This window comes from Rhinoderma darwinii, chromosome 1 (genome assembly GCF_050947455.1).
Source record: "Rhinoderma darwinii isolate aRhiDar2 chromosome 1, aRhiDar2.hap1, whole genome shotgun sequence".
NCBI classification, from domain to species: Eukaryota; Metazoa; Chordata; class Amphibia; order Anura; family Rhinodermatidae; genus Rhinoderma; species Rhinoderma darwinii.
Window position 1 is genome coordinate 502,997,406 of NC_134687.1, and position 72,089 is coordinate 503,069,494.

The window sequence follows — 72,089 nt, forward strand, 5'->3', positions numbered from 1 at the left end:
GGCAAGAGAAGAAGAAGAAGTAGAACCAGCAAATGATACACTGAACAAGTGGTCACAGAGATAGGAAGAAAACCAAGAGCGTGCAGTGTCCGTAAGACAAATAGAACATATTGAGTAGAAGTTGGTGGTCTATAGTGTCATAGGTTACAGAGTGATCAATAAGAAACAACAGAGAGTAGTTGCTGTAAGAATTTAGCCATCTGGCGATCATTTGAGACGTTAGTAAGGGCAATTTCTGTTGAGTGTAGAGTGCGGAAACCAGATTGTACGGAGTCAAGATGAGAGTTAACAGGGAGATAGCAGATTAGGTGAGAGTAGACCAAACGTTCCATGAGTTTTGAAATGAAGGGGATATTAGCGACAGGTTATAAAATGATTAAAAGATGAAGTAAAGATCCCAGAAGAAAGAGAGAGGTTAAACATTTTGGTAAGGTGATTAGTGACAGCTGGGGAGAAAGACTGGATGAGTTGTGAGGGAATAGTATCATTAATGCAGGTGGTAGGACGAGAAGTAGAGACGAGCCTAGAGATTTCTTCTTCTGTTATTGGGTCAAATGCTGAAAGTCAAGAAGAAGAAGTGTGGGAGGGAAAGGGATCTATGCTACTAGGGAACTGGGAGATAATTTTATGACGGATCATGTCAATTTTAACTTTAAAATAAGCGGCCAGGTCTTCAGCACTGAGATCTGTGATAGACATCTGCACTTTAGGACTAAGGAGGTAATAAAATATAAAGATTGGAGCTGCAGAAACTAATAGTTAGGGCCCAAATGACTATTGTAAAATCAACTAAACACCAGTAAGGAGAAAGACTGACGTAAGGTGATATTACACGGCCCTGTAAATGAGTACCAATCAACGAGACAGCTCATTGATCGGCGCTTGTTTGCTCCTTTCACAAGGAGCTAGTATAGGGACGAGCGCTTGTTACTACGATCGCTCATCCCTATACATTTTTATCATGTGGGCAGTACGTCTCCCTGTTTACATAGGGGGTTGTGTAGCCAACAACGATAATAGTTTCAGCATTTAAAACAAAGTTTACACAGGGCAATTATCGGGAAGAAGCGTTCTGTGAACGCTCGTTTGCCTGATAATTGGCTGGTTTAAAACGGCCTTTACTACTAACTACTATGACTGTTAATGTGAAAAAGTATTCGGCACACTGAGTCGTAAGTATCAATTTCTTGAAATTTTTATTATATTCGATGCCAAGGGTTATGTGCAACGTTTCGGTCAAAGGACCTTCGTCAGGCACTATAAATATACAGAACATTGTACATGGGTATATTGGCATCATAAACATACATAAATCAAAAAATAGAATAGAATAAAATCAAACATGACATATATAAGGAAAATTAAATTGGATCTTAAGGAAATCAAAACTGAATTGTGCTATAAAATACCACAGAAATAATAATCAAACAAGAACAGAATCTGTGAACGGACGACATCCTCATCCCAGGTACACTGATATGGTCAGGTATGCGTTTATATAGTGAGTTCCTCATATAGGCAGAGTGGACGGTTCTATATAGGCTGAGATCAAATGGAAATATCTAAACATCAATCGTTAAGGAGGAAAGACATAGCAGCATCTCTCATATTGGTTATTCTGTGGTTATAATTATGCACTTACCACAACAAAACAACAAGACAACATGGCAAACATCTAAAGTCTAAAGTCTGTAGGAGGTCGGGTGACTCATATATCCATTTCCTGTAAAATATTGGTGTGCTCGTAGTTTGCTATCTCTAACTGCAATCTGACAGTTCAGTGCTAGCTAGTGTATTACAGAAACACAGTTATAGTGTAATGGGTGCAGGATTGTTTCAAACATACCTCGTTTCCCTGGTTACTGGTAAGTCCAGATGATCGGCGCTGTGTGTCAGAATGGCGGGTTTCCGCTCCTTTTGGCGCTAATTCAGGAGATGCACTCCTGGTTTAAATATCCCTGTATGGGGCGGGCAATGGGCGTGTTCAGCGCGCGTCTGCTTGTCGACGTCACGCTCTAGGCGTTTCTATTAGTTAGAGGACGCTCGTGTCCTCTCCTGACAATACCCTGCCTAGCCTGTGTCTGATTGGTCGGTGCAGTCCCTTGCAACGCCTACATTCTCGAGCGTGTAACCGCTCGGGGGAATCCCTGCTGTAGGCTTCTTGCTGATCTCGTGATTAGATGCAGCTTGTGCCGTGTCAGGGACATGTTTAGTTGTAGGGACAGCGCCGATCATCTGGACTTACCAGTAACCAGGGAAACGAGGTATGTTTGAAACAATCCTGCACCCATTACACTATAACTGTGTTTCTGTAATACACTAGCTAGCACTGAACTGTCAGATTGCAGTTAGAGATAGCAAACTACGAGCACACCAGTATTTTACAGGAAATGGATATATGAGTCACCCGACCTCCTACAGACTTTAGACTTTAGATGTTTGCCATGTTGTCTTGTTGTTTTGTTGTGGTAAGTGCATAATTATAACCACAGAATAACCAATATGAGAGATGCTGCTATGTCTTTCCTCCTTAACGATTGATGTTTAGATATTTCCATTTGAGCTCAGCCTATATAGAACCGTCCACTCTGCCTATATGAGGAACTCACTATATAAACGCATACCTGACCATATCAGTGTACCTGGGATGAGGATGTCGTCCGTTCACAGATTCTGTTCTTGTTTGATTATTATTTCTGTGGTATTTTATAGCACAATTCAGTTTTAATTTCCTTAAGATCCAATTTAATTTTCCTTATATATGTCATGTTTGATTTTATTCTATTTTTTGATTTATGTATGTATATGATGCCAATATACCCATGTACAATGTTCTGTATACTTATAGTGCCTGACAAAGGTCCTTTGACCGAAACGTTGCACCTAACCCTTGGCATCGAATATAATAAAAATTTCAAGAAATTGATACTTACGACTCAGTGTGCCGAATACTTTTTCACAATACGATTGGGTTGGGACCCTATTCGTGCACCTACTCTGATCTAGTGCATTCCGAACCAATCTCTACCAGTTTCCCATTCGGATCTGCACAGACGAGGAAAAATGTCGACTTCCATCTTCTCCTACAACCAAGAACAGACGGATGACATCCTATCCCAAGTAACAATATCCAGGGATTTCTTACAAATACCACCATCAGAGGTCCGCACCCAGGATCTAGAAAGAACCTCCAAACGCCTGATCAATCAGGAACTACACAGCGCAACTCTAGCTGAATACGTGAAAGTACAACGGATACCGAGGGGCCTAAGGGTACCCATAAGACCAACAATGTTTCAAGAAGAATAAGAATATTGTAAGCAGTTCGAGCATATACTAAATAAATGCTCACTGGACCTGATGACGTTGATGATATCGCACCTGCAGAAAAACATCATGGAGATAAAGAAACAGATTACAGCGGCTGAACAACAAATGAGGGCCACTATGCCTGTCGCAGAGTACAAAACCTTCGATGACAAATTAAGAACAACCCTCAACATCCATAGAATTGAAATAGAACAACAAAAGAGGAAGAAATTCCAGAGGGATTTGGACGACTATAACAACCAGAGGGTATACAAATGGCATGAAGGGTATTCAGGCAGCACACCAGTATTTTACAGGAAATGGATATATGAGTCACCCGACCTCCTACAGACTTTAGACTTTAGATGTTTGCCATGTTGTCTTGTTGTTTTGTTGTGGTAAGTGCATAATTATAACCACAGAATAACCAATATGAGAGATGCTGCTATGTCTTTCCTCCTTAACAATTGAAGTTTAGATATTTCCATTTGAGCTCAGCCTATATAGAACCGTCCACTCTGCCTATATGAGGTACTCACTATATAAACGCATACCTGACCATATCAGTGTACCTGGGATGAGGATGTCGTCCGTTCACAGATTCTGTTCTTGTTTGATTATTATTTCTGTGGTATTTTATAGCACAATTCAGTTTTGATTTCCTTAAGATCCAATTTAATTTTCCTTATATATGTCATGTTTGATTTTATTCTATTCTATTTTTTGATTTATGTATGTATATGATGCCAATATACCCATGTACAATGTTCTGTATACTTATAGTGCCTGATGAAGGTCCTTTGACCGAAACGTTGCACCTAACCCTTGGCATCGAATATAATAAAAATTTCAAGAAATTGATACTTACGACTCAGTGTGCCGAATACTTTTTCACAATACGATTGGGTTGGGACCCTATTCGTGCACCTACTCTGATCTAGTGCATTCCGAACCAATCTCTACTATGACTGTTAAGTTACTACACATGCCAAAAAAGGGATAAACACTCCAGCCTGAAACATGAAACACATTGGGATTCAATAGGTTGATGAGAATCCACAGGCACTAACCAGTCCTGTTGCGTTCAGTAAGTTGTATTTATTGAACTTTTAATTATTACTCTGAAATTACTTGTCCTGTTAGGGTATGGACCCACGTGGCGGCGTTCGCATGTGGCCACGTCCACATGCATTGACGAACGTCCTAATGATTTTGCTGGTAATACCTGGCAAAATAATGCAGCAATTGGTCACATAAAATAGGCGTGGTTTCGGCCGCATTCGAACCCTGCTACATGGAACTGCACCCTAAGGGTATGTTCACACAACCTCTTTTCAGACATAATGGAGGCGTTTTACGCCTCGAATTACGCCTGAAAAGACGACTCCAATACGTCGGCAAACAGAAAGTTGCTTGCAATGGGTCTTACGATGTTCTGTGCAGACAAGCTGTCATTTTACGCGTCGCTGTCAAAATACGGCACGTAAAATGACGGCTCGTCAAAAGAAGTGCAGGACACTTCTTGGGACGTTTTTGGAACCGTTTTCTCATAGACTCTATTGAAAACAGCTCCAAAAACGGCCGTAAAAACGCAGCGAAAACGCTGCTAAAAACGCAGCGATAAACGCGAGTTGCTCAAAAAATGTCTGAAAATCAGGAGCTGTTTTCCCTTGAAAACAGCTCCGTATTTTCAGACGTATTTTGTTAATCGTGTGAACATACCCTAATTGTCTAATTGCATTATTACAGATTAACAAATGGAAATGCTTCAAATATGGTTTTTCCTATCAGTTTATTTCTAGGCTGTGGCACCTAATAGAAGCTCCTTTAATGGTAAATGATAAAGATATTAGAAAATGTAAGCACACTTTCATTGGTTTGGGCTTTGGTTTTTCCTGCCTGTGCAGTGCCTATAAAAGTGCTAATCACTCTCCACCACAGAATAGTATGTAACTCAGTTATTAATAAATTAAAACTTTATTATTGATTGTTGCTGTTGGTGAAAGTGGCACAGACCCACCCCCCTGAGCATGTTCCCCCACAGCATTTGCTAGCTACACCCTTGGATTCTTAGGGCATGACCACACATGGCGGAATTCCTCCGCAACTGTCCGCATCAATGCCGCACAGAATCTGCGTTGCAGATTCTGCAGCGGATCTGCACAAAATGTGCAGAAAATTGATGCGGACTGGCCGCTGCGGACTGCAGGAAAAGTGCTTCTCTTCTCCCTATTCAGTGCAGGATAGAGAGAAGGGACAGCACTTTCCCTAGTGAAAGTCAAAGAAATTCATACTTACCGCCCGTTGTCTTGGTGACGCGTCCTTCTTTCGGCATCCGGCCCGACCTCCCTGGATGACGCTCCAGTCCATGTGACCGCTGCAGCCTGTGCTTGGCCTGTGATTGGCTGCAGCCGTCACTTACACTGAAACGTCATCCTGGGAGGCCGGACTGGAGACAGACGCAGGGAGTTCTCGGTAAGTATGAACTTATATGTTTTTTTACAGATACATGTATATTGAGATCGGTAGTCACTGTCCCGGGTGCAGAAACAGTTACTGCCGATCGCGTAACTCTTTCAGCACCCTGGACAGTGACTATTTACAGACGTCTCCTAGCAACGCTCCCGTCATTACGGGAGCCCCATTGACTTCCTCAGTCTGGCTGTAGACCTAGAAATACATAGGTCCAGCCAGAATGAAGAAATGTCATGGTAGTAAAAACAATACGCTCCGCAGCACACATAAGATCTGCGGACTTCATTGCGGAATTTTGACTCTCCATTGAAGTCAATGGAGAAATTCCGCCATGAGTCCGCAACCAGTCCGCCACTGCTCCGCAACAGACAGAGCATGCTGCGGACACCAAATTCCGCTCCGCAGCCTATGCTCCGCAGCGGAATTGTACGCATCGTGTAAACGAACACTGCTAAATTAAAGTGAAAGTCAATGGAGAAACGGCTCCGCTGCGGATTAACGCTGCGGAGTGTCCGCAGCGGAATTTAAGTGAAATTCCGCTATGTGTGAACCCGCCCTTATAGTACTGGTGCAGCACTTGTCTTCAATTCAGTGCTAATGAAACAGGGAACACTTCATATACTAAGTTATGCTATATATTTTAATCTCTGTGTTTTCACAATGGTATTAAACTGAAGAGGCTTCCTATAAATAACTGTAAAATAAAATTAGATTTCTTTCCCCATGCTTAATATAAAACTTATAATTATGTCTCTTTCTCCAAACAGGTCATCATCAAATTTTCAGGGTATATAAAAATCACATTAAGATAATTATCATCATTTGTATATATTTATCATACTAGGAACATTCTTTGGCAGAATTTATCATTCTTATCACACTATTGTGTACATTAGAATCTCCCACAGACATCGCATATAAAACAAAAAATTATCAAAGAGTGACCAGTATTGAAATGTCTTTTAAAATACAGTTTCTACAGTATACTTTCTTTTTTGCAATTAAATATTTTAGTTACGGTATCTTTCCTTTGACAAGACATTATGAGGAATATGACAGTATTTCCTTGTGATCCACGGTGACGTACCTTATCTTTGATTCAAATATATTTTTTAGCCCAAACCGATCATTGGGGGCATAATGCCTAGGCCACGGAAATGGCTGCCCTAATATGTGCATCATATATTGCTACTAAATGTAACTAAACTTCATGAAAACACTATATATGTTCAGTCTGGTATATAAATTGAATACAATTTAAAAATCCCGTGTTTTAAAATATTTAGTTAAGAATTGATGTATTACTTTAGGTTAGTAACATGGCCATCGAAACAAATTAACCTGTCACTATCTTCATACTGTCCTATCTGTGGGAAGCATGAGTTAGTAACAGGGACTCTGACTTTAGGGACATAAGTCATTTTTAATAGAGCTACATGAAGAAGGTATTTTTAAACCGTTAACCCTAACCCACACTCGGTGTAAAATGCCAGGTTCTGGGAAATGAGTCTGATTGTCAGCTCCCCTCTGCTCTTCACCATCCTGGAACTAACAGATCTCTTCATATATACATAAATTAATGTACTATTACATAGACTGGCTGGTTATGTTAACGTGAGAGCTTCTTTTTGCGAGTGAGTCTATGCTCTAGCTCATAGTGGGGGATGGTGAACACTGTATGCTTCTAAATGACGTCCATATGAAGAAAACCCCTTTAGTCATAGAGTAGTTGACATTGGCCACATCAAATTTTTGATATTACCTGCCTTAAAGGTCTCATAGAAGACATCCGCTGTTAATGGTAGTTGAAAATGCAATTTGATGTCAATTTAGTTAATATTAGTGGTGATCGGACGAGTAAAATTAATTCCCTGGAGCATTGTTAAATGTTTTCTGTTCCGGAATATTACATTAAGTATTGAGTATTCTAGATATACACATCTTCTAACGTTCCAGGTCAAGGTGCTTTCATAGTAAATTGAATGACAGCTACAATACACAATATAGTAGGATTATTTCTCGCAGCCAGACATGAATTATAAATTGTATCTGAGCACAAGAAGAAATGTTTTGAAAACTATCTGTTCTCACTTCTAGAAATATCATGATCAAACTTCTTCTTTGATTTTTATTCGAGAAGACTCCTATTTATGTGTTTTCTTAGAAAAAATATGTATTTAATCAATAAAAAATCGTAGCTTTTTTTGTTATTAAGTAAGAACTTTGTTCATTATGGTTAATTTCCCACATTATAGGCTCAAGTAGGCAGTTTAAGACCATATCGTTTACTATGATGTAATGAAAATGTTCCCTCTAACTGTGTGGCACTAATAATAATAATATAGATTAGAAGCAGCTCTTTAATAAAGTCTAAGGAGCGATGTAGATTCCAAATGTGTTAATAATCATTTCCAAGCTCTCACATTTTTTCTCAAACTATCTAATTACCTGGTGATAAAAATGATTTGTAGGGTCCATGATAAAGAAAACTTCATCTCTCTTGCTGTATTTCAAGAATTTCATGGCTGAATATTTTGCAATTGGTAGCACAGTGGATAATTACTTAAACATTCATGGGTGTAAATTGTTATTTTATATGTAGCACCATTTGATAATTTAACCTTTTTAATAATAAAATTCTACTAAACAATACTAACAATGAAATTGCCAAAAAGTATAAAAATAGAATGTATTCCAGTGGACACAACTATTAGCAATTTACAGCATAGATTAATTAATTAAAATACATGATTAATTAAGCTGAAATTAGAAAAAGTATTTTTATTCAGGGTCAGAACTACTACTGTGGCCACTATAGTGTACCTACACCACAGTCAAACACCTTGTGTACAGCTGCCCAGTATTAGCCTCTATTCACACTACACTTATGGGCTATGTAAGTAGAATATGTTTTGTTAGCGACAAAAGTTTCTAAAAGCATGCCGTGACATACCCATACTGTAGCTTTCAGTGGGCCAGACATATGCAAAAATTGTGTGCTTTGGCATATGATGAATCAACTATAGGGCATTTAGATAGAGGACTGGGGCACTGAACTGCCCCGATAAAGGAAAGCCTTGCTATGACACTAGTTCAAAGACTTCAGACAAGAATCAAGAATAATTAAGGTGCTTTTACATGACAGATTTTCCCCCATTGGGGAGCGCCCAACGACTATAACTCCATGTCAATCGGCTCACATTTGCTTAATTTAAACTGAGCACTGTTCTGAATGTATAGGAACAACTGATCTTCCCCATACATTTTGAACCTTGTTGATATCACATCCCCTGTTTACACGGGGAGATTTGTTACCTACAAGCGACCATTTTTGGGCCACAAAAAAGATGTGATCAGCCAATGAATGAGCGTTTGCTTGTTTTTTGATTGATTGCTACCCTGTTTAAATGGGACAATGATGGGGAATGAGCGATTGTTTGAGTGCTCGCTCACACAATCATTGGCCCGTGTAAATTGGCATTTAGTCATGCTCATCTCTCCACTACGCACAGCTGAATACATTTTATTTCTTACCGATACTGCCTTTATGGGCTATGATACAGGACCAGATATTAATAGAAAATGCCATTTAGCTTGTAGTGGACCTAATTACCCTCTTCAAAGGGATTTTCCAGAGCTACAACATTTTTTAACTAATATTTTATGTAAATGTTTCATAAAGTTCCTAATATACATTCTGTATTAAAACTGAACACATTTCTTCTTATTCACCCTACCTCTGCCCTGCCGCAAATTCTGCTTTTCATCTTTGTCTCTTTTTCTCTCGACACAGGCTCGTGCACGAGAGTTAGTATGCACACAGTCCTGTGTCGATACCTCACTGACCTACGTAACAACACAGGGCTGTTCTTTACTAATTATTCCATCCCCTCTGTGTCTATTAGCCCTCCACTACTTCACTCTTCTCAAGATGGGTAATATCATGAGCACTAAAAGAAACTGTTGCAGGCTAACTCTTTCATAGGGGCACTGTTGCACGCTGTCTCTGTTATGTGCACACTGTTGCAAGCTGGTTCGGTTATGGGAGCACTGTGGCCATTGAAACATTGCTGCGTCATGTTGTCAAAGGTGAACTTCTAAGAAAATGCAATTAGATGCTTAAGAAAATGTTACGTGTATTCTAGAATTAAAGGAATTAAAAGAATTTAACGTCCATATGAATGGATGGGACCAAAACTTTGTGTACTCGGCAGACTGACCTCACATAGCACCTACACAGGCCTTGAAGAAGTGTAGGCCAATTCATAGTCCGCCCAGTAATAACATCAACATATAATCGCACATAATATTGTAACCAGGGCTGCCATCAGGAATTTCTGGGCCAAGATGTCTGCCCCTCCATTACCGGTGATGGGCAACGGAAAGTGTGGCACTCACGTTTGTACGTTATACGCATTAACTGATTTTGGTGCTGGTGACAATTACAGTGAACGAAACCATGGAGCAGGCAGTGACCGGTAAATTTTGTTCTATTTAGCTAAAATGTATGCCACTGTATGGCATACAGTGGGATACGACGCCCGGGGAATGGCCCTGCGGAAACTCATGAAGTCACTGTCCACTGGCACTATTCCTGATGTCCATATATGTAAAGAGACGTCAGAAGCTTTGCAAAGCCTGCTTTGGCCGGGATTCCGGCTCTAGAGAATCCCCTGACGTCACTTTATATATATATGGACAGTAATATCAGGAGCTTTCCCAGGGCCAAGTCCACGGGCAGAGTACTTGTGATGCTCTGCCTGGGGACTCCAGCATTGGGAGCTTCTGACATCACTGTCCAGATAGCAATGTCAGGAGCAGTACACATTTTCTTGTGGGTTCCCACTGGATCGAATAGCGGAGTCTACTATACTATTCCACCCTTCAAAAAAAAGGTATACCGACATATACCAGGCCGATGTAGGCTAAAAGGACATAAAAGAGCCCTATGAATTATCATTTACGTTGTTTATAGTGTACGTTCTGAGATTTCCTGACGTACACAATAAATGTAGCGCAATAACACGATGTTAAGGGGGCGTTAAGAGAGAGGGAAGCATTTGTGAGGATGTAAGGAGCACTAGGGCTCCGTTCTTATGTTGCCATTAAAGTCCAATGTGTTTCTTCGCAGCAAAAATCTGAGGCTTACCCTTGGATTTCTGCCACAGATGTGGCACAAGTGTGTAGCAGATTCGCACAAGATTTAGTCCCATTGACATTAAAAGGGCTTATCCTCGACTTTTCCGTGCAAAATAAGTAGCCTGCTACTTATAGCTGTGGTGGATTTATTTCATGGTGGGAAAAAATACACGTGAAAAATGTTAACGTAGCATGGGAACTGGGTTGCGGAAATTTCATATTCATGGGATGCAGATTGTCGTCGGAACCCGTATCAAATCCAACACGTTTAAACGGGGCCTTAGGGTGAGTTAAAAAAAACTCTGTCAGGCCAAATACACACGATGCGTATTACGTGTGAATTTGCCGTGCGTATTTTTGTGCGGCAAATCCGCTGCGTAATACAGTACCAGCAAAGTAAATGAGATCCCAAGAAATCTCATCTACACCTTGCAGATTTGTTTCTGCACATAAATTGACCTTCGATGCGTATTTTAAAATCCGCAGCATGTCATTTGCAAGCGGAAACGCATCTGATCAGTTTAAAAGAAAATGTCAAAATTCAAAATCCGCAGCATAAAACTTGCACTTATTTCCACATCAAAATGTAAAAGCCGTACCTAAAAACAAATTTAAAAAAATGCACCATTAGGTGCGGATTTTATATGCAGAATTACCTGCGGTTTTGATGCACCAAATTCCTCACTGTGTGCATGTAGCTTTGCAGATTTTGCTAGGGATTTGCAGCAAAGTAACCGTTTGCATTGTAAAGGGTGAAATACGTTACATTCTGCAACATAATAGGCATGCTGCTGATTTAAGAGTCAGCAGCATGTCCTAAATTCCATGCAGATTTTTTTTTTGCTGCATGTGAAGGGGGTTTTGAAAACCCCATTTACATGAGTTAGGGTTTATTCAGACAAACGTGTTAATCGTCCGTGTGACAGCCGTTTTTTTAACGGCCGTCACACAGACGCATGTATTTCTATAGGGCTATTCCCATGGCCGTTGTTTTAACAGACCATGTGAAGGGCCCGTGGAAAAATAGGACATGTCCGTTTTCATTGATCCCTCAATTGACTCAAGTCTATGAGGGATCCATGAAAAATTGTCTCGCACGGGAGCAATTCGGACAGTAAAAACGTCTGACTTTGGACACGTACGTCTGAATATAGCCTTATATTGTAATTTGTAGTGAATTTTCAGTGTGCAATCTGCACCAAAAATAGGAGACAAATCTGCCACATCTGAAGTGGCCTTATTCAGACATCCGTGTTCGTTCTGTGATATACAGATGGGTCTGCCGTATTTCCCGGACCGAACAAAGTCCATGCTTCTAGCATCATAGTTATCTATGATGCTAGGACTCACTGCCTCCCGTGGGAATACTGTCCAGTACTGAAAACATGATTAGAGTACAGGACAGTATTTCCACGGGAAGGGAGGGACTCCTATCATCATACATAACTATGATGCTAGAAGCCTGGTTCCCTGAACTGTGGTCGGTCCGGGAAATTTGTCCGCCACATGATCTATATCACGGCCGTCTGAATAAGGCCTTAGTCTATTTACACAGTGTGATCAAATCCCATATTTTCTGACAATTTTTGCAAAATCACGGCAAATACGTGATTTGACCGCACTGTGAGAATATAGCCTAACAGCACTGATTTTTCATGTTTGTACCCTTTTCTTATGCAATTTTCAAAATCGTGGCACGAATCACGCGGTTTTGCCACAATTTTCATATAATCGCGACTAAACTGTGCCATTTTTGCAGCGATTACGAAAATAGGGGAAATTATTATTATTTTTTTAACATACTGTACTTTATATATTCTTCAATTGGGGTCAGGAGAAATGTCAAGCAAGATGGAAAGGAGGGGAAACACTCACCAGCCTGCCGGGTCCATTTGGCTGTGTAGAGATGGATCTGTCTGGAGGACGGGCTCACTCCCCACGGAGCTTCTGATTCCATGCAGCATCTTCCCCTTTTGTAAGTCCTCTCAGGGCCACACCATTAGTTATTTCAGAGTAAGGAACGGGCTGCATTAGATTGCAGGGTTCATTCCTTTCTCCAAGTAACTACTGCTAGGGCCCTCATTCAAACGTTTAAAGTAGCTGAGAAGAGGGCGAGCCCCTTTTTTTTAATTGTGGCTGGGCCCCTGAAGGCAGGTCCAGTAGTACTGCCCTGATGGCAGCCCTGATTCTGACTGCAACATAACAGTGTACATAGAATAGTTCAAATCACACAGCAGTACCCACATAGTAGTTACTGCTGCAACAGTGCCCATCAAAGGTGCATGCCAGGGAATGTGCCTAAATTCAATGCCTATATATTAGAACACAATCATCTCCTCTAAGACTCTTTATTGCTATCTACTCCAGTAACAGTAAATTACATTCTAATGCAAATTATCAACCACTTCAGAGATCAGTACTGGAGAAGAAAGGCTGGAAATAAATATCATGATTTGTTGCATTCTGGGACCCTCAAGAGTGCAGGACCATGTCACTGAATCCTGAGTTCTAGGTAGTGTAGCAGGGACCGAATAAAAAAGTTCTGTAAAATGAGCCAGATTGTAACTAGCGACTACCCTTGGTATATTAGTTTGATAATTACTTTAAATATAATTGACTAAAATACATGTGTAAGAAGGTCCATTAAAATGTAACTAGAAAATGTTTTAATTTCTATTTTAATCTACTGTATACTTTAGTTTTCAATTCAATGTGAAAGGGTGGCTTATAACAGGCAACCTTAGGGCAGATTTTAAACTCAGACATTTAAGTTTGTAAGAAAGATGGATTTTTGCAGGATTATTAGTTTTAGAAGTTAAACTCTTTCTTTGGAGACTTTTTGATGACCTACTAGAACTATGCAATTGAGTCGAGAAATGTTAGCTGTAAGAGCAATGTAGAATGCATCTAGGGACACACAGCGAGAAACGAGATAAGAGCCGACTGTAGTACTTTGAAATTGAAAAAAGAAGGACTCTCTAGGTTATGTAGTGAATGATAATGAGTCACGGGATAAATCTAAATAGTGGATGATTAGAAAAGGCTTATGGGTAGGCAGAGTCCTCTAACAGTGGTATTCAAAATGAAATGCTGAGAAGAAAGGTAAAGTATGAAAGGTACTTTGCACGGTATTGCACTTGTACATGAAAGTCAAAAGGGGAGAATGCTTAAGAGTTTTACTTTTGTCTTTCAAGAGATGATTGCAGATACTGTTGGAACAGTTTTAGGAAAAAGTGTATGGAATAGAAACTTCATGAATACACGGGTACTATTTGAAAAACTATATATTTGTATGCAATTGTTTTTAAATTAATATTGTAAAGTAAAAGTAAGGCAGCGGTCCCCAACCTTTTATACCTTGTGAGCCACATGTAATTCTGAGTGATGGCCCGAAGTCACATTTAAAAAATTAACATATTAAATGTAGAAAAGCACAATATCATTACATTTCAATTTGCAGGTAAATATTTGGATTTGACCTTTAACACACCGGTATTCCAGCATCCAAATTGTCACTTTTCTGGGGATAGGATATGTCTGTAATATTGTTAATATGAATGTCATATTGTAGCAAGAGCATATGGTTATAACTCAGGGCTCCTACAGCGAGCCACACTGCAGGAGGTTGCAAGCCACATGTGGCTCCTGAGCCACTGGTTGGGGACAACGGAAGTAAGGAAAGGACTCCACGGAGACGTTTGGTAAAATTGCGTTTCATGAATTTGACCTGTTTCAGGTGACTTGTGCCGAGTACTAGAATTCTGACCATGGCAGAATTCTTGTGATTGTTGTATGACTTTTTCCCCCATAGAGAAATATTGAATTTTATCGTGATTGCCATACAACCAAATGTCACCATGGAGCCCTAGCCTTTATGAGGGTTTTTGAACATATTATATATGCTACATATAACAGGGAATTTTTGTCAGCGCTGCCCAAAGATTCGTAGTCGTGAACAAAATTAGGAAGAACTCATTTTATGGTGCAGGGTTTACAACACGTTTTGAGGTCGGACAGATCTTTACTTTGGTGCAAACACTCAGTTAAAGAGGCTCTGTCACCAGATTTTGCAACCCCTATCTGCTATTGCAGCAGATAGTCGCTGCAATGTAGATTACAGTAACGTTTTTATTTTTAAAAAACGAGCATTTTTGGCCAAGTTATGACCATTTTTGTAGTTATGCAAATGAGGCTTGCAAAAGTCCAAGTGGGTGTGTTTAAAAGTAAAAGTCCAAGTGGGCGTGTATTATGTGCGTACATCGGGGCGTTTTTAATACTTTTACTAGCTGGGCGCTCTGATGAGAAGTATCATCCACTTCTCTTCAGAACGCCCAGCTTCTGGCAGTGCAGATCTGTGACGTCACTCACAGGTCCTGCATCGTGACGGCCACATCGGCACCAGAGGCTACAGTTGATTCTGCAGCAGCATCAGCGTTTGCAGGTAAGTCGATCTTACCTGCAAACGCTGATGCTGCTGCAGAATCAACTGTAGCCTCTGCTGCCGATGTGGCCGTCACGATGCAGGACCTGTGAGTGACGTCACAGATCTGCACTGTCAGAAGCTGGGCGTTCTGAAGAGAAGAGGATGTTACTTCTCTTCACAGCGCCCAGCTAGTAAAAGTATTAAAAACGCCCCGATGTACGCACCTAATACACGCCCACTTGGACTTTTACTTTTAAACACACCCACTTGGATTTTTGCAAGCCTCATTTGCATAACTACAAAAATGGTCATAACTTGGCCAAAAATGCTCGTTTTTTAAAAATAAAAACGTTACTGTAATCTACATTGCAGCGCCTATCTGCTGCAATAGCAGATAGGGGTTGCAAAATCTGGTGACAGAGCCTCTTTAAACAGTTTAAAATTGAGTTGCCCTATGTAGCGCTGCCATTTCTATTTCCATGAATAATTGCTATTATATGCATGGGTACATAAGGGTGGATATACCAAAGGTATAGCCTGTAAAGCTGCACTGGGGCACACTAAGTAAGGAGTCCCACTACCACCAAAGAAAAAAATGCAGTTCATGTCTACTAGATTGCATGTAAGAGACTGTGTTAATCATTCTTTTGTGAAATAACATTCTGTAATGATCAGCTTGCTTTTGACAAACCAGCTATTGAACTGCAAGGGGCCCACTGTTCCTGCACAGGGACCCTCTATTGCCTATGTCTGTCTACATGAAACATGATTTGCAAAGGTTAGCACCTTAATATTAATATTAGGCTAGGACTCCACTGTAATTTTTTGTAGCATGACTTTCCAATTTTACAATCAAGCTATAACTACAGTCCATAGGAATGCTTTTAGTTTCATGCTAGTTAGTGCACTCCTGTGGACCGCAGTTGTCACTCATACATAAGCTGCACAAGAAAACAAAGAAAACTTCACCAGAGGTGATTAAAAGTAACAAATTGCCAAAGATTTCAGTACTAAATTAACCCCTTAAGGACGCAGCCTAGTTTTGGCCTTAAGGCTCAGAGCCCATTTTTCAAATCTGACATATTTCACTTTATGTGGTAATAACGTCGGAATGCTTAAACCTACCCAAGCGATTCTGAGATTGTTTTCTCGTGACACATTGGGCTTCATGTTCGTGGTAAAATGTGGTCGATATATTCAGTGTTTATTGGTGAAAAATTGCAAAATGTAGAGAAAATTTTGAAAAAATTGCATTTTTCAGAATTTAAATGCATCTGCTTGTAAAACAGACGGTTATACCACCCAAAATAGTTACTAGTTCACATTTCCCATATGTCTACTTTAGATTGGCATCGTTTTTTGAACATTCTTTTATTTTTCTTGGACGTTACAAGGCTTCGAACATAAACAGCAATTTCTCATATTTTTAAGAAAATTTCAAAAGCCTTTTTTTTAAGGTACCTCTTGAGTTCTGAAGTGGCTTTGTGGGGCCTAAGTATTAGAAACCCTGATAAAACACCCCATTTTAAAAACTAGACCCCTCAAAGTATTCAAAACAGCAGTTATAAAGTTTTTTAACCCTTCAGGCATTTCACAGGAATTAAAGCAAAGTGGAGGTGAAATTTGCAAATTTCATTTTTCTTGCTGAATTTCAATTTTATTCATTTTTTTTCTGTAACACAGAAGGTTTTACCAGAGAAACACTACTAAATATGTATTGTCCAGATTCTGCAGTTTTTAGAAATGTCCCACATGTGGCTCTAGTGCGCTCGTGGAATAAAACACAAGCCCTAGAAGCAAAGAAGAACCTAGTGCATTTTGAGTCCTCTTTTTTATTAGAATATATTTTAGGCAGCATGCCAGGTTTGAAGAGGTGTTGAGGTGCCAAAACAGTAGGAATCCCCCAATAGTGACCCCATTTTGGAAACTACACCCCTCAAGGAATTAATTTAGGGTTGTTGTTACCATTTTGACCGCACAGTTTTTTCACAGCACGTATTTGAATTGGGCTCTGAAATGAAAAAAATGTCATTTTTTCCAATAAAATGTCATTTGTGATCAAAATTTCTTATTTTCACAGGGAACAAAATACCCCATTTTGTTGCCCAATTTGTCCTTAGTGTGGCAATACCCCATTTGTGGTGATAAACTGCCGTTTGGGCCCATGGGAGGGCTCAGAAGGAAAGGAGCGCTATATGTTTGTTGGAGTCCAGATTTTGTTGGATTGGTTTTCGGGTGCCATGTCGCAATTGCAGAGCCTCAGCGGTATCAAAGCAATGGAAACCCACCAAAAGTGACCCCATTTTGGAAACTACACCCCTCAAGGAATTCATTTATGGTTGTTGTTAGCATTTTGAGCACACAGTTTTTTCACAGCACCTATTTCAATTGGGCTGTGACATTAAAAAAAATGACATTTTTTCCAATAAGATGTAATTTTTTACCAAAATTTCTTATTTTCACAGGGAACAAAATACTCAATACCCCATTTGTGGCAATAAACTGCCGTTTGGGCCCATGGGAGGCCTCAGAAGGGAAGGAGCGCTGTGTGTTCTTTGGAGTACAGATTTTGCTGGTTTGGTTTTCGGGTGCCATGTCGCATTTGCAGAGCCCCAGAGTTATCAAAGCAATGGAAACCCACCAGAAGTGACCCCATTTTGGAAACTACACCCCTCAAGGAATTCATTTATGGGTAATGTGACCATTTAGACTCCATAGTTTCTTCACAGAACTTATTTGAATTGGGCTGGGAATTCAAAAAATATATATTTTTTCCAATAATATGTCATTTTAGCTCAAAAATTCTTATTTTCACAAGAAATAAAATACTCCATTTTGTTGCCCAATTTATCCTGAGTGCGGCAATACCCCATTTGTGGTGATAAACTGCCGTTTGGGCCCATGGGAGGGCTCAGAAGGAAAGGAGCGCTGTGTGTTCTTTGGAGTACAGATTTTGCTGGATTGGTTTTCGGGTGCCATGTCGCATTTGCAGAGCCCCAGAGGTATCAAAGCAATAGAAACCAACCACAAATGACCCCATTTTGGAAACTACACCCCTCAAGGAATTCATTTATGGGTGTTGTGACCATTTTGACCCCATAGTTTTTTCACAGAACTTATTTGAATTGGGCTGGGAATGAAAACAAAATTATTTTTTTCAAATAATATGTAGTTTTGGCAGAAAATTTCTTATTTTCACAAGAAACAAAATACCCCATTCTGTTGCGCAATTTGTTCTGAGTGCCGCAATACCCCATTTGTTGTGATAAACTGCCGTTTGGGCCCATGGGAGGGCTCAGAAGGAAAGGACCACCATTTGGCCTACTGGGGATTTTCGAGTGCGAAGTCATGTATGCAGAAGCCCCTGAGGTACCAGTACAGTTGAAACCCGCAAGAAGTGACCCCGTTTTAAAAACTACACCCTTAAGGCATTCATATAGAGGTGTAGTGAGCATTTTGACATGAGACCTACACCCCATAAACTGTAATGTGGGTTCTCCCGGGTATGGCAATACCCTACATGTGGCTGTTATCAGCTGCCTGGACACACAGCAGGGCCCAGAGGGGAAAGACGTGGGGGGATAAGCTGTGTGGAGTGCATCAGGGTAAGTAAAATTGGGGTAAATTATAAACCAAGGGATGGATGATAAATTTTAAAACACTTTCATACAGAGCTCTGGTTATTCGGGACACGTGTCACATTGATATATTGCGTCATGCATTATCGCCCTCTTATAGCAGACTTTGCACCTCTTTTGACTTTTTCCCTTCTTGCCAGTTTGGGGAACTTCCCCTGGAAAGTGTTGCCGCCCTGGTACGATGCGTGTGGCCCCGCTTCCAGAAGTACTGGGTGCCCCCCCTTCTTGGTCCCTAAAGATTAGGTTCTTGATAATCACCTCTTGAAACTCCAGGAAAGTTCCCGTCTGGCCTGCACATCGACGTAGCACGTACGCATTGTACAAAGCCATCTGTATGATGTACCCGGCCTGCTTCTTATACCTCACCACATGGCGCTGTAGGGCTTCAGGGCTTGATCTTACAAGTCCATCCCTCCCATGTACCTATTGTAGTCCAGGATGCAGTCTGGTTTGGGGGTGGCCTTTCCTTCATATATCCTAAACCTGTAGGTATACCCGGATGCACTCTCACAGCTTATACATCTTCACGCCATACCTTGCCCTCTTACACGGCAGGTACTGGCGGAATTGAACCCTCCCTTTAAAATGTACCAGGGACTCATCAATAGAAATACACTTCTCGGGGTGTATGCTGGGGAAAACCGGGCACTGGAACGGTCTAATAGGGGTCTCCGTTTATACAAACGGTCAAAACTGGGGTCATCTCGGGGTGGGCACAGCTCATTATCAGTATAATGTAAGAAGCAAAGTATTGCCTCATTTATTTATTTTTTTAGGTTCCAGTTCAGTTCTGAAGTTGCTTTGAGGGGCCCATATATTAGAAATCCCTATGAAATACCCCATTTTAGAAACTAGACCCCTCAAAGTATTCACAACAGCATTTAGAAAGTTTATGAACCCTTTAGGTGTTTCACAAAAATTTAGAGCAAAGTAGAGGTGAAATGTAAATTTTTTTTTTGTCAGAAAATCCTCTTTATACCATTTTTTTTATAACACAAAAGGATTTATCAGAGAAACGCAAATTAATACGTATTGCCCAGATTCTGCAGTTTTGAGAAATATCCCACATGTGGCCCTCGGGCGGTAATGGACTGAAGCACCGGCCTCAGAAGCAAAGGAACACCTAGTGGATTTTGAAGCCTCTTTTTTATTAGGCACCATGTCCGGTTTGAAGAGGTCTTGTGGTGCCAAAACATTGGGAACCCCCCAAAAGTGACCCCAATTTGGAAACTAGACCCTTTGAGGAATCCATTGTAGTTTTCTTGGGGTGCATGCGGCTTTTTGATCAGTTTTTATTCTATTTTTAGGTGGCGTGGTGACTAAAAAACAGCAATTGTACGATTGTTTTTTTTTTCGTTTTTTTTTACAGCGTTCACAGTGCGCTATAAATAAAATATTCACTTTATTCTGCGGGGCGATACGATTACGGCGATACCAGATGTTTATAGTTTTTTTTTATGTCTTATGGCGTTTGCACAATAAAATACGTTTTGTAAACAATCATTCACTTTTTGTGTTACCTTATTCTAAGAGCCATAACGTTTTTATTTTTCAATCAATAAAGTCGTGCGAGGACTTATTTTTTGCGTAACGAACTGTAGTTTCGATCAGTACCATTTTTAGGTACATGCGACTTTTTGATCTCTTTTTATTCCATTTTTTGGGAGGTGAAGTGACCAAACAATTGTTATTGTGGTACGGTTTATTATTATTTTATTTTACGGCGTTCACCGTGCGGGATAAATAATGAAATAATTTTGTAGTTCAGGCCGTTACGGACGCGGCGATACCAATTATGTATAGTTTATTTGTTTGTTTATATATTTTTATTAATAATAAAGGACTGATAAGGGAAAAGGGGGGATTTTTACTTTTATTACTTTTAAAACTTTTATTTTCTTATTTTTACACATCTTTTTTTAACTTTTTTTTTACTTTATTACTTTGTCCCACTAGGGGACATGAGGGCAGGAGGCCCTGATCGCTATTCTAATACACTGCACTACATGCGTAGTGCAGTGTATTAGAACTGTCAGCTACTCACTGACAGCAAGCATAGTGGGTCCTGACGTTGTCAGGACCCACTAGGCTTCCGTCTATGGCATAGCCGGACGCCATTGTTTGGTGTCCGGTTGCCATAGTCACCATCGCCGGCCGCTATCGCGTAGCAGGCCGGCGATGGCAGCTTAACCCCTAAAAAGCCGCGATCTCTATAGAACGCGGCTTTTAAGGGGTTAATCAGCGGGGACACAGCGATCGGTCCCCGCTGTAGGAGCTGTGACAGCTGCTGAACAAGACAGCAGCGTCACAGCTCCTGTATGTGTCGGGAGGACGGCCGAAACGGCCGTTACTCCCGAGACGTACTATTACGGCATGGAGCGCTAACGATACAGCTGCCATGACGTAATAGTACGTCAAGGAGCGGGAAGGGGTTAAGAAACTCTGGGTCCTGGCATTTATGTGGATGTTACTTTGACACATACCACCTACCTAAACATTGTTACAGACCAAGTACACGCCTATATTGCAATGGTATTCCCTACTGTCAGTAACCTCTTTCAGCAGGATAATGCGTCCTTCCAGACGGCAAAAGTTGTTGATTTGGACTCCAAATACCCAGATCTCGAGCATGCTGGAAAAACAAGTTTGATCCATGGAAGCCCCACCACGCAACATACAGGACTTAAGGATCTGCTGCTGATGTCTTGGTGCTAGATACCACAGGGCACCTTCAAAGGTCTTGTGGAGTTCATGTGTCGAAGGTCAGAGCTGTTTTGGTGCCATGAGGAGGACCTACATAATATTGGGTTTTAATATTTAGACTGACTGCCGGTCCTAGGCGAAACGCGCGTCGAGGCGTTTTGCTCCTGTGTCCCATCTCACTAGTCCTGTTCCTCCACCATGTCTTTAGGTATGTGTTACCATTTTCATTATTAGGTGTTGCTGCTACTGCTACTACTGTGCTTGTTCACTTTTATAGGCTTTCTTATATATGTCTAGATTATTGCCCTATACACACAATGCAGTTTCTGTAGCGTTTTTTTGGCATATTTACCTTTGCAACACATATTTGACTATCCATTTATTCCATATTTGGTGATATTTGATATTGGACGCCAGACTCTGAGATGGGTCAGGTCTGTTAACCTCTTGGTATACTTATTGGTATACCTTTGCTGCTGCTCTATTTGTATGTTTATTACATTCTATGTGATACCATGTATTATTGTTTATAAGTAAAGATATAGATATTCTTTTACAATGCGTGGCTGCTATATGTGCTATACTATTTATTAGGGTGTTTTGTCCCCCGTGCTTCAGTGCTTCTAGGTTGTTTTTTGTGTTTTTTTGACTGGTGGCACTTGCCTTATGTATGGCCTTTCTACCTTTTTTTGTGATACTCAATATAAGGCTACCTGGAACATGAATTTGACCTAACCAGCTTGGGGTGCATCCTAGTTTCCTGAAACATGGGACTAAGGCCTCATTTACACGAGCGTGTGCGTTTTGCGCGCGCAAAAAACGCTGCAAAAGGCACTTGGCAGCTCCGTGTGTCATCCGTGTATGATGCGCGGCTGCGTGATTTTCGCGCAGCCGCCATCATAGAGATGAGGCTAGTCGACGCCCGTCACTGTCCAAGGTGCTGAAAGAGCTAACTGATCGGCAGTAACTCTTTCAGCACCCTCGACAGTGAATGCCGAACACAATATACACCAACCTGTGAATAAAAAAAGACTTTCATACTTACCAAGAACTTCCTGCTTCCCCCAGTCCGGGCTCCCGGCCGTTGCCTTGGTGACGCGTCCCACTCTTGTCATCCGGCCCCACCTCCCAGGATGACGCCGCAGTCCATGAGACCGCTGCAGCCTGTGATTGGCTGCAGCCTGTGCTTGGCCTGTGATTGGCTGCAGCTGTCACTTGGACTTAACTGTCATCCCGGGAGGTCGTACCGGAGTTATCGGTAAGTCAGAACTTTTTTTTTTTTTTACAGGTTCATGGATTTTCGGAGCGGAAGTCACTGTCCATGGTGCTGAACCAGTTTAACGCTTTCAGCACCGTGGACAGTGACTGTCTCCTGACGTCGCGTACCCGAACATTTTTTACCGGTTTCGGTCAAAACGAGTTTGGCCGAACCCGGTGAAGTTCGGTGCGCTCATCTCGAATTTGACACTCCGTTTGGATGTTTGTAACCAGAAAAGCACGTGGTGCTTTTCTGTTTACATTCAGGAGTTTGACAGCTCTTGCGTGATTTTCGCGCATGCAACGCAGGACCGTCAGTGTGGCATGCGTTGTTTTCACGCACCCATTGAAGTCAATGGGTGCGTGTTGCGTGAAAAACGCAAGAATATAGAACATGTCGTGAGTTTTACGCAACGCACTCACGCAGCGCAAAATTCACGCATCGTCTAAACAGCCCCATAAACTATTATAGGTGCGTACGACACGCGTGAAAAGCACGCGCGTCGCACGCGCGTATAATACGCTCGTGTAAATGAGGCCTAAAGCACGTGCTTGCTGGACCACACCTAAACACAAGTGTACATATTTACCACGCATATTTTGCCTTATATTTATAAAATCCATAAAAATGGCATTTTGTTAAATAAAAAGTGGACACTGCTATTTATGAAGAAATTAATGATGATTAAATTAAAGAGTCATTGCTTAGGTAAAATAGAAAATCAAAGGTTTGAAAGGTGTCAAAATCTAAGAGAATTTGGTTTGTTATTACTAATGTAGCTGTTATGTCAAGACAGGCTTGGAAGGAATTATTTCAGTGTACATGATTTCCACAGGAGACACTTAGGGGAATAGATATAGTAGTCAAGATTTCAAAGAGCTAGGGCTACAGATATAATTTAACAAGACAATTTCAGAAATGTCATATAAAAGGGAAAAATATGAACAAATAATTGGTCTAAAATAGGGAAAATGGAAGATGGGAATTATTAAAGCACAGCTCCACTTACTGAAAACTTCAGGTGGTGTGCGTCTTAAGTGGTTTTCTTAAGAAAATGGGAATGTCTTACCGCAGTGCCAAGGTGTTAAACAATGATTATCTTCAGGATCTGTAAATTAGTTTTATATGTAACTAATATAATTTTATAATTGATGAACTGATAAAGTTTGCTGAACTTTGTAACTAGTAACTACTTTCTGTACTGGTTTGATGATTGGGTGGCTTTACATTATGGTAACACAATGCATTATGCGCAACTTAAAGGGTTGTCCACTACTGAACAACTGATGACCTATCCACCGGATAGGTCATCAGTATATCATCGGTGCGGGTCCAACACCCAGACTCTGCACCGTTAAGCCGCTCTGGCTGCCTCCGGGCACCGGATGGTATGGTACATTATACGGAGCAAGAAGTAGTTTGCTCCATACATAGCATAGCGGCGGTGCTGCCGAACTGCAGCTCTGCTCCTATTTACTTGAATAAGAGCAGAGCTGCAGTACTGCAGCTTGGCCACGATTCAGTGGCCGGAGCCAACTGCTTCCGGCATGTACATCCGGTGCTCGTAGCACCTGGAGCGGCTTAACAGCAAAGGTTTCGGGTGTCGGACCCCCACAGATGATGTACTGTAGTGGACAACACCTTTAACAGCAAGTACCTGCTTTCTGCACTGGCTGGGTATTAGATGGCCCTGAATTATAATAGCATAATGCATCCTGATTCATGGCCTATTTTTTTTTTATTAGAGCTCATTCACACTTGCATATTTAAGAAACATTTTTTTATCAGTATGTTTAAGTTAAAATCAGAAGTGAATGCAAAAGAGAGCAATAGTATAAGGCTGGGTTCACACGACCTATTTTCAGACGTAAACGAGGCGTATTATGCCTCGTTTTACGTCTGAAAATACGGCTCCAATACGTCGGCAAACATCTGCCCATTCATTTGAATGGGTTTGCCGACGTACTGTGCCGACGACCTGTAATTTACGCGTCGTCGTTTGACAGCTGTCAAACGACGACGCGTAAAAATACAGCCTCGGCAAAAGAAGTGCAGGGCACTTCTTTGGACGTTTTTGGAGCCGTTTTCTCATAGACTCCAATGAAAACAGCTCCAAAAACGGACGTAAAAAACGCAGCAAAAACGGCGCAAAAAACGCAGCGAAAAACGCGAGTTGCTCAAAAAACTTCTGAAAATCAGGGGCTGTTTTCCCTTGAAAACAGCTCCGTATTTTCAGACGTTTTTGGTCACTACGTGTGCACATACCCTTAATGTTTTCACTATCCACACCTGGTTTTGGCTTAAAAAAATTGAGTCATATTACTGATCAAATATGCAAGTGTGAGTGATGCCTTATATTTGTATTTTTTGGTGCATAATATGGCGCCAATTTTAATCTATGGGGTTTCACATGGACTTATGAAATATATGTACATTGAAGTGTATGGAGAGTGTTCAACATATGGAGGCATCCATATATTATCCATGTGTCCTCCATATTACATCAGTATGTCATCAATATAGCATTCATATTTTAAGGAGGCTGTTTTATATTTCACTTTCCTCCCTAGAAGACAGCCTATCAGTATTACCGATATGTATTACACAAGTTCACAAATACGCTCCTATGTATTTGGCCAAACTGTTGTGTTATTTTGGATCCTAAAAAATGCAGCAAACAAATAAACAAAAGAAAATAAGCATTTCACCAAAAAGTAACTCTACTAATTTCAATATAGCACTATGAAAATAAATGTAAGACTTTTTATTGTTTTATTTTAGTAAGAAAAAACAACACATTTTCTTCATGCACAAGAAAGAATAATAAAATAGAAAGCAATTACATACATGTAGGTCAATGCTAATGCTAGCACATATGTTTACATCTCACATTGTGTTGCACTGGGAAGTATGAGTGTAGATAATAATGTAATAAAACCATATTAAATGAATAGTAAATGTACAGATTTCTGGATGAGTTGAATACCATCTTTTCTGCACTCTGTACATAGTCACCTGGACAGACAACAGTTAAAATAACACCAAAGTGATAACGGGTCATTCCAGGCCATCTGCCAGAGAATTACTGGAAAATGATTCAGTCAGGACTAAGGTGTTTTTAACCAGCATTTTTCTGTTTAATTTATCACCCACAGCTTGCTGACATCTGAGTGAATGTGATTGCTGTACAGTGTGTTGTTAAAAGCTTGCTCAAGGGTTCAGTGGAGGAAAAGCTATAAATTGTTGCTATAAATAATGGTTGGGCACTATTCTTTAGCAGTAGCTGTTAATTGAACACATGAAAAAAAAAGAAACCACAAATAGTTTCTATACATCAACACAATTGTTAAAATGCATCTACAGCATGTCTATATGATCCTATCTATCTATCTATCTATCTATCTATCTATCTATCTATCTATCTATCTATCTATCTATCTATCTATCTATCTATCTATCTATCTATCTATCTCACAAAAAATGGCGATAGCACACTGCGAACACCAATGCCACCTAAGCCACTAAATGTAAATAAATATGCATTACTACTGAATCTACTTATATTAGTGAGGTTCTTAGCACACATTTTTGATCAAATTGTGTGAGCCCACCTGCCACAAAAAGGCGACCTCCGAGGTGGGAACCTACGCTGCTCATACATTCAGAACTGGGACTAAGCCTACATATATCTGGGGATGGTAGGAACCAGCATTAAACTAATTAAAATCACCCAGGGCAGAATGAGAGGAGTGCAAGTTCAAAAAATGGAGGCAGTCACTAACCCCACATATATGAATCACATAAATAACACAAAAGTTTGAACAGCACATTCCAGCAAAATGAACCAAAACTTGTATACAGGTGCAAGAACACCTGTGACTGCAAATTTATACAGCACACAAGAAAATGGCGACAGCACACTGTGAACACTAAAGCCACCTAAGCACTACAGATAAATAAATAAATATGCATTACTGCTATTTACTTACAATAGGGAGGTTCTTAGAGCACATTTCGATCAAATTGTCTGAGCCCACCTGCCACGACAAGGCGTCCTCCATAGGTGGGGACCTACTCTGCACATACACCCAGAACTGGGACTAAGCCTACATAAATCTGGGGATGGTAGGAACCAGCATTAAACTAATTAAAATCACCTAGGGCAGAATGGGAGGAGTACAAGAACAAAAAATGGAGGCACTCACTATCTATCTATCTATCTATCTATCTATCTATCTATCTATCTATCTATCTATCTATCTATCTATTATACATTAAATGTCTTCACAGTTTGTCTTGGATTATCAACATCTTTTTCTGTCTAATAAGGGCTGCATAAACATTGAGACCTCCCGACTGTCCCCTGAAGCAGATGTCGGGAAACGAGGATTAAGCTGCTGTATACTGTTTTACTTATTTACAATAGAAGTCAATGGCAACAAGGATCCAAATGTATAGGCATCCACTTGCATTCTTTATATAATGGTCAGAACTAGTGTTATTCCTTTTGTGTATAAACATGACGGCTGATTCTGAAATGTCACCTGAAACGACAGTGACACTTTCAACCTTCTTATGAATTGCACATAAATTATGTTACTGATTATATCATACTATTTGTTTGTAGCCCTACATTACTTAAGACATAAGGAATAATAATAATATTAAAAAATGAACATATTTTTCAGAAGATAACATAAGTATACCTGATAACTTACTATGCTTGCTAAGACAGTAGTAAAACAATTATGTTTTAAAATAATAATTCTTATCCATTCATAAGCTATGTAACAAGATAAAGCTTTGAACAATATTGTTAGCTATGGATGAACTTACAGTAGTTCATTAAAAGTGAACAGCCTGGTCTTTTAGCATTACATTACCATAGAGCTTAATATAACCCTACAAATCCCAAAAATCTTTAAGGTAGACCTACTAGAAATAAATGAAAGGTTCCTCATTGTATATTAAAAATGGGAAAACTTTTTTTTCATAGTGTCATTCTGTGCTGAGTGATTAGAATTTGCAATTACAAGCCTGAAGTCTTAGGGCTCATTCACACAAGCCTGAATTTCGTCCATGTGCTGTGCGTTGAAGCAACGCAGAGCATACAACCCTATTGATTTCAATGGGGCTATTCACACAATGGCGGATCATCATATGTGTGGTTCGGGTGGCCGACCCGCACATAATCTTAAAAACTATGCAGCGCACTTGCGCTGCTAACTGTCTCTGCAGAGATGGGGATAAGGTGCAGGGAGAGCAATTCAGGGCAGGCTTGGGATAGTGAAAGCTAGCAGATGTTAAGCACATCTGCTAGTGTTTAGGACAGGCCTCTCTACATAAAAGTGCTCCGAATACTGTTACATAGTCTAAAGGACCTTTGATGACTTCATGCCCATGTGACCCCACCCACCAATCAGGTCCTTCTACCAAAGTGAAGAAGCAGAATATCTGCAGGGGAGAAGGCCCGCCCACCAGTCAGGTCTTTACACAGAGCCCCAGGCTGGTGAGTGCTTTTCCAAACCTCTATCCCTTCATCCCTCCCTCCATCTCTTCATCAATTGATCCCTCCATTACCCCCTCCCTTCATCACTCCCTCCCTTCATCCCTCCATCACTCCCTCCCTCCCTTCATCCCCCCATCACTCCCTCTATCCCTTCATCGCTCCATCACTCCCTCACTCACTTCATCTCTCCATCACTCCCTCACTCACTTCATCTCTCCATCACTCCCTCCCTTCATCCCTCCATCACTCACTCCCTCACTCACTTCATCTCTCCATCACTCCCTCCCTTCATCCCTCCATCACTCACTCCCTCCCTTTATCCCTCCATCACTCCCTCCCTTCATCACTGCAGTGTGTGGGGCTATATAAAGGGAGCAGTGTGTGGCGCTATCTACAGGGGGCTGTGTGTGTGACGCTATCTACAGGGGGCGGTGTGTGGCGCTATCTACAGGGGGTGGTGTGTGGCACAATCTACAGGGGGGGCTGTGTGGTGCTCTATATAGGTAGTGCTGTGTGTGATGCTGTCTACAGGGGAATATGTGTGCCGCTATCTATAGGGGGTGTGTGGTGCTATCTATAGAGGGTGTGTGGCGGTATCTACAGGGGAAGTGTGTGGCTCTATCTACAGTGGGCTGTGTGTGTGATGCTATCTATGGGGGCTGTTTGTGTGATGCTATCTATAGGGGCTGTGTGTGTGATGCTATCTACAGGGTGTGTGTGTGCGTCGCTATCTACAGGGGCTGTGTGTGTGAAGCTATCTACAGGAGCTGTGTGTGTGACGCTATCTACAGGGGCTGTGTGTGTGACGCTATCTACAGGGGCTGTATATGTGGCGCTATCTACAGGGGGCTGTATGTGGCGCTTTCTATAGGGTGTGTGTGGCGGTATCTACAGGGGGATGTGTTTGGCGCTATCTACATGCGCTGAGTGTGTGACGCTATCTACAGGGGCTGTATGTGAGACGCTATCTACAGGGGGCTGTGTGTGGTGCTATCTACAGGGGCTGTCTGTGTGATGCTATCTACATGCGCTGTGTGTGTGACGCTATCTACAGGGGGCTGTGTGTGTGACGCTATCTACAGGGGGCTGTGTGTGTGATGTTATCAACAGGGGATGTATGTATGACGCTATCTGCAGGGGCTGTGTGTGTGACTCTATCTACAGGGGCTGTGTATGTGATGCTATTTACAGGGGCTGTGTGTGTGACGCTATCTACAGAGGCTGTGTGTGTGATGCTATCTACAGGGGGACGTGTGTGATGCTATCTACAGGGGCTGTGTATGTGACGCTATCTACAGGGGCTGTGTTTGTGCCGCTATCTACAGGGGCTGTGTGAGTGATGCTATCTACAGGGGCTGTGTGTGTGATGCTATCTACAGGGGGCTGTGTGTGGCACTATCTACAGGGGCCTTTGTGCATGTGGTGCTTTACTTTACAGTGTTTGACACAATTATATTTAGAGGCACAGTGTGTGATAATTTTATCTTCGTTTATAGGTGTGGAAATGTTGGAAAAGTGAGGAGCAGAAGGCATCTGAGTGGCAAATTTTGCAGAAATGGGTCATGGCCGGGAGAAGTCGTTATGAAGTCTGGACTGGATGGGGAAGAAAAGAGGAAAAAAGTTACTAGAATTTGAGAAGTCGTCACCTGTGAGTCACTAGATTTATAGAGAATCTGTCACCGCTCCTGACATGTTTATTATAGGAAATCCTTGTGTTTCACAAAAACTCTTTGTACAGTCCAAGACTGATAGACAAATGTGTGTTACCATTCCCCTTGCCAGGAGGATGTGTCCCTGCACAGTTTGATAATGTCGGCGATGGTTGGAGACTGTCAGTATGTAGGGACAGAGCCCTTTGACAAGGGGAATCGTAACACCCATTTGTTAATGCTTGAACAAAAAGGTAGTGTTAACAATAGTTACGGCGTGGCAGGGCGGCGGTGGAGTAGGGGGGCCAAAGTTTGGGTAACAGCCCAGGGCCTATAGTCTACTTAATCTGCCACTGTATTTACACATGCGTGAGTTTTCACACAACAAGTGTCTGTTGCGCGAAACTCACTGCATGTCCTATATTGAATGTATTTTACTCATCAATTACATTGAAAATAAAAAGAAGTGCTTGCGAGTGCATAAAAAACACATGCCACTCGCAAAGCACACTGATGCAAAATGCAACACACACGGACAGATTTTACACTAGTTTTTTTACGCACGTAAATCTGTCACGCTCGTGTGAATGTAGCCTGCTGAGGCAACTGTTCTGAATAAAGGGCAAATCAAGTGGTAAAGTTTGGAACACTTTTTGTACAGATCATAATATGACATCACCAGCACATTTTACGTTATTGAATTAAATTATATTGAGTAATGGAACACATTAAACATAATTGTGTCAAAAGGATTATAAATATAAACAATGGGTGAAAACTATAGGACTTGCATTTTGTGGTAATGTATCTAAGTTTTATTTTTTTCCTTTCTTCAAATAATATCTACCATATGGATATTCAGGTCAATATACCATACTGAAAGGATTTTATGTATAAAGTATGCTCTGATCATTGGACAAAGATGCCTCAAGGCTGCGTTAAGTACAAAGCAAATAATATAAATTTGGCACTTTCTATTGATTGGATTGTGCTTTTATTCACCATCACTATTCTGATAAATAATAGCTCCAATTCACCTATTACAAAAAAAATCTGCCTCCTACCAAGTTGTATGAAATACTAATAACATAAAACTGTTCAGTTGGGTTATTGTGCATATAAAGAGTTCAATGACAAAGAACATAAAGAAAATAATAAGTCAAAATGCCTGTTTTTAAAAAGAAAAAAATCAATGAGAAATATAATCACTATGAAAACCAAGATGCAGTGCAGTTCTCTTTCTCTTCCTTATAGATCCTGCTGGTTTATCCATTCTAGATTCAAGGAACCCATATGTTGGATGTGTAATGATATGTCACACAACTCAAAGAATCACATCCAGCTTAATGTAACAGACCTTTTCTCCAGAAATCATTTGTCAAGTGACATAGAATGTTTCTATGTATTTGACTTAGTCCAAAAGCATCTTATTCATAAGTATGTATCAATAAATGAAAAAAGTAAATAAATACAATAGTAGTTTGTCTAAATACATTATTTCTCATGTAATCTGTAATCTTGAACTGTAGCTGAAATCAAGGACATGTTAGTACAGCCAAGATAAGAAAGGTCTACCAAAGGTAGACGTTGGAGTGTTCAAATTAAAAGCCCTGAGACCAGTATAATTAAAAATATTGACCTGTCTCATTTCCGAGCCTATTATTGTGAGATAATGAGTTTTGTCTTGAACAAACAGTCTGCTAGTTTACTGCTTTTTAGACCTTTCTTTACTTACTTTTGTCTTCCTAGACAAACATATTAACCTCATAAAGGTATTTAAGCAGTTGTCACGGTCACCTGATAAAATCAATGAATAAATCATTTAGTCATTTTAAAGCATTGCTTTGAACTTTAAAGGTACGTTCAAACGCGGTGTATATTCACCGCTGTGGATTTTGCCGCAAATCCGTGGAAATTCCGCAACAAATCTGCAGCAAAATCTGCTTATTTTACAGTTTGTTCAGAAGTGACGGATTTTGCAGCGGACTTGCCGCAGATTTCAGCCTTTGCATTGCAAAGGCTGAAATCTGCAGTGAAAATCCGCTGCTTCCCCGCAACAAACCTCACATGCTGTGGAATGTAAATGCTGCACCGCAAGCTAGTTTTTGCACTGTTATTTTCAGCAACGTAACATCTGCACTAAGTTACCTAAAAGCAATAGAAACCAAAGAAAAAAGAGTCTGCTGCGGAATTCCGCAGGAAATCCGCCACGTCTGAATGTGCCTTAAAGGAACAGTGTCACCAAAATTTTTTTTTAATATCAGTTTTATGTTAGGGTTTTATTAAAAACGTTTGTATTAATTTGTGTGTTTGTGTGTTACTTTTTTCTATTTTTACACTTTTTCTTCCCTATGGGGGCTGCCATTTTTTTTTCCATTTCTGTATGTGTCGATTAACGACACATACAGACATGGAGTACGGCAGCTCCAGTCCCATAGGGACTGCGAACGGGGCCCGTTCCATCCACTATGGTGTACGCCGTGTGTGTGGGAACGGCGCATGCGCCGCTCCCACACAGTCCAATTTGAAATGCGCGCCGTCCGGCGCCATTTTACTGTGGACCGGAAGTCGCGGCCGGACAGTAAGATTACTACTTCCGGTCGCGGCTTCTGGACTTGTGCACATGGAGCAGCGGCAGCAGACGGAGCGGACGGACCGGAGGGAGCGGCGGCGACTGGAGCAGGTAAGTTATTTCTATGTATGTTCGTGTTTCAGTGTGTGTTTACTACTGTATGTAAACCTACTACACTGTGTGTTAGCTCAAAAAATGGCGACACACAGTGTAGGAGGTTAGACCGTTCAAACCCCTCGTTTCTCCCGACACTAGCCAGGATAAAGGAGGGGGGGATTCTGAGAGCTCACTAGAGCGAGGGATTTTTTCCCAATTTTGCAGCATAAAGCAATGTGGTTGCTTTACCACATGCAATGCTGCAATTTTGGGAATTGCTCCATCTAGTGACCAGTGCTGGGAAATATTATAAATTGAATCCAATTTATAATATTTCCTGACTCGTGAAAAAAATAAAAAAAATTAGAACAATGTTTAATCACCTACACACTAATTGTTTAACTAAAAAAAAAAAAACATGTTTTGCTGGCAACACATTCCCTTTAAGGGCTCATTCAGATGTTAAAACAACGGCCCTCACAAGGACTCATGTATTTCAATGGGGCCATTCACACGACCGTTGTTTCAATGGAGCGTATGAAGGGTCAGTGAAAAAGTAGGACATGTCCTATTTTGTAGCGTTTTCATGCATCCCTCCATAGACTCTAGTCTATGGGGCATGCGTGATAATGCATCTTGCATGGGTGCACCACGGCCACGTTTGTGTGAATGTAGCCTAAGGGTGCGTTCACATGTGGCATACTTGCATTGTGTTTCCCGCAGCGTAAAAATACACTGCAGAATCTACAAGGTATGCCTGTGTGAAAAATATTCTCCAAAGCAGATTGATGTCTCTAGTTCTTGCGTGACAGAATATTTTTTTCCATAAGCATACAATGCAAGTATGTTACGTGTGAGTATACCCTACGAGTGCTTGTACACAAACTGCCGCTTTACTACAAACTGCCACGTTTTTTTATGGAGTTTTGGGTTACGTGGCTTGTTTAGTTGAAGCATATAGTTTTAATGTACTTCACATGTTCTCCCAAAAATTGCATTGCAGGAAAAGCGTTTTTTATGTACTTTATTCCCTATTCACTTCTAAAATGTAACCATGTACTGGTGGTTGCATTTTTATTAGAAAAATAATAAAAAATAATAATGCAAAAGTATTTAAGTCTATTGGAAAAAAAATGCAGATGCAGAAAAAAATGATAGCGTTTTCCTTTAATTAAATTTAAGATAACTTGTTTTTCTGTACATTAAAATAAAAATTTTGGTTATTTCTTTGTAGAGCCCTGTATGCTATCTGAATAGTTCCAAAGGAGCTAATCAACAAAAAGATTTCCCACTTTATACTCAGGTACAGCATTTTTATATCATATAATTAGTGTGATTTTTGTTGTCAGGTACGATATCCTTCATCTGGCCATACTGTACTTAGTGAGATATCTCATGAGACAAGTCAGGTTCAATACACTTTATCTGGCCATACTTAGAGAAATTTGTCAAGTCAGGTGCAATCCACTTAATCTGGTCATACTAAATGAGATATCTCATGACTCAAGTCAAGTTCAATACACTTCACCTGGCCATACTTAGTGAGATATCTCATGAACACATATAATCAGACAGATTACGTCCCTGTCTTTGAACACTTGAGAAATGAAAGATTTGTCAATCACAATCTAATGTCAAACAAGTAGGTATTCTAAGTGAAATATTGAGGGGTGTCGATTACCAGAGCCACCGCACAGTTTCCTATACAATGCCCAATGTTTGGGTTGATTGATTGATCCATGGCCGCTAGTTGAAATATTTGGGCCTTATACAGTCAAATTGTCAGGTCCCACGGAACTCTTTCCCACATCTCTTATAATCCATCTTGTACCCCCTAATATACATTTGGTGGGCATCTAAATCAGTGTGTTCCATGGGAGAGAATAACATGATTGTAAAGCAGCAAAAAGATCACGTTATTCCCATTTCCATCCACAACCCCCTCTTGTAGAAATAGAAGGGGGCATAGTATGACCCTTTTGCACCCTTTCAGGCCTATAAAATATATATGGTGTTTCCACGGAGAGAGGAACAGAAGAATAACTGAAATTAATTGGCCTAAAGTTTGCACATTATTGTTAATAATGGGAAACCTTTTTAGCAACTGCCAGGGCCCCATGCATTGATTCTAAAGAGGTGGGTGGCAGCTAACAGGCTAGTTTGGGCTCCTTTTTTGGAGACATTAGCATGGGCCCCGGATTTCAGTACCATCTGTACTGCCGTGATGGCACCCTTGATGGACCACACTTAATAACCAGACTATGTACAGATGTAGCCATCTTTACCATTACTTTTAACCCTTTAAATACAGTGGCAAGATCCTTTATCTTTACTTTTTCAATGACTTTTCAATGGCTTTTTTTGTGTGATAGCACGCTGCAGAAAGTTATCAGAATCAATGTAAAGATGCCTACATCCGTAAGGTCTCATTACAACCTTACTTTATTTGTAAAACCACTTTACGGTAATCTAATACAGATTATTACCTTGTAACTTGAGGCTGTGCATTTAGCCCTCAGAACCCGCTTCTGTGTGCTCTGATGCCTATTTCTCCCCAGCCGTCAATGACTTTTCTGTCTCAGTGACCACTCTTGCTATACATGTAAACTTGTACACAATTATCTGTGGTTACTGCTAGCGGTAGCTGAAGTATTTTTTATACAAACTCATGGTCGGCTCATGACAATGCTTTTCAATTATCATTTTGTCATAGCCAGCCCAGACTTTATCCCCAGCCTAGTAAAGGTGATGTTTAGGTAAAGAAAGTGAAAAGTTGAAGCCTAGTAGGGCTCCAAGATTCTGGCCATAGGCTGCATTTAACTTTTTCCTACATGGATTTACACTTTAAAAAGGCTCTGTCACCACATTATAAGTGCCCTATCTCCTATATAAGAAGATCAGCGCTGTAATGTAGGTGACAGTAATGCTTCTTTATTTAGAAAAACTATCTATTTTAAACCACTTTATGAGCGATTTTTAGCTTTATGCTAATGAGTTTCTTAATGCCCAAGTGGGCGTGTTTTACTTTAGACCAAGTGGGTGTTGTACAGAGGAGTGTATGACGCTGACCAATCAGCGTCATGCACTTCTCTCCATTCATTTACACTGCACTAGCGATATAGTTATATCGCTATGTGCAGCTACATACACAAACACTAACATTACTACAGTGTCCTGATAATGAATATACATCACTACCAGCCTGGACGTGATGTGTATTCAGAATCCTGACACTTTTGAATCTTTTCTGTGAGATTCCAGCAAGGCAAGCGTAATCTCCTTTGAAATGACAGGTTACATCGTAATCTCGTGAGATTTCGCTTGCCTTGCTGAAATCTCACAGAACAGATTCAGAAGTGACAGGATTCTGAATAAACATCACGTCCTGGCTGGAGGTAATGTATATTCATTATCAGGACACTACAGTAATGTTAGTGTTTGTGTATGTGGCTGCACATAGCGATATAACTATATCGCTAGTGCAGTGTAAATGAATGGAGATAAGTGCATGACGCTGATTGGTCAGCGTCATACACTCCTTTGTACAACGCCCACTTGGTCTAAAGTAAAACACGCCCACTTGGACATTAAGAAACTCATTAGCATAAAGCTAAAAATTGCTCATAAAGTGGTTTAAAATAGATAGTTTTTCAAAATAAAAATCATTACTGTCACCTACATTATAGCGCCGATCTCCTTATGTAGGAGATAGGGCACTTATAATGTGGTGACAGAGCCTCTTTAAGGCCACATGCACATGGCTTTAGTATGACTCTGTTTTATATGGAATCGTAGAAGGGCTTCTATTCTATAGATGTGCATATGGCCTTTACTGTACCTATGAATGCCCCTAATTCCATATGAAATAAAAAAAAAACGTGGCATGCTCCATTAGATTCTCTATGTGCAAAGGTATTCTTCCCTAAAAACATTGCTACTAGAGGAAAATATTATCCGTATTTACAGCACACGAAGGCGCCTGTATGGCAGCACACAGAGGCTGTGCAGCTCAGTTCTAGGGACCAATACAGTTATCGTGCACTGCCGTACAGGCACAATGCACAAAACCCTTAATAACAGCAGTCCGAGCGCTGAACATTGGGATACACCACTTGTAACCAGGGACCATTCAGAGTAGAAGTCATTGATCTCAACTCTCTGCCATAGCTTTTACTTACCTCCTGATGAAAACAAATCAGGTTAGCTTGACAACTTCTGTCCTAAGTAAAACTGTGTTGGCTATCACATATAATATTATTTTCTATTACATGCTCTTTTACATAGTCTCTTAAAAGCCCCTTCAAATTTTTTGACAATTGATGTAAAGCTTGCTCATCTATATTTACCAGAGGAAGACCTAGAGCCATTTTACAAAATAGGGACCACATTTGCAATGAATATCCTTTATCTGTTAATACCATAAGGGTGAATTTGCATGTGGCGTAAAAATCCGCCCCAAAATCCGCCTTAAAAATCTGCCAGTGTAATTTTTTTAAGAAATGCCACTTTTTGCTGCATTATTTTTTTACCTGTGTAATGACCATTGCGTACTTTGTGACATTTTTTCTGAGGCATTGTATTATGGATTTCAGTACAGAATTTAAAAGGAAACTGAAGTCTATTAAAAAAAATTGTGCATCCAAAATCTGCAACAGACACCATTTCTGCAGCATACAAAGATCAGTGTGAAAAATTACACCATTGGGTTTTTTTCCCCATAGGATAACATGGAGCAATTTTCCACAGCTTATTTTTTCGCAATGAAAATACGCAGTGTTTACATGATGTGTGAATTCACCCTAATACAATTTTAAGTAAGCTTAAAATATAATTTTCTAATAAAGTGATGCCCATATTATCTTGCGATAAATAATATTTAATCAGACAGTGCACATCAACCATCTTGCCAACAAAATATAAGTAATATATACTTGAAAACAGTTACTTAAAGTAATAATTTGTACTTCACACTATATTTTAATGGTAAGTGTAAATTTCTTTTTGAACCAGGCTTTAACATTTTTTCTTCAGTTACATCAAAGAGTCTATAAATAAGTGATGTGCTCTGCCTGACAGATTCTACATGCATACCAATTACCTCTGTTGGTTTCAGAACACGTAGTCAGTACTTTAAACAACCTAGATAATATTGCCAGCTGAAATATTCACCATCTCCATCCTTGGTATTCTGTCACCATGCAGGAAGCGCATATAATTAATAATCAGTTTCACTGCTGGTAAGTCGAATGGCATGATGCATTTTGTATCCAAGCACATGTCAAACCCCATTAGCATTCCAACTCAGTAGGTTGCAAACACACAGCTTGTCTTGAAATTGAAAACGTTCTTATATTGTTGAGGATAGGCATTTGTTAAAATGATGATATTACAAAAGGAATTATAGCAATGAAAGAAAAATCCATATATTGTGTTATTTTGTACTCAGGAGAGAATCTGATTTTGTGGTTGACTTGTCTATTATATAAACAATAAAACAAAAGTACGCTAAACATTTTTGGAATTTTTTTTTCTTTCAAAATGTCTTTATAAAATTATGAAGAGAATGGGCTGTTGTGGTAGAGAGGGAAAAGAGTTGCTGACTTGTTATTCATGATGCACGGTATTGATTGGCAATTTTCTTCAGAAGTAAGCGCTTTATGCATAAATTAAACCTTCTGAGTTTCCCTAATTGAGCATTCATTGAAGCAAGTAAGACAAAGGATTGTTTCTAAAAGTTAATTAGTTGGCTTTTGACATGGCTTAACCCCTTAAGGACACAGCCTATTTTGGCCTTATGGACCAGGCAAATTTTTTCAAATCTGACATGTGTTACTTTATGTGGTAATAGCTTTGGAATGCTTCTATTTTTTCAAGCGATTCTGAGATTGTTTTCTCGTGACACATTGTACTTTATGTTGGGTGTAAAATTTGGTCGATACATTCAGTGTTTCATTGTGAAAAACACAAACATTTTGAGAAAATTTGCAAATATTAGCCTTTCTAAATTTTAATGTATCTGCTTGTAAAACAGATAGTAATACCAAACAAAATTGTTACTAGTTAACATTTCCCATATGTCTACTTTATGTTGCCATTATTTTTTGAACATTCTTTTATTTTTCCAGGACGTTTCAAGGCTTAGAACTTTAGCAGCAAAATCTCACATTTTCAAGAAAATGTCAAAAGGCTATATTTACAGGGACCAGTTCAGTTCTGAAGTGGCTTTGAGGGCCTTATATATTAGAAACCCCCTATGAAACACCCCATTTTAAAAACTGCACCCTTTAAAGTATTCGGAAAAGCATTTAGAAAGTTTCTTAACCCTCTTGGTGTTTCACAGGAATTAAAGCAAAGTGAAAGTGAAATTTACAAATACATTTTTTGAACGCCTTTTTTCTAGGATGTTACAAGGCTTATGACTTCAGCAGCAATTTTTCATATTTTTAAGACCAGTTCAGTTCTGAAGTGTCTTTGAGGGCCCTATTATTAGAAATTGCCATATATTACTCCATTTTAAAAACTGTACCTCTTAAAGTATTCAAAACAGCATTTAGAAAGTTTCTTAATGCTTTAGACGTTTCACAGGAATTAAAGCAAAGTGAAGGTAATATTTACAATTTTTTTTTTTTTTTTTTTTTGGAAAATCCATTTTAATAAATTTTTTCTGTAACACAGAAGGTTTTACCAGAGAAACACAACTCAATATGTATTGCCAAGATTCTGCAGTTTTTAGAAATATCCTACATGTGGCCCTAGTGTGCATATATGGACAGTGACATCAAAGGCAACTCCTGAAGCGAAATCCCCATCCACAGCATTGCCGACTCTGTGACTGGGGATTCCATTCCAGGAGAAGCCCCTGACAGCACTGTCCATAAATCGACAAAGACATCAAGGGCTTCTCCTGGAGTGGAATCCTGGAGTGGAATCCCAGACGCTGTGACTGGGGATTCCACTCCAGGAGAAGTCCCTGACGTCACTGTGCATAAATGGACAGTGATGTCAGGGGCTTCTCCTGGTGGTGGAATCCCCGGTCACAGCGTCGGCAACTCTGTGGACAGGGATTCCGCGTCAGGTGTTGCCCCTGATGTCACTGTCCATATATGGACAGAGACATCAAGCGCTCCGTCCAGTAGCTTCAGGGAGCTTCAGTGGCGCTATCAACAAGTAGGTGGTGCTATCTACAAGTGGGCTGTGTGGCACTACCCCCAAGGGGGCTCTGTTACGCTACCTACAAGGGTCTGTGTGGCACTACCTATGAGGGGGCTGTGTTGCACTACCTACAAGGGAGATCTGTGGCACTACCTAGAACGTGACTGTGTGGTGCTACCTAAAAGGGGACTGTGTGGCACTACCTACAAGTGGGCTATGTGGCACTACCTACAGGGGGCTGTGTGGCACTACCTACAAGGTGGCTATGTGGCACTACCTACATTGGGGCTGTGTGTGAGTACCTACAAGGGGGCCGTGTGGCACTACCTACAAGTGGGCTGTGTGGCACTACCTACAAGGGGGCTATGTGGCACTACCTACAGGCGGCTGTGTGGCCCTACCTACAAGCGGGCTGTGTGGCATTACCTACAAGAGGGCTATGTGGCACTACCTACAAGGAGCTATGTGGCACTATCTACAGAGGGCTGTGTGACACTATCTACAGGGGGCATCTGTGAGTGGTGGGGTGATGGTCAGTTTACTATGAGTGGCGAGCTGATGGTCATTTTACAGTGAGTGGGGGCTGATGGTAATTTTACTGTAAGTGGCGCGTTGAAGATCATTTTACTGTGAGTGGGGGCTGATGGTTATTTTACTGTGAGTGGCGGGCTGATGATCATTTTACTGTGGGTGGTGGGATATTAGAGCACGACATGCACATTGTGACTAGTGATGTAGAGTCACTGTATACATCCATCAATCATGTGCATGGTCTGAGAGCATGTAGATTCTTTCTGGAAATGGGGAATCTAGGGAAAGAAATGGTCAACTTTATTTTAGAGCTACTGGAATTTGTGCTCTGTCACAACTTCTTCACATTTAAAGGCAAATACTATTTACAGAACCGTGGTACTGCGATGGGGGCCACTTGTGCCCCGTTGTATGCAAATTTGTTTATGGGCTTTTGGGAGAGAAGCACTATACAAAGTGATAACAATCCATATGTGTCATCTGTGGTATCATGACGACGATTTATTGATGACATTCTGTTTGTCTGGCAGGGTACGGAACAGGATCTTGGAGGCTTTTTGAACTATCTAAATGAGAATGATGTCAGTATTAAATTAGTAAGTAAATATAGTAATACTGCAATTGAATTTTTGGATATTCAGATTCTGATTGAGACTGATGGGAAAATCAAAACTGGTATCTTCAGAAAGGAGACCTCAGTCAATGCATATTTAATGGCAGATTCATCCCACCCTAAACATGTCATAAAGGCAATCCCGAGATGACAATTCCTCCGGGCAAGGCGTATATGCTCCTCTGATGAATGCTTTGAAGCTCGATCTAAAGATCTTATATCGAGATTTCAAAGAAGGGGTTATGAGGAAACTCATGTAAGACAGGAATTTTACAATGCAAAATCGAAAAATCGAACAGACCTCTTGAAATCAAAGGGCCTGATGAAGTGGTAAGATTTATTTCAGGTTACAACAAACAATGGAATATAATGAGAGGTATCTTCCAGAAACATTGGGCAGTCTTAAAAACAGATAAAACCTTGGTCAAAATTTTAACCCCACAGCCGGCCATGACACCGAGGCGCAGTCCGAACTTACGAGATATTCTAGTTCGGAGTCACTATACCCCGCCATCGACATATCTTTTTGGTTCACGGGGACCTAGATGGGGGAATGTATCTTGTGGCCATTGTGGGGCATGTACTGTCATGGAGAGAACTGATAGTTTTGTGGGTTTGAGTGATAATAAAAGATATAAGATTGTCCATTTTATAAATTGTAGTGTCAAGAATGTTGTCTATCACGCGAGTTGCCCATGTGATAGAATATATGTTGGTATGACCACTAGGGAGTTAAGAACTCGCGTGATGGAACACATTCGCAACATAAAGGGGATCACCGGTAGAGATCATATGGATGAATTTGGCGAGAGGAGCAAACCCCTTGCGAGACACTTTAGAGATTTTCACAAGAACAATTGGAGGCTCTTAAAAATTAAGGGCATAGATAGACTCTATGAGGGAAATAGAGGAGGTGACATATAGAAACAACTCTTAAGGAGGGAACTAAAGTGGATTGTGACATTAGACACCATGTCACCAAAGGGGCTTAACGAGTCCCTAAGCTTTGCATCTTACTTGTGAAAAACAGTTACTAATTTTAATTCTTGTATAATTTTTGATAGTGTGTGGAATTGGACGAACACCGCTAGCTAATCACATTATTGGGATGTCGATTGAATCTATGTGACAAGTGGAGAAAGACGTGGAGAGGAGAACTATAAAACAAATGTGGAATAATGTCTATATGTATAGATGGTCCTAAGGATCGAGACCTTTTATGGTGGTTATTGGGGTCCATAATGAATTTCTCTTCAGATGTAGTGATGTATAGGATCAGATCACTGATATATTGAATATATGGTGTATTTATATGGTATTAATCACTATCTTATTAGTATATATAAATTGAATATTGTTCATACGAAATAATATTAATATGTACTCACTGGTATATATATATTTTTATCACAATGGATATTTTGATGTATATCTGTCCCTCGCTTCCCGGACTGGTCTGGAATTTTTTCCGGGCTGTTCCGGTGACTAATGGACAGATTCTCTGTAACAGTTGTATGTTGAGTGTGGCTGAAAGTCCACTATCATCATACCTTATTATATACACATTTTTATTTATTATTTTTTCAATTAAATAACACTTATATTAATATCTTTTGTATTTTTAGCACATGGATATATAGATATTATCTGTCCCTTACTTCCCGGACTGGTTTGGAGTCATTCCGGGCTGTTCCGGTGACTAATGGACAGATTTTATGTTATTTTGTATGAGGAGTGTGGCTGTTTGTCCACCCTCCTCGTACCCTATTATATTTTTCTAATAATATATTACTTTACTTTTTACACCTTTGGTTCAGGTAATAGCCTAATAAAATATATTATATGTAGATGTTATTTGCTCACATTATCACCCATGAAAAGGGAATGTATTCGTGTAATATTACAATAACACCACATCTGTGTTGTTTGGTAGAGTGTCCTGCGATGTTGTGGGGCGCGGGGTGCGCGTCACGGGGGTCCGGGTGGGGGACACTCACCCCCGGGGCTTGGCTCTGGGGATGTGGTTTCCCTGTCCGTCCTCCCGTTGATGGTGCATGCCGTGTAACTTTACTGTGGATATATTCCTATAGTGTGTTCCAAGAACTGGATATGTATACTTATGATTTGTGGGACGCGCTGTTGCTGCTGTGGGGGTCCGGGTGGGGGATCTCCACCGCCTGTGTTGGGCACGGGGGGTGGTCTCCCTCTCCCGTTCCTCCGCTGTGGATGCCCCGCGACCGTACATCTCATGATACATTTATATTCATATTTTTATATGTCTGACTGTAGGCGTGGGGACCTAAATTCTTACTATACATATATGTGCATGGCGAGTACAATAAACTATAAAAAGGCATTGATGGTTAGTGACGAACGTTATGGATATTCAAACCCCTCCCCGCAGAAACACATTGTAAACAGTCTGAATGGCTGATCTATATTATATCGCCAGACGACTTGACACATAGGGTAACGTGCGCATGCGCTTGATTGGCCCTCCACATGCTGTGCCGGAAGTTGTCATAGTGAGGGCGAAAGTGCAGAGATGGGGGATTCCATCTCTGCACGGAACGCTCCTGACGCGGAAGACACACGTGGGAGGACCTAATTAATCGTCATGCGCCATTGGTTACCAATATACAGGTATAGTATTTATACCATATTCCTGCACACTAGCATCACCTCATGATGAAGGGTGCGAAACGCGCGTCGAGGTGTTTTTTCTCTGAGACCGTCAACAGCCATCATGTCAGCCTCAGGTAAATGATATGCAACCATGTAACTATGTCTTACAATGATGTATGTCAACTAGTACAACAACAGAGATATACCTATACTTAGATAGTGGGTAGACTGATACTATATTACTCTGCACTAGGTTGTAGACTTTAAACTCCTACTTGTTGGTACTATTCACCTGTTGTTATTATGCATTGTTACAACATATAGGCTATGATGGTGAATTGATTATCTCAGAATGTCTGATTTTAAGTATGTTTTAAATTGTATGTTTTTTGTATAGACATCTTTGGGAGGGTATTCCAACTGTGGAACAATAAAATTATTTTGGACTTACATATGTCTGTATGAGAATTTTTCTTGTGTATACATGTACATGAGACATATATAGGTTTTCTAATTGTAGATTATGTGTTATGGCTATAGTGCCCAAGGGGTATTATAGGTGCTATTATTTTTGCCTTTGGCAATATTGATGTGTTTTTTTGTGTGTATTAGAGTTATACACTGGCAGCAAGCCTATTAGGTCCTGTCTCTGCCATAGCAACCATCGGAACCCCCGCGATCACGTCACAGGGTTGCCGATTGGCTACAAACCAAATAGATTCAGTGGTCGCTTTTGACCACTGCATGTAGGGTCCCTGCCATTACAGCAGGGTGTCAGCTGTAACATACAGCTGACACCCACGGCTGATGGCGCAGGCTCAGCTTCTGAGCCCTCGCCATCACCACAACATACAGTTACCTGATGTTGCGTTAAGTCATTGACCGCAGCAACGTAACCGTGCATTAAAGGGTTAACGTGCTCAAGTTATTTATTTACTTTTTATTGCTTAGTGTAATTTTCATGCGCATTTATTTTTAAATTAAGCCAATAATGGTCCTTTATAGTAGATCCAAACCATTCATTTGTAGTTCATGCTTTAAAATTACACTAAAGATATAACATTTCCAAACAAAACTATGTGTCCACATTTCTGTACATCAAATTATTATATTGTGCTAATTTAGAAAACTTTTTTAAAATGATGAATGAAAGTGCTCATCTGTTTCCCTATCTCCCGTAGAGGTGTATGCAGTTTCACCATGCATGTTCTATTGCCAATCCATACAACTACTCCTCATTATGGAAGAATTGGTGAAATTAGACCCCCATACTAGTGGTTGGTAGGGGTACTAGTGGTGGGGCCCTTAGCAATCTAACATTTCTTACCTATCCTGATCAGTTCATACAAAAAATTGTTACATAAACATGATCTTCTATGCAGTCATGGCTTTAGAGGGTAAGTTAACTTGCATTTGCTTGCTTCAGTTAATTGCTGTTTATTTAAGGGTAAGACCACATGTAGCGGCCACGGTTTTTACAGGCTAAACTACTGTTTAGCTGGAAAAATGTGCTGACATTAACAATCATGTGCGCCGATTTGCGGTAGAACCACATGTTGGCTCGGTTCCCCTGTAGCAACTATGTGTGGCCTTAGGGTATGTTCACACGATTAGCAACATACGTCCGTAAATTACGGAGCTGTTTTCAGAAAAACAGCCTCTGAATTTGAGGCGTTTTCGAGGCGTATTTAGTAGCCTTTTTCATGCTGAGGCGTAATTTGGGGCGTTTTTCCACGCGTAAATGAGTTGGTTTCAGAGGCGTTTTAGAGACGTCTTTCAGGCGTTTTTTGAGGCGTTAACAGGCGTAATTTGTGGCGTTAACAGGCGTTTCAAGAACCAGCCCACTAGGGGCTGTACTTTTGAGCCAGGCGTACAAAAACCCTGGGCGAAACCTGCAATTTCCCTTTTTTCCAACCACTGGTTACTGAGGAAATTCTTCTTTCAAAATGAGTTCTGAGAGTACAGCATTCCCATCCCAGCAGGAACAGCAGGGACAACATGTGGTGCAAAGGCGCATCAAAGTTCATCGACGCCACATGGCCGTCCTGATGCAAATCGTCCACAATGTCATAAGACAGAAAATAATTTGTGAGATATGTTTCTACATTTATGGATTATGTTGTCAATGTTTGTATGTTTGGGGATGAACCTTATAATGAACATTTGGTCACACTTGATGTTTCACAGGAGCATGAAAGTGCCCGGAGGTATTGGGTGCACCCCATAAATATTCTCCGCAATGAAAGGGGACACATTGGCCACCTTTATCAGGAATTAAGACGTGAGTTTTTGTGTGGTTGCTTGAAGCTAACGTACCTTGATTATATTTCTTCTTGTTTTAATGTGTACTTTAGCAGATATTGTGGACATTTCTCCGGCATTGTGTGTTGCATCAGCCTACAAATGTTGCATCACATAGTGTGTTTTAGTTTCTCCTGTCAAATGTGTAAGAAATTAGCCTTAATTCGTTCCCTTACAACTGTGTTGATTCTAACCTTTGTTGTTCTGTGTGTAACCAAAATTTCTCTAATGCAACGTTAATTTCACAATACATATTCAAGTTTGAAATTGGGGTTACATCGTGTTCATTTTGGAACCATTCATGTATGTATGTTGCACATGCTATGTTATTCCATTTGGCTTTGAATGCCCCTTTTTGAGACAAGATTTGTTCGGTAACTTTAGACCTTTTGGGTCTGTGTATTTGTTATAATGTGTATGTCTCTACAGGTACCCCCCTAAATTTTATGATTTTTGTCGGATGACAATACCGGCATTTGATGCTCTGGAGGAGATTCTGTTGGTCCATCTCAGGAGGCAGGATACTGTTATGCGGACGGCCATTAGTCCTGTGGAGAGGCTGCTGATCACGTTGCGGTGTGTTAGGATTTCTTTAAACGCTTTGTTAAAACTTTTTACAGTATGGTGGATGTAAATCTAATGCTAAGTCATGCATGGTTTTCCAATATGAATGTCCAAGTTATGCTGGTGTTCCATTATGATTACTTGTTTATTTCTTTTCTTTACAGATTTCTTGCAACAGGGGAGAGTTATTCATCCCTGCACCTGCAATTCCGGGTTGGGAAATCAACTATTTCTGGAATTGTCAGGTGCACATGCCAAGTGATCTGGTAGTATTTGCAGCCCATCGCGATGCCCATTCCAACTCGGGAGATTTGGTTGCAGGTGTCAGCAGGCTTTCAATCTGTGGCCAATTTCCCAAATTGCATAGGCGCCCTCAAGGGTAAGCACGTATGTGTGTAGCAGCCACCGCGGTCAGGATCACATTACTTCAACTACAAGAAGTCTTTTTCTGTGATCCTGATGGCGGTGGCTGATGCCTCGTACAAGTTTGTTGCTATTGACGTCGGCGCATATGGAAGCACTGGTGACTCCCGGGCGCTACTGACTTCGGATTTAGGGAAGCAAATCCTCCTAGATCAGTTAACTCTACCTCCACCCCAACCTCTTCCGGGTACCATGCATCCAGTCCCCTTCGTGACGGTATCGGATGAGGCTTTTCCACTGATGCCCAACCTGCTGCGCCCATACCCACGGAGGAGACTAGATGCCCGGAGGAGGGTCTTCAATGAGAGGCTGAGCCGGGCACGACGCTTCGTGGAGTGCACCTTTGGGATCATGGTTAGTAAGTGGAGGCTCTTCACCTGTGCCCTTCAGATGGATGCCTCCACAGTTGATGGGGTCATTAAGCTGCCTGTGTTCTCCACAACTATGTCAGGGATCACGAGCGAGCTGACGTGGAGGTGGAGACACAGACAGCTTTCCGTGACCCCCACATCAACTGGGGCTTAGGAAGACCATCCAACCGGGGAGTACAGGTGAGAGATGCTTTCACGGACTACTTAATGAGTCCCGAAGGTGCCGTGCCCAGGCAGGATTCCAGCCACAGTGTTCAGCAGCTGATTTTTTTTGTTTGCAGTATTAACTTTTGGCTACAATGCAAAATGTAGATCCTTCCCCCCCTTTGTATCCACTATGTGTTGTATATATTTTGCCATGTCTTCTATTGGTGTGAAACCAAATACATTTGTTATCTTGACTTTGTACATTTCGAAACAAATCTCCAAAATATTTTCAGACCCCAAAATGTATGTGTTGTGTCAATTGTTCCTTGAACATTACTTGTTGTGTTTCTTCTTGGGTCCCTTTTTTTATTTGAAAAACCATGTGACATGTTTCATAACGTAAAAGATTTTTACTGTGTACATCACACAAAAAAAGTCCCAGAATATAAAGGTAACTCTTTACCTCAACCACCCCCACAATCTCCTTTTTAAACAGCAGGGATTTTCGGTGTAATTGTCATAAACAATTTAGAATAACATATTCCCATAACCTCCACCCAGACAAAAGGATATTTACATGTGGGTAAATCGCGGAGGAGAATCATAGGTTGAGGCAGGGGGATAAGTTGGGGTGTAAGTTGGCTGATAACCAGTGGTGGTGTATTGGGAGGGTGGGTAAGGGTAGAAGGATTGGACAAACTGGGAACCAGCAGAGGGATTGGAATGAGAGGGCGGGGGATTTGGGGGCTCGGTCTGGGTGGAGGCATTTAGCCATCTTGGGCTGTGGGGCATGTGTGAACGAGCCTCCCTAAGGCCCGCGGCCATATTGAGGTTCCCTATTAATTCCTCAATGGGGGGCATGTTGATAGCAAACTGGAAGACTGCTGCGGCCTGAACATATACGTGATGACGTTCTGGGCTTCTTGGGGTGGCAGCCGACGGCAATGAGATGCGATGCCATAGCCAAAGAAATCAAATTCATCGTCGCCATCGACCCTCCGGATAAAGGATATGGCATCTGACTCCACCTTGAGTTGCCTGTCCATTGTCCGGAGGGTTCTTCGAGTTCGCTGTCGGGTCGAAGGTGTCTGGGTGGGGGGAGCCGGACATGTTGGGGTTGGCACTGGCAAACGGGCAGCAGCAGGTGCTTGGGAACTTTCCTCGGCCCCCTCTGCTGCTGTGCCCACCCATGAAGGTCCAGCCTCATCTTCAGATTGCCCCTCCGCTTCCCCACTTGCTTGTTGTGAGGTCGATGGAGTGGGTTCCCTCTCCATCTGCTGCTGTTCCTCTTGTTCAGCAGGGTGCAGTTCCATTGGTCCTGCTACGTTTCCAGCGGATCCACGGGAAAGTACATGATGGCTGTTGTGACCGCTACTGACATGTTTATTTGAGTGGGAACACTTTGACACCAACACCATAAGCCAAAAACACACATATGATATGAAACACATTCCTTAAACAAACACCTAGGGGAGAAGTACCTGCAAATTCTACTTTGCTAGCATGACAACTTGCATGACGAATGTAGTGGCCCAATAAATATTGGTTTGAATGGTTAGCAAAAGGAAATCCTGTGCTCCTTCATGAGACTGCCAGGATTGTGCTACAATGTAAACAGGGGGAACAGGTGTTTTTTGGAATCACGTCATTGCCTAGGTTACAGTGAGCATGCCATTTAGGTGGTGACATGAGCATGTATGCTCTCGAAAATGTAGCAAATATCTCTATATCTCCACACACATCCACATGGCATATTAGGAAGACGCAGTTACATGGTCGCCATCATGAAGAAACCATAAATGGACAAACAACAGTTGTCTTAGGGATTTGAAAGTCCACATTCCTAAATGGTCTGGGATTAATTAACATGACAGATATGGCAACAATATGTATTCTGTAAAGGTATGCCTACAAATGACCAGCTTGGCTTCATAGTAAATTTTCAGCCCTTGCTAAGGAAATGGACCCAAACTTACTGGCGTAGTGCCCTGTTGGGCAGGAGGAACAGCAGCTGTTGATGGTACGGACACTGCGTGGCTTGTGAGGGAGAGGACCCACTCCTCTCAGCCTTTCGAAGATGCCGTTGGAAGCGATCCCGGACACTCTTCCACCGATTATGAAGGTCTTTTCCTGTGAAATTATATAAAAAGAAACACTCAATACCAAAACATGATAGTATACATTTCTGGAAGTGGCACTTGATTTGGGTGTTTGATTTGAAACACAAATGTGCCACAAACACCACACTGCTAAGATGCGTGTGTAAGCATGTACATTTTGGTTGCTACTCAGAGGCGTCCCAGACTGTGATCATTAAAACATTGTTCCACAGATACACACCATTTGCCGTTCAAACGACGCAACCTCATTAATGTTTAATAAGCTATGTGTACATATTATGAACACTCACCAATTGCCCCCTGCTTGTTACTTGTGCGGGCCATCCAGTCCGGATACAGCGCTACACAAATTTCCTCCCACGATTCGTGTCGGAGGCCTCTGTTGCTGTACCCGGATATGCCTTTGTCCCATATATTAGGCAGCGCCTGCACCTTTAAAAAAAAAAACACAGAAAAATGAGCACAACTATTAGGCTGGGTTCACACGTGGCGGAATTTCACTTAAATTCCGCTGCGGACACTCCGCAGCGTTAATCCGCAGCGGAGCCGTTTGTCCATTGACTTACACTTTAATTTAGCAGTGTTCGTTTAGACGAGGCGTAAAATTCCGCTGCGGAGCATAGGCTGCGGAGCGGAATTTGGTGTCCGCAGCATGCTCTGTCTGTTGCGGAGCAGTGGCGGACTCATGGCGGAATTTCTCCATTGACTTCAATGGAGAGTCAAAATTCCGCAATGAAGTCTGCAGATCTTATGTGTGCTGCGGAGCGTATTGGTTTTACTACCATGACATTTCTTCATTCTGGCTGGACCTATGTATTTCTAGGTCTACAGCCAGACTGAGGAAGTCAATGGGGCACCCGTAATGACGGGAGCGTTGCTAGGAGACGTCTGTAAATAGTCACTGTCCAGGGTGCTGAAAGAGTTAAGCGATCGGCAGTAACTGTTTCTGCACCCGGGACAGTGACTACCGATCTCAATATACATGTATCTGTAAAAAAATATATAAGTTCATACTTACCGAGAACTCCCTGCGTCTGTCTCCAGTCCGGCCTCCCAGGATGACGTTTCAGTCTAAGTGACGGCTGCAGCCAATCACAGGCCAAGCACAGGCTGCAGCGGTCACATGGACTGGCGCGTCATCCAGGGAGGTCGGGCTGGATGCCGAAAGAGGGACGCGTCACCAAGACAACGGCCGGTAAGTATGAAAATCGTTTACTTTCACTAGGGAAAGTGCTGTCCCTTCTCTCTATCCTGCACTGATAGGGAGAAGGGAAGCACTTTTCCCGCAGTCCGCAGCAGCTAGTCCGCATCAATGTACTGCACATTTTGTGCAGATCCGCAGCAGAATCTGCAACGCAGATTCTGTGCGGCATTGATGTGGACAGTTGCGGAGGAAATCCGCCACGTGTGGTCATGCCCTTAGCAAACAAATTGACAATTCACGAACAACTGTAAGCAAAGGGCAGTTTTGGATCCTCAGGGATTCTTGAGTGAACTTACAGAAACCAGAAACACAAACATGCTAAGCTAGTGATTTTGAATCCTTACACCACAAACACTTTAAGAACATGTACCTACTAAGGTTAGTTCGTGTTCTAAAGTGCGTAATGGTGTCCACTTGGGTTGTACATGCAAGGAAACGTAACGATGGAGCAATTGTGTGGGGTTTACATAATGCTGTGCTCCAAACACACAACAAACTAATGAACGTCATCACTTTACAAAATCACAAACATAGAGTGGACATTTGTGACAAACTTTAACACACCATAAACTTGTCCCAATTATGCAGGCAAAAGTCACCAAAAAATTGACATACACAGTTAACCAAAGGGAATACGGGTATAGAGTTTTGAAATACATACAATCACCACATTAAAACACAGAGTGTAAAGTTAATAACTGGTGCACATACGCCGTGAGGTCTGAGTGTGCAAAATGGCATCTGTAGATATTGCAAACAAAATGCATGCTTCCAAAGCGTTGCTAACATTGTATACATTGCATTGTGGCAGGTAAATTGGACTAACGTCTAGAAATACACGCACATTTAAGGAACACATGACCTAAAATTAATAAAAGTGTCTAGACACATGTTTGCACTGGCATACTGTCTGCAGCTTTACCCAAATAGTTTTAGCCCTAAAAACATGGATACCCAAAAACACAATGCATTATTGCATTAATGTGGTCCTTACCTCGGTTATCAGTGCATCCACATCTATGTGCATCCTGTTGTACGCTCTGGGTGGCATGTTGAAGGTCCTGCTTCTTCCCTTTTGAAACAACTTGCTTCACCCCTAAACTGGCCTTTCAAAATGGCTGGTTTGGCAACACCCCTTGGGGGAGTGTTTGCCATGTTTCAGGCATATTTCGAGGCGTAAACGCTTCAAATTACGCTCCAAATGTGTGCCAAACGCCTGGAAACTATTTTTTGACTTCAATGGGATTTCGGTCCATCAAATACGCCTGAAGTGCACTGCACTTCTTTTTACGAGGTGTAGTTTTACGCGCCGTAATTTCAGAACGACGTGTAAAATTACGCCTCGTGGGAACAGTACACCGTAAAAACCCATGGAAAGCAATGGGCAGATGTTTGATGGCATATTGGAGCCGGTTTTTCAGGCGTAATTCGAGGCGTAAAACGCCTCCATTACGTCTGAAAATAGGTCGTGTGAGCATACCCTTACCCTAACTAACAGAGGCACACACCCCAGCATACATAATGAAATTGAGAAGACACCAGGCATTTTGTATATGACATTACTCATTGGTTTCTTTTTAATAAACTAAATGGTGCATATGAAGCAGTTAAATATTTTAGACCTGAATATGTAATAACACTTTTAGTTAACACATAAACCATCAAGTTCTGATAATGATACAACAGTTTACATGCCTAGTATACATTTTAGCAAGTAATATAATTCATTATTAGAATACCCTTGATAGTAGTTTTAGCAATTAAAATCAAACTTCAGCTTTTGACCACATGCATAGAACTTTACTTTCTGCAGATTTTATTTGAACTGAACGGGGCCATTCTTAAGATTCCCTGCTGTCTTTTACTAACCCGGAACTGAAGCCTGAGCTGGCTATGCAATGAAATGAGGTGGTCAGTGTAGGAAGTACTCCAACTACCACTGATGGTGACCACAGGTATTATGTCTTTTACATGTATAGACATGGTGTTCATGGACACCTTTGACTTGGCAAAAAGATTTTTACATATGTTTGTGGTTACCTATAAAATGGTATCAATAAAAAACAACAGCTTTCGCTGCATAAAACAAGCCATCACACAGCTCCATCGACAGAAAACTTTATGGATCTCAGAATACGGCGACACAATTTTTTTTTTTAATTTTGTAAAAGTGGTAAAACCTAAAAAAAAAAGAAAACATTTAATATCACCGTAATAGTATCAACCACAGAATAAAGATAACATATTATTCTTGGGGAGCACCATAAAATCAAAACCCAAAAAACTATGGAGGAATTGCTGTGTTTTCTTATTCCACGTCACAAAATAATTATATGGTTTCAATAAAAATGACAAACCGTCCCACAAAAATAAAAGCGGTCATCTGTCTAAATCGACGGAAGCATTAAAATGTAATGGCGAGGAAGAACAAACAAATAATAAAAATGAAAACTGGCAGTGATGGGAAGAGTTTAATAAAGCATTTAGGAAGCAAATCAACATTAAAAATAAAAATAAGTGCAAAGGTGTTAACATGTAACAAGGCATCAGAACATGCAGAAGTTGAGATCTGAGGGGTAAATGCAGAGCAGCAGCAGCACTGTACTAATAATATTACAGAAAAGTGTTTTTCTTTTCATCTGACATTGGGCTGTAAAGTGTATGTTTACCATTGTACATAATTTTACAGTTTACATTTAGATAGAATTGCATTACTAATATTGCACTAATCCAAAGTTACAGTCTGAACTATACTGAATTATAGCCAAGAGCTGCACTCTTTGAAACAATTGACAGGCTTATTAACAAACGTATCCCAAATAACTTATCTGAGCTTGTAAAATGCAGTTATGTGTTATGGGCCTTGTACACCGACCAGTATGGGCCGTGAGAACGAGCACCAATCAACAAGATAGCTCCTTGATCAGCGCTCGTTTGTTTCTTTTATAAGGAGCTATGATTTGTTATGTATGGGGACGAGCGATTGTTGCTACGATCGTTCGTCCTATGCATTTCCAACATTTCGGCAGGACATCTCCCTTTGTACACAGGGAAATGTGCTGCCGACAATAATATTTATTGCTGCTTAAACAATACGATCAGTCGATGAACGAGCGTTTGCTCGTTCATCGGCTGATCATTGCCCTGTTTACACAGGGCATTGATCTGGAAAGAGCTTTCATATGAACGCTCGTTTGCCCGATCATTGGCCCGTGTAAAAGGGCTTTTACTCTCTTTCATCTTCCTACTCTTCTACAGCCTGTAGGTTAGCAAAAATAAGGGCTAAGGGAGTGATTAACATATGATAGCAGGATTAGTCTACACACTGGATTTATTTGCCGTGTGCTGCTATAGAGACACATGCTGTACATATTAGCTGTATATACAAAATGGGAGAATATTTTTAACCAAGAAATCTGTTTATTTTAAATGCATTAAAGCTGTAAAAAGTGGTTGCAGAAGTGCACATATTGTTTAAGATAAGCAATGCAATGTATTTACATAGCTGATAAAAGTTTTATGCAGAATCATTTTTATATAAAAACTTTAAAGTTATATTTTAAGGTGGAAAAATATTTGAAAGAAAACACCAAATACCTTTGAAGTTATAGTAAACTTTCCACAGACAGTTTATGAAAAGATAATATCTGTTACTGTTTAACAGGCGTTGGCTATTCGCAGCAGCTGTTGTCCATATTAACCTCCATCCCTGTTTCCTTCCTTCTTTCCTATTAATATATTCCATAATTGCTTTGTTTTTCACCTTCTGTAATTATTTTTTTATGGTTTCCTACTTTGTATATTATCTAAGGAAAAATAAATAAACAGAGTGCTCTTGAATAAAGACTAGAATTCGTTTTACGCATTTTAATAAATGTACACAGGTGTTATTGCTGAATTATATTGAACATAAAAGGATAGATAGATAGATAGATAGATAGATAGATAGATAGATAGATAGATAGATAGATAGATAGATAGATAGATAGATAGATAGATAGATAGATAGATAGATGGATAGATGATAGATAGATAGATAGATGATAGATAGATAGATAGATAGATAGATAGATAGATAGATAGATAGATAGATAGATAGATAGATAGATAGATAGATAGATAGATAGATAGATAATCTTGCACTCCTCCCATTCTGCCCTGGAGGATTTTAATTAGTTTAATGCTGGTTCCTACCATCCCCAAGAATATGACGTTTTAGTCCCAGTTCTGGGTGTATGTGCAGCGTAGGTTCCCGCCTCATAGAGGTCGCCTTGTTGTGGCAGGTGGGCAAACACAACTTGATCAAAATGTGTGCTAAGAACCTCCCTATTGTAAGTAGATTTAGGAGTAATGCAATTTTATTTATATTTAGTGGCTTAGGTGGCATTAGTGTTCACAGTGTGCAGTCACCATTTTCTTGTGTGCTAGATAGATAGATAGATAGATAGATAGATAGATAACAGATAGACAGATAGATAGATAGATAGATAGATAGATAGATAGATAGATAGATAGATAGATAGATAGATAGATAGATAGATAGATAGATAGATACCTATGTTACCCATCAGTCTCTAGTACAATTCACTGTCCTACCTCTAAGTTAAACTTAAAGGGGTTATCCCAAGATCAGCATCAACATCCACAGGGTAGGTGATAAATATCCGAGCCCCCCCCCCCCCATTATGCATGACTTCAGTGAGGAGAGCCTTGGGTTGACAGAGACAGCCAAGTACAGCACCCGGCCATTTATATCAGTCCCACAGACATTGAATGGAGTTGCAGGGCGCATTGTCCTCAGCTCAATTTAATCTCCTCCTCACACTGCAGGGTGTGCAGTGGGGAGGAACGGGGGGTCGGAAACCAACGGTGGGGCCCCCAATGATCAGACATTTATCTCCTATTCTGTGGAAAAGTGATAAATGTAGATCTTAGGAAAACCCATTATTTAGAGGAACACTTCAATAATGCTTAACTGTTGTTTACAATCTTGTCAGCAAGAGGTGAACTTATTAGGTTTTTAACGATGTCAGAACAGGCCCCTGTGAATGTCACGAAAAAGGCTAATAAATTTGCTCTGCATGCTACTAAATTCAGTGATTAAGTTAGTTAAAGCTCATCATAATAAATGGCTCCATAATTTCATGTGCCTTCCCTATAAATAAGCAAATTGATACCCTGCTAGGAATTGCCAGAGGAAATCTAAGGAGATCGCATGGTTCCAATGCTGAAAACTTTAAATAATTCACTAAGCCAAACACCCTTTTACAAACATGAACAGATGGGATTTTAGAAAGTACTCGCTGATATTTTGAATAATATAATAATGATAAAATAGTAAACGTTTTTTTGAAGCATAAATGTAACATTTGAATCATTTTATTACAATTGTTCTGTATATTAAAAGGCTTTATTTTTTTTTGCTTTTGCCATTTATGATTTTAATTTTTTTTAATATTTTGTAATTTAAATGTTGGAACACTATAAGAATAAAATACCAAGGACAAGTTCTACTGAATAAGCAAGCTTCAGAATATTTTCCAGATATTAATCTTTCTCAAATATCTGAATAATTAATGAAAATAAAGTAAATGAGTGAAAAGTGATAACAAGTGATAAATGAGAAGAGACGACTCATTAATTAAATTTGTAATCCATACTGGATAAAAATAAGTATGTTGATAATTTCTCAGTTTTACACATTTTGTACAGTTGTCTATGTAGCCTACTTTTCAGGTATTCGTTTCATTCTATTCAGCAATTGTCCATTGGCTTTGGAAGAAATGTATTGTCAAGGTCTGTTGCAGATTTGGAGACCAGTGACTTAAATGATCAGTCAGGATCACAGATGAGCAGCAATAGGTTGTAACATGCAGCAGAGATGTGGTCAGGGAACAATCCAAGCTGGGTACCCAGATGAGAAGCAACAACTTGTAGAATGAGGCAGAAATATACTAGACTACAGGCAGGAAGCTCAGTTTTCTGGCAATCAGGAAGTGCAAGGTCCAGATTATATAGTAAGTCAAAAAGGTGAGACAAGTCAAGCAATCAAGGCAAGGAATCGAGAGATGCAGGAATCAAAAGAAATGGAACAATATGATTCAGCACTGGAGATGTCCAAAATTTCTGATGGCTTAACGAGAAGATCTACTGTCTATGACGCAGGAGTCTCTAGGTTAAAATATGGACAGTTAAGGCACTAGTCAGACGAGTGTTGACTCGTTAAAGTCAATGTGCCAATTCAATTGTCTGATTTGGTTCGTGCAGAGAAAGTTACAGCATGCACAATTTTCGTCTGATTCTCATGCAAAACTCATTCAGTCTATCAATGGGTCCGAGAAAATAATGGACAGCACACTGACATCATCCGAATGCGGTCCGTTTTTCAAGGATGGCTTGCTAGAATACGCTTAAAAAAAACCTGGCGTTGCAGTGTAGAACAGATAGGGGAGAGACACATCTTCAGCCTGCCCATGCTCACTACAGCGCAAGATAGCCATGCCCTGCGCAATGGACATTGGGAGGCTCATCTGCCTTGTCCAGAAGAACCCAGAGTTGTGGGACAACCAGGCAAACAATTATCATGATCAGGCCAAGAGAAACATGGTGTGGGAGAACATAGCAAAAATTATGTACCCATCCGTATGGGAGAAAAGTAGTTCAAGGGAGTGAGCAAAACTTGGTAAGTTCAACCATAGCCCTGGTTTAGCAAATACAGAAGTAAATTTATTTGTTTATTTATTTATGTTACTTATATAGTGCCAACATATTTCACAGCGCTGAACAGAGTTTGTCCTTAGGCCTCATTCACACGACAGGGTTTCCCGGCCGGGTGCCGGCAGTTCATAAATCGGCCGGCACCCGGCTGCATTAGGAATAATAGACCCCTAATGGGGCTATTCACACGACGTCAAAAAATAGGACATGCTCTATTTTCGGCCGGTTGCCCGGCCGCCAGGCTCCCATAGAAGTCTATGGGGCCGGGTAATACACGTCCATCACCGGAATGTGTCCCGAGTGATGGCCGGGTTTTCCGTCGCTTGCGCTCTATCTCCTCCTCCTCACAGCGCAGAGTGAATGTGAGGAGTAGGAGTTGATGCCATTCAGACGAATGGCTACGCTGGAGACTGTGTTTCAGGGCCGGGGTGTACAGCAGGTGGAGGGAGCGCCGCGCTGGCTCCCTTCCCCTGCTTGTTTTAAAAGCACCCTGGCCCGGCGACACCTTCCATGGCACCGCTAGCAGCTGCTGCTGCTGCGGCTGCTACTACTGTAGCGACGCCACTATAGCAGAGCAGGGAGGTATTTCCCCGCTCTGCTATGTGCTAGCCCCACTTTAGCTCCTTGAAGGAGCGGAATCCCCGTGTTTTCGGGGATTCCGCTCCTGGACAGAGCGCTTGATGTCTCTGTTCATATCTGGGCAGTGACATCAGGGGAAACTCCTGAAGCGGAATCCCCGAACACATGGGGATTCCCCTTCAGGAGTTGCCGCTGATGTCACTGTCCAGATCTGCCCGGCCCGGAACGGATGCAAAACCTTATGCAAACCAGCCGGGCAAAATGGCCGATTTTACAGGCCGACACTCGGGCTCGGGCGGGACCCTGTCGTGGGAATCCCGCCTTACTGTTCCCATTGTGGCTCACAATCTAAATTTACTATTAGTATGTTTTTGCGGTAAATGCCCCCCTCAATATTTCCACCATGTGTCCCTGAGATTATGTTCATGTTGGCTGAAATGAGCCTTTCACCTATTGTTACAATATGGCCCTGATAGATTTTGCGCTGGCATAATAAATAAGCCCTTTACCCAATACTGCCTTATGTCATTATTTACATGTTTTTTTTTTGCCCAGACTCGCGAGATCACGCTGTGCAGTGAATACAAATGGACATGAATGTAGAGAAGTGTATGACACTGATTGGTCAGCGTCATACACTCCTCTTTACAACGCCCACTTGGTCAAAAGTCGAAAAACGCACAGTTGGGTATTAAGAAACTAATTAGCATAAATCTAAAATTGCTCATAACTTGCTCAAAAATAGTCGTTTTTCAAAATAAAAAACACTGTTGTTATCTACATTACAGCGCCGATCAGATTATGTAGGAGATAGGGCACTTATAATGTGAGGACAGAGCCTCTTTAAAAAAAGTTTAAATGTGTTTTGTGTCTTTATGGGGGAAGGTGGGAAACGCTTGGTTGAGCAGGGAGGTTAGGTGGATAGTCAATATGTGTGGTAGTACATGAGAAAAAAAAAACCAGACACTGCAAAGTAGGTTTTATTTTTACATAGGTCAGAATACAGAGTATGGAAAGTTTTTCATACACAAATGGGGAAACTTAGGAATCGCTGCCAGCATCCAAGACGACAATAGTGTACACAAAAGAAGATATTTATTGAAAGTAATAATGATTGTGGCTATGTGTTTAGACACTGGGCTGGCGTCTTCATCAGGCAAGAAAACAGAGTATGGAATTGGAAGGGAAGGAGCACCATTTGGCTTTCAGTGTTCAAGTTTTGCTGCATTGTTTTTTGGGTGCCATGTCGCATTTGCAAAGCCCCGGGAGGACCGAAACAGTGGAAACCCCAAAAAAGTGACCACATTTGGGAAACTACACCCCTCAAGGAATATATCTAGGTTATAGTGAGCATTTTGTATTTATTGGAATTAGGCCGTGAAAATGAAAATCAACATTTATTCCACTAAAATGTTAATTTTTTTTTTTCATTTACACACTGAATAAAAGAGTATAAAGAACCCCAACATGTGTAAAGCAATTTCTCTCACTATTTGGCATGCAGACTTTGCTTGATTGCTTTTTGGGCGCAATGTTGCATTTGCAGAGCCCCTGAGGTACCAGTACAAGGAAAACCCCTTAAAAGTGACTCCATTTTGGAAACTATGCCCCTCAGAGCTTTCATCTAGGGATGTATTAAGCATTTTGGCCCCACAGATTTTATTAAAATTTGGCAGTGAAAATGAAAAATTTAATTTGTTTGAAAAATATGTAGTTTTTGCCTCTAATTTTTTATTTTCACAAGGGGTAATAGGAGAAAAAATAGCACACAATTTGTTACTCAATTTCTCCTGAGTACGGCAATACCCCATATGTGACCCCAGACATGTTTTGGCACATGGTAGAGCTCAAATTGGTAGACGCGCCATTTGGCTTTTAGACCGCAGATTTTGCTGGATTAGTGTTCAGGTGCCATGTCGCATTTGCAGAGCTCCCCTAGGTACCAGAGTAGAGTGGAAAACCCTGAGAAGTGACCTCATTTTGGAAACTACACCCCTTAATTTATTTATAATTTTCCTGGACATATGACAGGCCTTAGGAGCGCATTTGAGGCCTATTTTGGTGATTTTCGCAGCATTGGTCCACAATTGCAGGGCTCTGAGGTCAAATAGTAAAACAAATCCCCAAATAGTGCCCCCATTTTGGAAACGACACCCCTCGAGGCATTTTTTTTTGGGGGAGTAATGAGCATTTTAACCCCACAGGGATTTTTTTATTAGGAATTAATGCACAGCGCTTGGTGCAAAGTGAAAATTGCAATTTTCTACTGATATGCAATTTAATGCACAATCTGTTGGGCCCAGTTTGTGCCACTGCATCCAAATACCTCATAAACTGTTAAACGGGTTCTCCTGGGTATGAGAATGACGTATATGTGGAAGTAAACTGCTGTTTAGGCACACTGTAGGGCTCAGAAAGGAGATAGCGCCATTTGGCTTTTGGAGCGCGGATTTTGATTGGTAGTAGTTCTGTCTGGGGTTTTATTGGTATTTTAGTTTATAATGTGGGGACATATGTAAGCTGTGCGGGGTACATCAGGGCATAATAAAGTGGTATAATAATGCGGTAAATAAATAATGATCCACAGATATGTGGCCAGTGTCGCACTGATAATTGGTGCCCAATCTTATCCCCCTTTTGGAACACTCTGCACATTTTGTGTCATAATTTTCTGAGAGACAGACCTTTTTTATTTTTTTGCCAACAGAGCTGTGCGAGGGCTTATTTTTTGCGGGACAATCTTTAGTTTTCATTGGTACCATTTTGGGGTACATGAATATTTTTATAGTACTTTTTATTCTTTGTTTTGGCAAGCAAGGTGACCAAAAACCGGCAATTCTGACATTGTTTTTTTAGGGTTCAATGTGGGCTATAAATTACATTTTTGCTTTATTCTGCAGGTTGAATCGATTACGTCAATACCAAATGTATGTAGTTTTCTTTATGTTTCATTTATTTTTTTGTGTCACCATATTCTGAGAGCCATAACGTTTCTATTTTTCCCATCAAAAAAGCTATGGGTGGTCTCGTTTTTTGTGGGACGGGTAGTAGTTTTTATTGGTACAATTTTGGAGTACAATCAAGTTTTTGCTCACTTTTTATTCTTTGTTTTGGTAGGGGGATGTGACCAAAAAACAGTAATTCTGGAATTGTTTTTTATTTTATTTTTTTACTATGTTCACCATGTAGAAAAAATAATGTGATTTTTTTATCGTTTTGGTCGTTCCGGACGCGGCGATACCAAATATGTGTACTTTTTTTTAATGTTTTTAGTTTTTTTTCCTATAATAAAAGACTTATGGGAAAAAAGGCGGTTATAATTATTTTAATTTGAAACTTTGATGTTTATAATTTTATACAACATTTTTATTTACTTTTTAACTTTTTTTTTGGTCACACTAGGGGACTTGAAGGCATGAAGCCCTGATCATTATTCTAATACACTGCACTATCTACATTCAGCGCCTTTCACCGACTCAAGCGGCTTGATTCCCTTCTTTGTGCCGCTTGCGTCTATGAAAGGCACTGGTTGGCAGTATCTCTTATCTTATTTACAATGCTTTAGCATAAAGTAGGACATTAATGTGCTAATTATACTGCTAACTGCTAAGGCTCTAATGTGCTTATTGTCATTTTAGGTTATACACAGAACAATGTACAGTAGTAGAAGCATACAAGTGTTAGATCTTTTCAACTCTGGTATTAATCTGTCATGTTGCCTTCTGGCTATATATCCATAAGATTAATGGTCTTTAGAGATGAGTGAATTTGCTGAATTTGTTTTGGGTCCGATTCCGTCGAATTGGCCGACAGATTAGATTTGGTCCGAATAGAATTGTTGCGAATTGAAAGTCCCCCAATTGCCCTGGAAAGTGGTGTATGACACTCTGTGGTTTTCTAGGACGGTATCCAACCCCACTTTCAAGCTTTTTATTGCTAAGACAACATCAGTAATGTCAATGTGACAGCATGGTATGGGTAAACGGACGGTAGCTGGTGGTAACAAACAGCCTGTTTAAAATAGTTACAAAATTGTTACTTGGACACATACTAAAATATAGTGTGGATATAGTGTTTTTGGACCTTGCAAAGGCATTTGACACTGTCCCCCATAGACGTCTAATGGGTAAATTAAGGGCTATAGGTTTAGAAAGTATAGTTTGTAATTGGATTGAGAATTGGCTCAAGGACCGTATCCAGAGAGTTGTGGTCAATGATTCCTACTCTGAATGGTCACCGGTTATAAGTGGTGTACCCCAGGGTTCAGTGCTGGGACCACTGTTATTCAACTTATTTATTAATGATTTAGAGGATGGGATTAATAGCACTATTTCTATTTTTGCAGATTACACTAAGCTATGTAATATAGTTCAGACTATGGAAGATGTCCGTGAATTACAAGCGGATTTAAACAAACTGAGTGTTTGGGCGTCCACTTGGCAAATGAAGTTTAATGTAGATAAATGTAAAGTTATGCATCTGGGTACCAACAACATGCATGCATCATATGTCCTAGGGGGAGCTACACTGGGGGAGTCACTTGTTGAGAGGGATCTGGGTGTACTTGTAAATCATAAACTAAATAACAGCATGCAATGTCAATCAGCTGCTTCAAAGGCCAGCAAGATATTGTCGTGTATTAAAAGAGGCATGGACTCGCGGGACATGGATGTAATATTATCACTTTACAAAGCATTAGTGAGTACTCATCTAGAATATGCAGTTCAGTTCTGAGCTCCAGTTCATAGAAAGGATGCCCTGGAGTTGGAAAAAATACAAAGAAGAGCGACAAAGCTAATAAGGGGCATGGAGAATCTAAGTTATGAGGAAAGATTAAAAGAACTAAACTTTTTTAGCCTTGAAAAAAGACGAGCAAGGGGGGACATGATTAACTTATATAAATATATGAATGGCACATACAAAAAATATGGTGAAATCCTGTTCCATGTAAAACCCCCTCAAAAAACAAGGGGGCACTCCCTCCGTCTGGAAAAAGAAAGGTTCAAGCCTTCTTTACTGTGAGAACGGTGAATTAATGGAATAGACTACCGCAGGAGCTGGTCACAGCAGGGACAGTAGATGGCTTTAAAAAAGGCTTAGATAGTTTCATAGAAGAGAAAAATATTAGCTCCTATATGTAGAAATGTTTTACTTCCCCTTTCCCATCCCTTGTTTGAACTTGATGGACATGTGTTTTTTTTCAACCGTACAAACTATGTAACTATGTAATAACAGCGCTGTATAAATGCTTCACACTGAACAATACCCCAATTTATGTGCACTATTGGACATATGCAAAACAGTGGGTGATGTCACGTCCGTGAAGTCTATATCTGCAGACAGCAACACACTATCAACACTAAGATTTAAATTTAAACAAAAAATTATTTATTTGAAGAAAAAAAAGTCACTTGACACAGATTGAAGTAAAGAGACAAATTGATAGTTTTTTTTTTTACCGCTCAGACGGTTGTGGATGTAAAGTCTGAAGAGTCCATCAAGGGTTTGACCTTCCCCAGCTAGCATGCAGAAAAAACGATCCACATTTCCACTGGTGTATGTATCTCGCTGGTACTTGTGGTTCCACACAGAAATACAACTGCAGAAATGCAACTGCTTGCTGTGTATATCCTCGTACTTCATGTTCTAAATCTCCAGCAAGGGAGAAAAAGGAGATAGTGCACTACCTTTGGGAAACTACAAATTCCACAAATTTATTGCATACTTACAAAAACAGATATAGATAAAAGCATAAGATAAGCTCTTGTAACACGCCAAATAATGCAAATAATGGGTTTCGCCCTTCCGGCTTCTTCTGGGGCATCAAGTATGAGGATATTTGGATCGTTTTTTCAGCATGCTAGCTGGGGGAAGGTCAAACCCTTGATGGACACTTCAGACTTTACATCCACAACTGTCTGAGGGATAAAAAAAATTATCAATTTGTCTCTTTATTTTTGTAGTGTTGAGGATTTAACCTCTTTTTTACCTGCTCCGGTTTTTCATCTCCTTGTTGAGATATTTCAGTGAGTAGAGAGCTGAGTTGTATATTTGGTACAAATTGAAGTATAATGGCTCTGTTAAATGCTTAACACAAAACAATACGCCAATTTTTGGTAGCATTACTAGATATAAGCCAAACAATGTGTGACGTCACATCCGTTTTCAGCACCAAGATTAATGTTACTGAAGAAGCATTGTGAATGATGTGATGAAGATTGGTGATTCATAAATTAATATAAGAATTGTATAGCTGCAGCAGCACTCACTCAAAGCAATGGCTGCCTGTCTAACTAATGTACTCACACTGACTGACTTCTTTCTCTCTCTAAAATCAATCTCTTTATCAAATTATTGTAAATCTAACTATTTGTTCTCTTCTCCTCAATATAAAACACACTCCAAACCCTGTATATAGCGCTGTCAGCGGTTTTGAGAACTCAAAACTGCTGACAGGTTCCATTGAAAGGGGTTGTTCAAACAAATAGGGATTGTCAAAAGCGAAGGGTTCCTTGTAAACAAGCTGCTGACAAAACTTTCCTTTGCTGCACCCCCAGCAATCATCTGTAGTCTTTGGGGAAATATGGCAGAAAAATGTAGTGCTCAAGTTCCCTGCAGGAGCCACCACAGCAGAAACTAAGCATTACACAATGACCATTCAAATCAATGGGTTGTCTGTGTAATGCAGGACAGAAAAGGACAGCTCCTCCAGAGCAAAAGATGCTCTTTGAAGCTGCTCTTCTTGACCAAGAGAAGGTGGAGGCATATGGGCAATTGTCCATTTTGTCCTCCCTATAAACTGACCCTGCATTAGTGTGCTATATTTTTATAATTTTATACCATTGTCTGCGAATTGTAATATTAAAATTATCCCATGGCCCAGAAACTAGAGGTGAAAGACAGCGTCAATGTTGGTAAGTGACACAAAAGTGCTGGAAAACGTCAAGAAAGAAGTTAAAACTTTTTGTGTAATCCTGTGAAATTACCTACACTTGTTTTCTTGGGAATCCTCATAACAAGAACTCCTATTTTCCAGAGTCTTGATTAATGTTAAAAATGTTCAATTCAACTGAAATTTCAATAAATCTACAGTTACAGGATTAAAATTGACCACATACATGAGATAATTATCTGCCGACAGCTATTGATTCCACCATAAAAATGCACGCTCAGCCAGGCATGCATGTTTATTTCAATGGGAAGAGCGTTATAAGCCACTGCAAGACAATTCTCATAGCAGTTTATAGACTTCTTTCATTTCAAGTTTATCATTTAAAGAATACTGTATTTCGATTAGTAGGCAAGCTAAGTATTTCACAAAAAAGCAGATAGAAATAAAATGAACGGTTAGCAAGGCTGATTATTTTTTTGTGGTTTTTGGAAGTCATGCCAAATGCTGACCTTTTAAAGTGTAATAATTAAAATAATGTGTAGGTCTGGGATGCCAGTGCATATTTTTACTCAAACTTGTATTTTATTTTCCTATAGCCTAAGGACAAAAAATGTAATTCTCTTTTTCATTTTTCATGTTTCTGGGAGTGGACGTCCTCTAGTTTTATTATCTTTATGGCATATACAATCTTTCAGTATCATTTTATTCAAACTGCACACAGTTTGTGATCATTTGCTTAATAGCTTGTGTGAAATCCCATTTTGAATTTTATAAAGAAAACCTTAAATAACCTTTTAAAATGTGGAGTTTATCTATAAAATATTTGTGTGTACAGTGAAATTCCTAAAGCAGCTAAGTGCTATTTTTCACTACACTACACGTGCTCTTTTCACTACGGCTATTGCAGATGGGTGTCAGCTGTATGTTACAGCTGACACCTACTGCGGATGGTGCGGACTCAGCTCCTAAACCAGCGATATCTTTGGCGATGTGAAGGAACTAACCACCATCAGCATTGTAAATGTATGCTGTGGTGCGTGAAGGGTTTAATATACACTATATGGACAACAGTATAAGAACACACCTTTTAATCATTGAATTCAGGTGTTTCATTTAGTCCCATTGCCACAGGTGTATAAAATCCAGCACCTAGCCATGCAGTCGCCTTTACAAACATTTGTGAAAGAATGGGTCATCCTAAAGTGCTCAATGAACTCCAGCATGGTACTGTACTAGAAGCAGGGCTGCTATCAAGAATTTCAGGGCCCATACAGTCAAATTGTCTGTGCCCATCCCCCGCAGTGAGGTCAATATTGAATCGAGCGACGGTCAAGTGTGCGCGCTGACACTTCATTCAAAGTGTATGGCAATGACGGAAACAGCCGAGTACACTGTACTTGGCTGTTTCCGTCATTCTCATAGACATTAAATGGAGTAGTAGGCACATGCTTGACAGCCGCTCTGTACAAGCTCCTCCTGCATGAGAGGTTTTATTTTACCCAAATACAGATTAAGCCTGCCGCAAACCGTCACGCTCCCGCGATCCGGGTGCCATAGCTTAGATGGTGCCCGGTGCTAGATGTGGATATGTCCCCTCAAACTGCATTACGTTATGTTTGATAACCAGTTGATTTGTATTGTATTGTATTCAGTGCTGCTTCACTGTCCTCCCCCTCTAGGGTTAATCTTATACTGAAGGAGAATGAGTCACAGGCTGAGAGCGGGAACTTATCTAATGTAAATAAGAAAAAGGGAGGGGTGAGTGAGGGATATAGTGGTGCTGGATGAGTTCTCAGTTAGTTGCTGCCCAGGAGAGGATGAGATAGCAGTGTGAGCTGCAGGCAGGGGCTGTCTACCTCAGAGATGGTACCTGACCTAGGGACAGTAATAGAGGACAAGTGCTGGAGTCCCATCTAACTAAGGAGGATCTGGAGACACCCCAAAGGATGAAAGGTACAGTGGAGAGACCCCATAGTGAGGTAGCCTGTCCCATCCAGCTCAGAGGGGAGAAGCAGCGGTACATTGTTTCTATGTGTGTCTGTCCCTGTTAATAAACGCGCCACTGTGGCTTGTCCCCTGTTAATCTGTGTCGCCTGAATCTATCGCCCAAATTCTCTTGGCGTAAACCGACCCCCACTGACCCGGTTTTGCCACAATGCCCAATATGTAAGGCTGTGTGCTCCGTCAGAGGAGCAGAACAATGGAAAAATAAGAAGCGCTGGTTCCGTTGCACAAAGGATAACTCCAGCCACCAACTAAACCCATTTGCTTTAATAGGTTTTGTCGAGTTTCCGTTGGGGTATCCATGGTTTAAAAATAAAAACAATAGGGCAGCACGCTGCACTATTGTATGTGATTTGCATAGACCCGTAATGGAGCCTCCAATGCAGATGTGAACAAGGCCTAACAGAAAAGTTTGGTACTTTTAAAAGATGGTCATCTTGCGCCGCTTTATTTTAATATTTTTAACCAAGAGGAAAGGGGGTAAAAATACATCTAAAAAAAATAATTACAATTAGAAATTCTACTGAAGCACCTGCCTATTTAGAGACAGACAGCAGCTTCAGCAGCACATGATGGGGGTAGGAACACACTGGGCGGATACGCTGCATAAATCTACACAGCGTATCCGCCCTGGTAGCCACAGGGATTCTGCACCAAATAGTGGTGCAGTTTTTCTGGCGCCTTGTCCGCTGCGGACATCCTGCAGGGATCCTCCTGTCATGACGTTTCATCCCATGTGACGGCTGCAGCCAGGGGCGGATTATAATTAGGGCAATATGGGCAAGTGCCCGGGCCCCGAGGTTGGAAGGGGGCCCAGTTCAACCCGGTTCTCCTTTACCGGCTGTTAAAATTACAGCCGGTTCAGAGAACCGGAGTGAAGCGGGACCTCTCACCCAACCAGTGGCGTAGCTATAGGGGCCGCACTACATCAATAAATAGTTACTATAGTAACTGGAGCCGTGGGCCCGTTACTATAGTAACTACAGTACTTACCTTCCTGTTTCCGGTGCGCAGCGCATAACATTACAACGTTATGCGCCGCGCACAGCATCCTGGTCCTGGATAGAGTCAGGACATCCGCTGCGGCTGAAGAGCAGGGTAAGTTTCATATCCCTGTCTGCTTGAAGTTGATTGGCGGGGTCCGACTCCCAGGACCCCCGCCAATCACCTGTTTTGAAGAGGCCGCAATGCTCGTACGAGAGCTGGTGCTTCCCCTTCATTCCGGTCACTTGCTCACACTGTGAATCGGTGTCGGCGATTCACAGTGTGAGCCAGTAAGGGAAATGAAGGGGAAGCAGCTGTCGTACGAATGCTGCGACCCCTTCAAATCAGGTGATTGGCGGGTCCCCGGAGACGGACCCCGACCCATCAGCTATTGATGGCCTATCCTGAGGATAAGCCATCAATGTTTAGGGACTGGACAATCCCTTTAAGCCTACGATGTTGCAGGCTTAGAGGGCCCATGAGACAGGATCACAGATTGTGTGATCCTGTCTGCTGGGCCCAGTATCTAAGCATTTTACATAAGCACATGGTAGGCTTAGATACATGGCCCATGTGTGATCCTGTCTGCTGGGCCCTGTATCTAAGCATCTTACATAAGCACATGGTAGGCTTAGATACATGGCCCATGTGTGGTCCTGTCTGCTGGGCCCTGTAGGTAAGCATCTTACATAAGCACGTGGTAGGCTTAGATACGTGGCCCATGTGTGATCCTGTCTGCTGGGCCCTGTATCTAAGCATCTTACATAAGCACATGGTGGGCTTAGATACATGGCCCATGTGTGATCCTGTCTGCTTGGTCCTGTATCTAAGTATCTTACATAAGCACATGGTAGGCTTAGATACATGGCACATGTGTGATCCTGTCTAATGGGCCCTGTGTCTAAGCATCTTACACAATCACATGGTGGGCTTAAATACATGGCCCATGTATGATCCTGTCTGCTGGGCCCTGTATCTAAGCATCTTACATAAGCACATGGTAGGCTTAGATACATGGCCCATGTGTGATCCTGTCTGATGGGCCCTGTATATAAGCCTACCACATGTACTGTATAAGATTACTGTCTGCTGGACCCTGTATCTAAACCTGCCTTGACAGACAGTATCACGCATGGGCCCTGTACCTAAGCCTAACACATGTGTTACTAATTGTTTTTGTTGTGTTGTTTTTTTTTTACAGGTTTGGTCATTGGACTACATCGGATTCGAGGACTACTTAGATGACGCCGTTTTTATTATCAATAAAATGGTTAATGAGGGTTGTCTGGGTGGTTTTTTATTTCAATAAAATATTTTTCTATGTCTTGTTTTTTAAACTTTATTACTACCGCCTTAGTAATGCCTGCCGGCTGATTGACAGCGTCCATTACTAAGGTGACGCTTAGTGTTAGCCGGTGCAGAGGCCATCACTAACCCCCATTATTACCCCAGTACCCACCGCCACCAGGGGTGTCGGGAAAAGCCGGGTACGATCCAGTACCTGACCATCTGTAGTGATGGCCGGGCAACGGGGCGGCCGCAGGCTGGTATTATTAGGCTGGGAAAGGCCAAACACTGTGGCCCTTCCCCCCCTGGTAATGTTAACCTGCTGCTGCTTTCTTGTATCTGGCTGGTTATTAATAATGGGGGGGGACCCCGCCAGATACAACAGCAGCAGCCTAGCATTACCAGGGGGGGGGGGGGGGGGTCACAGTTTTTGGCCTATACCAGGCTGATATTACCAGCCTGTGGCTGACCCAGTACCCGATCATCACTACAGATGGTCGGGTACTGGTTTGTACCCGGCTCTTCCCAGTACCACTAGTGGCGGTGGGTACCGGGGTAATAATGGGTGTTAGTCTTAGCCTCTGCGCCTGCTAACATTAAGCCCCGCCTTAGTAATGGATGTTGTCAATGAGCCAACAGCTATTAATAAGGCGGTAATAATGAAGTTTAAAAAAATACAAGGACATAGAAAAATATTTTATTGAAATAAAAAAACAAACATGACCCTGATTAACCATTTTATTGAGAATTAAAAAAAACGCTGTCATTGAAGTAGTCCTCGAATCCAACGTAGTTCAACAACCGAACATGTAAAATAACACAAACACACAAAAATAATTCTTATACACCGTGTTCCAAATTATTATGCAAATGTTATTTTTCACTGATTTTCCTAAATAATTGATGCAAATGACAGTCAGTATAATCTTCAAGTCATCAACCGTTGGAGTATAATGCGAATTTTAGTGAACAAATCTTCTAATGATAACAGATTTTTTTTAGAAGTAAAAAACTCAAAATGCACTGTTTCAAATTATTATGCACAACACAGATCAAAACATTTTAAAGGTTGTAAATAGAACTAAAATGGTAGTTTGTTGAATTTGCAGCATCAGGAGGTCATATTTACAGAAATCAAAAGCTCTTTCAATCAAAAAAAACTTAACAGGCCAAGTTACATGTTAACATAGGACCCCTTCTTTGATATCACTTTCACAATTCTTACATCCATTGAATTTGTGAGTATTTGGACAGTTTCTGCTTGAATATCTTTGCAGGATGTCAGAATAGCCTCCCAGAGCTTCTGTTTTGATGTGAATTGCCTCCCACCCTCATAGATATTTTGCTTGAGGATGCTCCAAAGGTTCTCAGGCCAGGGGAACATGGGGGCCACACCATGAGTTTCTCTCCTTTTATGCCCATAGCAGCCAATGACACAGAGGTATTCTTTGCAGCATGAGATGGTGCATTGTCATGCATGAAGATAATTTTGCTACGGAAGGCACAGTTCTTCTTTTTGTACCACGGAAGAAAGTGGTCAGTCATAAACTCTACGTACTTTGCAGAGGTCATTTTCACACCGTCAGGGACCCTAAAGAGGCCTACCAGCTCTCTCCCCATGATTCCAGCCCAAAACATGACTCCGCCACCTCCTTGCTGACGTCGCAGCCTTGTTGGGACATGGTGGCCATTCACCAACCATCCACTACTCCATCCATCTGGACCATCCAGGGTTGCACGGCACTCTGAGCCCACTGCAACAGTTTCTGCTTGTGAGCAATGTTTAGGGGTGGCCGAATAATAGCTTTATGCACACTTGCAAACCTCTGGAGGATCCTACACCTTGAGGTTCGCGGGACTCCAGAAGCACCAGCGGCTTCAAATACCTGTTTGCTGCCTTGCAATGGCATTTTAGCAGCTGCTCTCCTAATCCTATTAATTTGTCTGGCAGAAACCTTCCTTATTATGCCTTTATCTGAACGAACACGTCTGTGCTCTGAATCAGCCACAAATCTTTTCACAGTACGTTGATCACGCTTAAGTTTTCTTGAAATATCCAATGTTTTCATACCTTGTCCAAGGTATTGCACTATTTCACGCTTTTCGGCAGCAGAGAGATCCTTTTTCTTTCCCATAATGCTTGAAACCTGTGGCCTGCTTAATAATGTGGAACGTCCTTCTTAAGTAGTTTTCCTTTGATTGGGTACACCTGGCAAACTAATTATCACAGGTGTCTGAGATTGATTACAATGATCCAAAGAGCCCTAAGACACAATACCATCCATGAGTCTATATGTATATGTGATACTATGCTGTGCCACTGTATCTATTCCTATCCATAGTTTATAGGGTCGTAGTGCTATAGATATGCTGTCTCCTATTCACACATATACACACACACACACACACATACACACACACACATTCAGGGGCGCAGTGTATAGTACTATTGTATTCAGGAGCACAGTGTATAGCACTATTACATTCAGGAGCGCAGTGTATGGTACTATTATATTCAGGAGCACAGAGTATGGTACTATTATATTCAGGAGTGCAGTGTATAGTACTATTATATTCAGGGGCACAGTGTATAATACTGTTATATTCAGGAGCACAGTGTATAGTACTATTATATTCAGGGGTACAGTGTATAGTACTATTATATTCAGGAGTACAGTGTATAGTACTATTATATGCAGGAGCACAGTGTATAATACTATTATATTCAGGAGTACAGTGTATAGTACTATTATATTCAGGAGTACAATGTATAGTACTATTATATGCAGGAGCACAGTGTATAG

General features: G+C 40.9%; 1 long non-coding RNA gene across 1 annotated transcript; it reads left to right on the plus strand.

Annotated features, from left to right (window-relative positions):
* Positions 1–34,004: 34,004 nt before the first annotated feature.
* Positions 34,005–42,362, plus strand: LOC142744296 (uncharacterized). The gene is made up of 3 exons (XR_012881659.1): positions 34,005–34,074; positions 40,985–41,050; positions 42,132–42,362. It is a non-coding gene; the product is annotated as an uncharacterized LOC142744296 (long non-coding RNA).
* Positions 42,363–72,089: the final 29,727 nt, after the last annotated feature.